The sequence below is a fragment of the Prionailurus viverrinus genome, chromosome E3 (genome assembly GCF_022837055.1).
Source record: "Prionailurus viverrinus isolate Anna chromosome E3, UM_Priviv_1.0, whole genome shotgun sequence".
NCBI lineage: Eukaryota > Metazoa > Chordata > Mammalia > Carnivora > Felidae > Prionailurus > Prionailurus viverrinus.
In genome coordinates this window covers 25582727-25654815 of record NC_062576.1, presented here as the reverse complement: position 1 = coordinate 25654815, position 72089 = coordinate 25582727, and the positions used below count along the sequence as shown (strand labels likewise).

General features: G+C 40.6%; 1 protein-coding gene across 3 annotated transcripts; it reads right to left on the bottom strand.

Moving 5' to 3' along the window:
- Positions 1–16907: 16907 nt before the first annotated feature.
- On the bottom strand, positions 16908–66999 carry LOC125154854 (transport and Golgi organization protein 1 homolog). Of its 3 annotated transcripts, none has more exons than XM_047839571.1 (17): positions 66885–66999; positions 33093–33205; positions 29450–29471; positions 28419–28507; positions 28105–28182; positions 27039–27111; positions 26736–26874; positions 24924–25025; positions 24194–24254; positions 24051–24086; positions 23901–23968; positions 23683–23777; positions 22602–22684; positions 21003–21153; positions 20320–20396; positions 18623–18761; positions 16908–17077 (listed from the first exon to the last, which is right to left on the bottom strand). In XM_047839571.1, exons 1-17 carry the CDS (start codon positions 66970–66972, stop codon positions 17061–17063), a joined length of 1431 nt encoding a protein of 476 aa, XP_047695527.1. In that variant the 5' UTR covers positions 66973–66999; the 3' UTR covers positions 16908–17060. The 3 variants fall into 3 exon arrangements, with proteins under 3 accessions (XP_047695527.1, XP_047695528.1, XP_047695529.1); XM_047839572.1 differs by lacking the exon at positions 66885–66999 and adding an exon at positions 36148–36559 and having other exon boundaries at positions 33093–33224; XM_047839573.1 differs by lacking the exons at positions 33093–33205; positions 66885–66999 and adding an exon at positions 36148–36559.
- Between the last annotated feature and the right edge of the window lie 5090 nt (positions 67000–72089).

Sequence of the window (72089 nt, the reverse complement as noted above, 5' to 3'; positions counted from 1 at the left end):
ATCTACCACCTTTCTTCGCATTTAGTCTCACAGAGGCACGCAAACATAGGCAGACAAGCATCCCATAAGAACCAAGTTAAACTACAAATCTCCAGGGCATTCTTTCACACATATCCAGAACCTTCAGAAAACCAGGGGAAACAACAGTCTCTATTTAGATAATGAACTAGGTGCACTTTGGCCACAATGACATTTGAGAGATGATAACTACATGAACTGTGCTTGAACCCATGCAGCAGCTCTGCAGACCTCACGCTGCCCTCATGTTCCCTGCCCAGCCTGTGGGCCTCGCCAGAAATGGCCTCCAATTCCGTCTCACTGAGTTCAACACCCTCCCCCCTGCATCATCTCAGCTCTTCCTTCTCGTCCACAGCCTCCAATTCATTCCCATGAAATTCACGTCTCCGGCTCTTGTACTTGAAGACCCATTACTGGAGCTTCCACTATTGTAGCTCAGAAGTTCCGTGTGATTTAATGCATGGGACTCTCTCCCTGTTATGACACCTGAAGCCCCTGATGGTAGGGGTGTGCCTCATCTCTCACAGAGCCAGGAACATGGACTCCGTACAAGGCACATCTGCAGAACTGGTATGTCTGCTTTTTTATAAAAAGACTCTTTCCTTCTCCTCAAGAGACACCTGCAGCCCAGCTCAGTCAGGGAAAATGACACAGCCCAACATATGTATGTCCCGAGAAACTTGAGGAATCTTAACAGTGTCCTCAGCCAGCCCTATCCTTGCATTGCAAAGCCTGTCAGGCCATCTCTACCCCTTCTCAAAGACTCAACAAGATGGAAGCTGAACATGCTCAACAAGTCAACTCCTACTGTTCAGATCATCTAACAAATAGTCGAGGTGGAGGTGGTGAGTCCTGTCCCAGAGAACACCAGGGTGCTAGAGGTGGCTCATAGAGCCCATGAATGGTGATAAAGGGGGGTCTGTGGGGAAGGGCCTGCAGGGTGGTCCTGGTAAATGAGGAGGTCCTCTTGCATCCATAGGGACCTACAGAACAGAAGGCACTGGTATATTGGTATGCCAGACAGAAGCAGAATGCCCACAGGAGCTGAAACCCAATGAAGCAGATGTCAGCACCTGGCTCCTTGTTCATTCACAGGTTTTAGGAGAACAGAACATCAGTACCAGAAAACTCTACCCTCATATGAGGTCCCACCTACAGCTTGAAGGTATCAGATGCCATGAGGAGAAACTACTGTCACCACCCATCACTGCCCATGTTTACAAATGCAGAAAGCCAAGGCATCCTGTTCTAGAAGACTGATGCTAGTCTAATAAAGGAGCATATTCCATAGAGGCAGGCATCTATGTCCAGGACCCCTATGGTGTCCTCTTCCACCACATCTGCAGACTTTTTATTTGCACATAGAGAACAGACAGAACATGAAGGAATGAAAAGCTCAGCACCACACAGAGATTCAGAGTCACCCCAGGGTCAAAGCTCAGCCTGCCAGGCCATGCCTGTCCTTGCTCTGTTTCCCCCCCTGCCAAAGGCATCTTCTCTGCAAGGCCACCGAGACCTCTGAGGAGATGGGGATTCATGGAGTCCTGCAGGGGGCCTGGAAATGTGTTTTCTAAGAGAAACACGTTACCTGTACACATTCATTGGACTCAGGTATGTTTATCTTAATTCACAGGTAATTCTGAGTTTAAGTACAATATGAGTTGCAGAGCTATTTTGTCCCATTGTAAAAGGGAGGTGGACATTCTACATGAAAGAATTAACAGAAACATGTCTCGATTTCAGGTGGAAAACTCCCATAAGGTATCATGAGACAAAGTACCAGTTACAACAGCTCCCGGGATATAAGAGAACCGCTCATATAAACACAACTGAAGGACTCTGTGAGGTACTGGCCCTGCAGGTAATCACTGATTCTCTCCCTTCACGACTGCAGTTCCGACATACATTTTCGAGTACATGTGCCGCTTCTGATAATTCAGTGTTTCCACCTACTGGACAACTGCAGAAATTCTCTATCGCACATTGACCAACACAGAAGGACCAGTAACGAATTCTGAAATTTACCTAAGAACAGTCAGCACTGCACAAAGCACACAATACAAAGTTGGAAAGAGTTTTCATCTTTTCCAGTCCCGAGGCTCATAGCAGACATTCTGAACAAGTTCATCACCTACACTGAAACAGGAAAAAATGAAAATAGTAACAATAATCCCATGTAAAGAAGGTGCGGAAGGAGTCAGCTACGCCAGAAGACTTGAGTGTGGAGTGAAGTGTCATCCTCCTCAAGTTATTTCCACAACCACAAATTGAGAGCCACTTGGTCCTCAGCCTCCACGCACCTGTGGCTTCCTGAGGCACCAGCTAACATGATGATCTTAAACTGGAGAAGCCCGGAGGCTTGTGAGGAAGAAGTAAATAAAATAGTAAAGATACCATAGGACATAGAAAACGAGACAAGGCCAGATAAAAGTTTCCAGAAATCATTACAACTGAAAAGGGCAACAGATTTTACTTTGTCTTTCTCTGCATCCTTGGTAGAGACACAACTGATGTTTCCCATGGGAGCTGCACCACATCCTGGGTCTCATAACGGCTGGAGGTGGATGGAGGTTGATTCTGACTTGCACAGACTTCGTGGAAGAAACAAACCGTCCACAACATGTTTCATTATATTCAACTCTTTCCAACTCTCGGGTCCCTTACCAGGGGCAGAGGGTTTTTCAGGTGACTCGGGTGACCCTTGAGGACAAGAGGGAGATCTGACCCCGTCCCTTGAGGTAGGTTCCACAGGGCCCTGGTTCAAGTGTTTTTATAACTAATCAAGCAGCTGTGAATAGTTCAGGTCTCAACTAGCTAGAAATAAAGTTAGGGGTGTGTCTCATCCCTCAGAGAGCCTAGCACATGGTCTCTGTACAAGCCACATTGTAGGGAGTGCTATGTCTGTCAGCCTGTATAAGGCCTCTTTCCTTCTCTGTAAGAGACACAGGCTGCCAAGCTCACTATGTAGAAATGACAGCCCATTTCATACATGTCTTGAGAAACTTGAAGAATGTTACAATGTCCTCAGTCAGGCTGACCTGAAAGCCCTGTGGTGACATCACTGCATCTTCTCCAAACACTCAACAAGAAAAAAGATGAAACGTGTTTTATAAGTCAACTCATATTGTTCAGATCATCTTACCAGATGGTGGAGGTGGAGGTGGAGGGTGAGATCCAAGAGGCCACCAGGGTGGAGAAGGTGGTTGTGGCCCAGAGCCCATGATGGTGATAAAGGACAACCCATGGGGTATGGAATGGAGGGCCCTTCTGGGAAAGGAGGAAATATTCTTGTAGCCACATTGACCTTGCTGGACAGAAATTAAATTTCTGAGATGTGTTTAGGGTAAAAGGTCAAAAATCCAACACCAACGCCAATACCAACACTAACATAGCTGAACCCCAATGAAGCAGGAACAGTACCTGTCTCCTTCCCCTCCATCTGGTTTCAACAGGGCAGTATCAGTGCCACAAAACCCCACCCTTCCCATTGGGCCTCACCGAGAGCTTCTAGGAGTTTGAGGAGACAAGGCAGTACATTGCTGGCAGCGTGCATAGTACTGGCTGTGTCTGCAAACGTAGGGAAGGAAGTGGCCGGTCCTAGAGGATCAGAGAGAGAATTCCAGACTACTAAAGAAAGTCTGTTCCACATACCCAGGCATCTATTTCCAGGACTACTCTCCACTCAGCCCTTCACCACCTCAACAGCTCCATCTTGGCATAATAAGAGCTGAAATAATGAGGAAGAATTATGGTTTCGTATCATTCATTTACATCTCTAATCCATTTCAAGTTAATTCTTGTGAGTGGTTTAACATAAGGTTCTAAGCTTTATTCTTATACATGTAAATATCCAATTTTTCCAGCACCAGTTATTCAAGAGACCTCTTTTCTCCACTGTGTAATCTTGACTCCCTTGTCAAATACTACTTGACCATTTATGCATGGGTTTAGTTTGGGCTCTCAATTTCTGTTCCATTGTCCTGTGTGTGTGCTTATGCCAGTGACATAACTGATTAGTGTTATAATGCAGCTTGAAATCAAGAAGTGTGATCTTCCTGTCTTGTTCTTTCTTGCTTTGGGTACTTGGGGTGTTTTTGTGGTTCCAAATACATTTTAGGATATGTTTTTCTAGCTGTGTAAAAATTGCACTGGAGTCTTGGTAGAGATTGCATTGAATCTCTAGATGGCTTTGGATAGTATGGACATTTTATCCATATTAACTCTTCCAAAAGATGAACATGGGATCTCTTTTCACTGACTTGTGTGTTCTTCCATTTCTTTCATCCAAATTGCATTTCTTCCATTTCTCCACACAGGTTTTATGGTTTTCTGTAGAGAGATCTTTCACTTCCTAGGCTAAATTTATTCCTATATATTTTATTGTTTTTGATGCTATTTAAAATGAGGTTGTTTACTTCTTTTTAGATAATTTGGTGTTAGTGTATAGGAATGCTACAGAATTTAGTATGGCAATGTTCTAGTTTGCAACTTTACTGAATGTCTTGCTTTTTATTTCATTCTTCTACCTTATTTTAAAAAACCATTTTATTTGGGAATAGCTGACACACTATGTTACATTAGTTTCGAATGTACAACATAGTGATTGGACAAGTGTATACATTCTGATATGCTAACACAGATGTAGCTATCATCTGTCACCATACATGGCTATTCCAGTACCATTCACTATGTTCCCTATGCTGTATCTTCTACCTGTGATTTATTCATTCCATAACCAGAAGCCTGCATCACCCAGTCCCCTTCACATATCTAGGGCATATGTGCCTGATCTTAGAGGAAAATCTTTCACCGTTTCACTGTTGAGTATGATGTTAGCTGTGGGCTTCTCATACATGGACTTTCTTATGTTGAGATATGTTTCTTCTACACTGAATTTTTAAAGAGTTTTTTTAGTACAAATGGATACCAAATTTTCTCAAATCTTTTTTTCTGTGTCTGTTGACATGGTCATGAGTTTTCTTTTTAATTTTTAAAATTTATTTATTTTTGGTTTAAATTTTTACACTATTTAGTATTTATTTTTTCAAGTTTTTATTTAAATTCTAGTTGGTTAACATACAGTGTAATATTAGTTTCGGTATAGAATTTAGTGATTCATCACTTACATACAACACCCAGTGTTCCTCACTAGTGCCCTCCTTAGCCCATCATCCATTTAACCCATTCCCCTGCCACCTCCCGTCTAGTAACCTTCAGTTTGCTATTTATAGTTAAGAGTCTGGTTTCTGGTTGATTTTTCTTTCATTCAATTATGTGAGGTGTCACATGTATTGATTTGCATATTCGGAAACATCCTTCCTTTACAGGGAAAAAACCCCTTCATCACAGTAAATGATCCTTTTAATGTGCTGCTGAATTTGATTTGTCTGTATATTATTGAGAATTTTTCATCTATATTCATCACAGGGATACTGGCCTAGAGTTTTCTGTTCAGGTAGCATCCTTTTCTGGCTTCCTAACACGGTAATTCCCAGTTTCATGAAATGGGTTTGGTGGTGTTCATTCTTCTTTAATTGGTAAGAGGACTGCTGTTAGATTCTTCTACAAACGTTCGGTCAAATTCACCAGTGAATCCACCTGGGCTTTTCTTCACTGGGAGATTTTTGATTGCTGATTCAATTTACTTGTATTGGTTATCTTCTTGTATTGGTACAGTCTTCCATTAACCGGTCTGTTCAGACCTTCTATTTCTTCCTGATTCAGTCTTCGTAGGTTGTGTGTTTCTAAGAACATATCCATTTCTTCTAGGTAGTCGGTTTGCTGGCATATAATTTCACCACAGTCGCCTCTTTGTCTCCTTTAATATTTCTGTGGTATCAGATGTAATGTCTTCTCTTTCATTTATAATTTTTTTGATTTGGGTCCTCTCTCTGTTTTAGCATAGTCTATATACAGTCTTGTCAATTTTGTTGAACTTTTCAGAAAACCCACTGTTGGTTTTCTTCATATTTTCTATTGATTTCATGGTCTCAGTTTCATTTGTTTCCACTTTCATATGTATTACTTTCTCCATTGTGAGAACATTGGACTTAGATTGTTGTGGGTTTTTTTCTAGCTCTTTGAAGTTAATGTTAGGTTGTTCATTTGAGCCCCAAATCTCTCCTCCACACATGAAAATCCAGTGACTCATCAGAAAACCTTCAGTAGGTCTTTCCTGTCCTATCTCTGATTGTCAGAACTCTGAGAAAAAGAACCAGAAAACTTATTTGAAGACATAATAGATGAAAACTTTCCTAATGCAGGGAAGGAAACAGATCCAGAAGCAGAAGGCACAAAGAACCCCCAATCCATTCAATGGAAGCAGATCCACACCAGGTCATATCGTAATTAAAAAGCAAAATGTAGTGATAAAGAACAATTTTAACAGCAGGAAAACAAAAGATGACAGTTACTTACAAGGGAAACACCATAAGGTTATCACTGGATTTTTTCAGAAGAAACTTTTAAATCAGAAGTGAGTAGCATGGTATGTTAAAGGTGCTGAATGGAAAACATCGGCAGCCAAGGAGATTCGTCTATCCAGCGCACTATCATTCAGATGGAAGGAGAGATCAAGAGTTTCCCAAATAAAAACTAGGGAATTCACAACCAACAAACCACCCCTGCAAGAAATGTTAAAGGGGACTCTTTGAGTGGAAAAGAAACACCTAAAGTGACAGTATTAAAGTGCAAAACACGAAAGCAATAAAAATGAGAATTTCTGTAAAAAAATCAGTCAAGATATTCATGATATAAAAGGCTGTGTAATATGATACACAGGGATATGATATCTACAACACAGGGAGGAGAGCAGTAAGAACTGCTTCAAACTTAACCATCAACTTAATATAGACTTGTATACACAGAAGTGGTTATATACAAACCTATATACCACAAATCAAATACCACTAATACATATGCAGAAAATAAAGAGAAAAAATTCCAAATGTACTAATAAAGAAACCCAGCAAACCATCAAAGAGAGAAAGAGAAAAAGGATCACCAAAATCAAGTACTAAAATGACAGCAAGTACATATCTATCAATTACTTTGAATGGAAACAGACTAAATGCTCAAATCAAAGGCACTGGGTGACAGATAGGGGCATCTGGATGGCTCAATTGCTTGAGACTTCGACTCTTGATTTTGGCTCAGGCTATGATCCCAGGATCATGGGATTGAGCCCCATGTTGGGCTCTGCACTGAGCATGGAACCTGCTTAAGATTCATTGTCATTGTCATTGTCATTGTCATTCCTCTCTCTCTCTCTCTCTCTCTCACTCTCTCTCTCCTCCCCACTCCTCTGCTTTCCCATGCCTGTGCTTTCTCTCTTAATAATAAAAGGCACTGGGTGGTAGAATGAATAAAAATATAGGACCCATCTATCTTTTACCTACAAGAGACAAATTATAGACCTAAAGATACCTACAAATAGAAAGCAGTGGGATGGGGAAACATTTACCATGCAAATGGGTATCAAAAGAAAACTGTAGCAGCAATACCTATATCAGACAAAACAGATTTAAAAATAAAACCGTACCAAGAGACAAAGAAGGACATTATAATAAAAAAATGTACAATCCAACAAAAAGAACAATTGTAAACATATATGCACTCAATGTGGGGGCATCCAAATACATAAAACAGTCAAAAACATAGTAGGGCACTTTAACACCCCAATTACATCAATGGAGAGATCATTCAATTAGAAAATCAACAAGTAAGTAGTGACTTTGAATGATACACTGGACCAGATGGACTTAACAGATATATTTAGGACATTCCATCCTAAAACAGCACAATACACATTCTTTTCAGGTGTACATGGAACATTCCCCACACTAGATAAAATATGTCATAAAACAAGCCAAAACAAATTCAAAAAGATCGAAGTCATACCATGTATCTTTTCATACCACAATGCCATGAAAGTATAAGTTTTCAACAAGAAAAAAAAAAATCTGGAAAAAGCACAAAAACATGGAAGTTAAATAACAGCTCCTAAACAATCAATGGGTCAACCAAGAAATCAAAGAAGAAATCCAAAAGGACATGGAAACAAATGAAAATGAAAACACAACAATCCAAACTTTTGTAAAGCACCAAAAGTGGTTCTAACAGGGAAATTTACAGCAATACAGGTCTGCCTCAGGAAAAAAAAAAAAAACAAAAAAACAACTCAAGTAAACTACCTAATCTTATAACAATAAAAGCTAGACAAAGGACAACAAACAAAACTCCCAAACAGCAGAATGAAGAAAATGATTAAAAGCAGAGGAAAAATAAATGATATAGAAATTAAAAACACAGTAGGATAAAATAAATGAAATTAGGAGCTTCTTCCATGAAAAGATCAATAAAATTGATAACCCTAGCCAGACTAATCAGAAAAGGAAAAAGAAAGGACTCATAAATAACCATGACAGAGAAGAACAACCAACACCATGAAATACAAACAATTTTAAGAGAATATTGTGAAAAACTATATGCCAACAAACTGGACAAACTGGAATATATGGATCAATTCCTAGAAACATGAAACCTACCAAAACTGAAGCAGGATGAAATCGAAAATTTGAACAGATTATTTACTAGCAAGGAGACCGACTCAGTAATCAAAAAACACTTAACAGACAACACACCAGGACTGGAGGACTTCACAGGCAAATTCTATCAAACATCTAAAGAAAAGTTGATGCTTGTACTTGTCAAACTATTCCAGAAAACAGAACAGGAAGGAAAATACCCAAATTCATTCTATGAGACCAGCATTACCCTGTTCCAAAACCATGTATAAAGACACCATGAAAAAACAAAACTACAGGTCCATATTGTTCATGCACACAGATGCAAAAGCCCTCAACCAAGATTTCGCAAACAGAATCCAACAACACATTTGAAAAATCGTCCATCAGCATCAAGTGGGATAACTTCCAGAATGCAAGGGTAGTTTTATATTAAAAAAATCAATCAAACTGCCATGGCACAGTAATAAGTGAAAGGATAAAATACATATCATTTCTACAGACACAGAAAAATTATTTGATAAAGTACAACACCCATTCATTATTAAAACTCTGTAAAAGCAGGTTTAGAGGGAACATACCTCAGCTTAATATAGTCTACCTATGTAAACCCACAGCAGACATTGTACTCAGCGGAGAAAACTGAGAACTTTCCTCCAAGGTCAGTAACAAGACAATGATGTCCACTTTCACTGCTTGTATTCAACAGAGTACTGGCAGTCCTATCTACAGCACCTAGCCAACAAAAAGAAATAAAAAGGAATCCACACTGGGAAGGAAGAAGTACAATCTCACCACATGCAGATGACGTGATACCTATATAGACAATTCACAAGAGTCCACAAAAAAAACTACCAGAAATGATACCTGAATTCAGTAACGTCACAAGACAGAAAACCAATGTGCAGAAATCAGTAGCACTTGTATAAAATAATAATAAAACACTAAAAGGGTATTAAGGAAACAATCCCAATTACATTTACACAATAAAATAATAAGATACTTAGGAATAAACCTAAGCAAATAAGTGCAACACCTTTACTCTGACCACTGTGAAACACTGATGAGGGAAACTGAAGACAACATAAATAAATGGAAAGGCATTCCATGCTCATGCACAGAAAGAAGCAGGGGCACCTGGGTGGCTCAGTCGGTTAAGCTTCCAACTTCAGCTCAGGTCATGATCTCACGTTTGTGGGTTTGAGGTCCACGTTGGGCTCTGTGCTGACAGCTCAGGGCCTGGAGCCTGCTTGGGATTCTGTGTCTTCCTCTCTCTCTCTTCCCCTCCCCCACTCACGGTCTGTCACTGTCTCTCAAAAATCAATAAAACGTTAAAAAAAATTTTAAAAGTTGGGGGCACCTGGCTGGCTCTGTTGGTTAAGTGTCCGACTTCAGCTCGGGTCATGATCTCACAGTTCCTGCATTCGAGCCCCACAACAGGTCATGTGATGACAGCTCAGAGCCTGGAGCCTGCTTGGGATTCTGTCTCCATCTCTTTCGGCCCCTCCCCAACTCATGCTCTGTCTCTCTCTCAAAAATAAACAAACATTGGGGCGCCTGGGTGGCGCAGTCGGTTAAGCGTCCGACTTCAGCCAGGTCACGATCTCGCAGTCTGTGAGTTCGAGCCCCGTGTCAGGCTCTGGGCTGATGGCTCAGAGCCTGGAACCTGTTTCTGATTCTGTGTCTCCTTCTCTCTCTGCCCCTCCCCCGTTCATGCTCTGTCTCTCTCTGTCCCAAAAATAAATAAACATTGAAAAAAAAAATTTAAAAAAAAAACAAACATTAAAAAATGTTTTAAGTAAATAAATAAATAAGCAAGAACCATTACTTTTGAAATATCTACACTACCCAAAGCAATCTACAGATTTCATGCAATCTCTATCACAGTACCAACAGCATTTTTCACACAACCAAAACAAAAATCCTAAATATATATGGAACCAGCAAAGATCCCAAATTACCAAAGAAGCTTTGAAAAACAAAAGCAAAGGTGGAGGGATCACAATTCAAGACTTCAAGTGCTAGTGCGAAGTAGTAGGCAGTAAAACAGTATGGTCCTGGCACAAAAATAAACACATATGTTGAGGGAACAGAATAAATTATCCAGAAATAAACCTATAATTTTATGTTCAATTCATCTTCAACAAAGCAGGAAGGAATATCCAATGGGAAAACTCAGGCTCTTCAACAAATGGTGCTGGAAAAACTGGTCAGCTATAAGCAAAAGAATAACATTGTACCACTTTCTTACACTATACAGAAAAATAAATTCAAAATGGATTAAGGACCTAATGTGAGACATGAATCCATAAAAATCCCAGAACAGAGAACAGGAAGTAATGTCTCTGGTAACTACCATCGCAACATTTTTCTAGATATGTCCCCTGAAGCAAGGGATATAAAAGCAAAAATAAACTATTGGAACTACACCAAAATAAAAAGCTTCTGCATAGCAAAAGAAACAATCAATAAAAACTAAACGGTAGCCTACTGAATGGGAGAAGATATTTGCAAACGACATATCCAAAAAAAGGGTTAGTATCCCAAATATATAAAGAATGCAAATAAACCCACACAAAAATATCCAATTAAAAAACGAGCAGAAGAAATGAACAGATCTCTCTCTAAAGAAGATACAGAGATGGCCAATAGACACATGACAGCAGAAGACATCAATGAAACAAGAAGCTCATAGTTTGAAAGAATAAACAAAATGGATGCACCTTTAGCCAGACTCATCCCCCTTCCCCTCAAAAGAGGACTAAACTAAAAGCAGAAATGAAAGAGGATAAATAATGACAGACATCACAGAAATATAAAGGATAACAGAATATCATGAAAAATTATATACCAACAAAATGGACAACCTAGAAGAAATGCATCAATTTCTAGAAACATCACATCTAAAAGTGAACCTGAAAGAAATAGAAAATTTGAACAGACTGATGAATAGCAATCAAATTCAACCAGTAATCAACAAACTCCCAAAAAACAAAAGGCCAGGATCAGATGGCTTCAGAGCTGAATCCTTTCAACCATTTAAAGAGTTAATACCTATTCTTAAAATATTCCAAAATATGAGAGTGGAAGGCAAGTTTCCAAATTCATTCTATGATGCCATCATTACCCTGATACCAAGCCAGATAAAGATATAACAAAACAATAACAATAACAAAAACAGGCCAATATCTATGATGAACATAGATACAGTAATTGTCAAGAAAATATTTGTAACCCAAATCCAACAATGCATTTAAAAAGTCATTCACCTCAGGTGCCTGAGAGGCTCAGTCAGTTAAGCATCTGACTCTTGGTTTGGGCTCAGGTCATGCTTTCACAGTTCTGGAGATCAAGCCCCTCATTGGGCTCTGTGCTGAAAGAAAAATACCATATGACTTCGCTTCTACATGGAATTTTGGAAACAAAACAAAGAAACAAAATGGAGAGAAGCAGACAGACAAAAAACAGACTCTTAAATATACAGAGGAAACTGGTGCTTACCAGAGGTGGGTGTGGGGATGGGTGAAAAATAGGGGAAGGAGATTAAGAATAAACTTATGGTGAGGAGCAGGGAGTCATATAAGAATTGTTAAATCATTATATTATACACCTTGAAGAAAATATAACCCAATGTTAATTACATCGGGTTAAAAATTAATATAGTTGAATGTTAAAAATTAATATAAAATGGAAAGACTCTTACAGCAGTAGAAGATAAAAGATTTAGTTTTATAATCTTGGAATAAAAAGTTATGTACTCAGCTTATGAAATCATTAATAAATTGGAAAAATGGGACATTGTCATAAAATTGCTCTTAAACAGATACATAATTGAGTAACTACTGCAGGCATATAAAAACTGTATGCCATTCTTTCCCCCGAAATGATTATTCCCTGGCATCTTTCTCAGAAAATAACCCTAATTTCACATGCAAAAATTCTACATTTATGAATTCAATACGCAAATCTTATAATTTTACATTTAGGATGTAAATTTTTCTTTCAAATTCAATTATATGTGGGATTTCTCATTTTTAAAACATCTAATATGCATACACATAAGGTATCAAATGAAGAAATCAACTATAATGAAATGAAATCATACTGGTGCACATAGATTACATTTTTTATGGAACTACTCAAGGTGGGATGGTATTTTCAACTGGGTGGAAAAAGTTAACAGACACCTACAAAAACAAATCTGGAAGTTACAGAAAGCTGCATGCTCATCAGAACGTCTGTCTTCTTTCTTACAGGGACAGAAAGGAGCCTTGAAACTATGTGTGGTGAATGTAAAACTCAGTCAGGTCTACGAATATCTGAATGAGAAATGAGCAAAAAAGAAAAAAATTTTAAAAAGTGGAAATGTATCCAACAGGGGATAGAAGCATCAATTTTAATAAAGACAAAATAACATCAGGCTTTTTCTTCTAAAACTGACTCACAGTGTTTGCTTAGTACAATCTTCCCTACACTGAGAAGTGGCCTTGCTACGTTCTTTGACCAGTAGTAGTCACAGGGGGATCCTGTGAAGGAGCTTTTAGTAAAAACTGCTATCAATTTAAAAGTATTTCAGATTTTCATGAGTTTATGAGAAATTAGAAAACATGCCAAATCTCAACTGAAAAGGAAATAAGGTAACGAGTATCTTTTTAAGGTATTATTGATGAGATTTCTTCCAATGAAGACAAGGAAGGATAATTGTAACAAATTCTGTTGCAGGAATAATATTGAATATTCAAACAACGGGAGGTTCATGACACAATCTAAGTGTCAGGTTTTCAGTTGTTTTCAACCACTACAACATTGTTGGAAAAAACTCCCACTGAAAATTAATCAAAGCATGTATGATGTGGAGGGCACATTGTGTTTTTACCTCTGTCTCTGGTTCCAGCAGGACTCGGAAAGTGGGTCTCAGCTCATTCTTCCAGAAGGTCCTGAGAGTCAACATTTCCTGTCTTCACTACCCAACTGAATGCTGCTCCCATTCCTCCAAATTTGTGTCAGGATTTCTCCCCTCAAAACAAGCCTGCATCTGGAACAAACCAACCCCAGCATCTCTGACGTGGCATTGCAGGACCCCCTGAATCCACGGATTCCACGGACTGAAAAACATCTTGTTCAAATATCGGCAGGGAAAACGAGGAACAAACCATGGAACAGCCCAGAAAATGCAAGTGGCTGAGCAGCTCACTGACCATCAGGTGCCTCACTGACCATCAGGGAAGCTACCCAGCGCCCCTCCTCGGTACTCAGCCCCACCACTGAGGAGACGCCAAGTTGCTGCGAAGCGTCCAGGGTCTCCCTGAGGCCGGCGGCGGGACCTGCTGGAAACCCAGCTCTGGCTCTTTGCTTACAGTCACAGGCACTGGGTCCTCAGAAGCAACGGGAACCTTTCCTGCTCTGAGCCGCCCAGGATCAGAAAAGCCTAATTGGGGGGCGGGGGGGGGGGGGGGGTGGGGGGGGCGCGCAGGAACCGGCCCCTCCCTATTCGCGGTGCGTGCGCGCCCTCTGCTGGCCTCCGTGGGAATTCCTGCAATGCTCAAGGCCATGGCCGCTCAGCTGAAAGTATTGAGGGTGCAGCTGGTCCAGTTAAGCCTGTTCTCCAGATTAGAATGGGTCTTAGTCACAGGGCCTGGGACCCAGAAAGAATCTTTTCCTTCTCCTGTTTAGTGAGTGAAGAACGAAACCGAATTTATTAATGTCATGATATAATTTGTAACGCTTTAAGCAACATTCAAAGAAATACAGACTACAAATTTACACATGCTGAACTACAGGTAATTGTGTTTACCACCAAAACACTTGGGTTAAATAAAAAATTGCCACCTTGGAGAAAGAGATACAGGCTTCCAGCTATGGAATGAATATGTCATTGAGATACAAGGTACAGCCTATGGAATATAGTCAATCTTATAATAAAGTGTTGCATGCTTTCACATGATAGCTACACTTGTGTAGGTATATAGAGAGCATAACGTAGAGACACAGAATCACTATGATGTATACCTGAAACTAATACAACATGATGTGTCCACTATATTTCAATAAAAAATTGACAATATTTTAAATTTTCCTTCATTAAAAAAATTATTTCTAATAAGAACGTATGAAATTCCATTTATACCACATTCTCTAATGTCACCATCTTGATGTTGAGAGCTTATTTTCAAGTTGTCAATAATATGTTTGATGACACAAATGTGACAAGGTCAGAATGCATACCTAGAGGGAGTTACACATCTGTTATGAGTTTCCTGCCTGTATATGGGTAATATTTTCAACGAAAGGTGCTTCAGGGATGAAGACAGATGAAATAATTTCCATGAGACTCATAGGTAGATAATTGTGCCTTCAAATAGTAAATGCCATCTCTTCACTATCAGAGGAATGCTGGGTGAAGAAATAGGTTTCTCCTTTCATGTGAGAGAAGGCTGTGCTGGTTTAAACTGCTCGCTTACAATCCAGAATCCTGAGACCAGCAGTAGATGTAAGAATAGCAACCCCCTATCATGTTGCACATAACTAGTGCTAGAAGGAGAATATGGACCTTATTCTCAAACACTTTTGGTTGAGATCAATAATCCATCTGTGCAAGTTCCAGGCTATAGGCTCTGGGGGCAGCACAATGCCTGACGCCTGGCTGTGGAACATAAGGAAGGTCATGCTGGAGCAGTGGGGAAGGGAGCAGGGACTGGGGGAAGTGGCGGAGACAGATCATGGTTACCTCCCCATGGGACACACTCTGGACTTTACCTGCTAATGAACTGCATGCTCTCCCTCAAGCCATTTCTCTCCATGACCGTCCCTGAGACTGGGCCCCAACACGCCAGGCAAAATGAGGGGGACCCATCTTCCCAGGGGCAATGGCCTCTACAGAGCTTGCCCCAGTGAGGTTGGAGCCTTGACCTGAGGGAACTGTAATGCCCAGGTTTCCTACCCTTTCTGCCTCCAACCCTAAGAGCATCTTCACAGAGCCCCTTTTGCGTGGCCTATAGCCCCCTCCGCACACTGTGACCAGCTCCGTCCTTTCCTATGTGCTTCATTTCTGTCTTTGCTTCTCCCTACCCCTGTCTCCCTCTGTTTCTTTCTCTCACTCTCTAGGACTTGCCCAATTCCCCCATCACTCACTGTCTCTTTTCCTGCCTGTCTCTTTCTCTGACTCTCCCCAGACCTCGTGCCTTCTGTTCCGTGCAGCCCTGTCCAGGGATCAGGGCACCACATATCTGTGTCCCCCTCTCTCCTGTCATGTTTTAAGCCCAGGCCCTGATCACAGTGGATGAAAGTCCTCTTTACAGAAGCTGCTCATGATGACGTTTACTGCAGCATTGCTGTTCCCAGACACTCCCGGGAAGCATGTGGACAGCCAGACCTTGACCCCTTGGTGGCCCAGCCATGATCCCAAAGATGCTGGAGGGCTGGTTACCTCCACAACCTGGGAGAAAGGAGGGCCCTGCAGGTGTCAGGGGCTCTGGAGAAGAATGCATGGGGTTTGAGGATCTGGAAAGAGCCAGATGCTTACAACCAACTCCTCCATGGTGGTGAAGAAGGAACGGGTATCATGTCATGGACCTCTGCCCTGCCCATCCCTCACTAAGGCAACAGTGGGAGGAGGGGAACCTGGGTGGCTCAGTCAGTTAAGCGTCTGACTTTGGCTCAGATTTGATCTCGTGAGTCGTGAGTTTGAGCCTCTGGTCGGGTTCTGGGCTGACAGCTCAGAGCCTGGAGCCTGCTTTGGATTCTATGTATCCCTCTCTCCCTCTCTGCCCCTCCCTTGCTTGTGCTCTGTATTTCTCTCTCGTCCAAAAAAATAAACAAACATTGCAAAAATTAGAAGAAAAAAAGAAAGCACTGGGAGAAATATGGGACATCGTAAGACTCACCCCGAAAACTACTACCACTAGTCTACCTCAGCTCCCACCTGGATTAGTGCTACTGTGAGGTTGCTTGTAGGTGGGAAAAATCCCCAACACCTGGATTAATGCAGGGTTTCCTCATTGTTCTACCAGAGACACTGCTGACCCCTCATCCATTTCTTGCAATCAGAAATCAGCCACTCCCTGGGGACTAATGGCTGTCTTGCTGATCACCACACACCACTGTGACTAGCAGGTGCCGTGTGCTTGTGAGTATCTACTGAGGAGTGAACACAACCATCACCAGATGTAGATGAAGGTTGTGTACACCACCCCAGAAGGATCCAGGGGGACATGTGCAGTCACTACAATTCAAATAGTGACTTGTCTTCTGTCCCTATTACTGTAGATTCTACCTGTTTGTGACAGTGTATACAGGAGTCACACTGTGTGCATTGAAATAGAATGACCGTAGGTCCTCCTGGAAGCAGACACTGACACAGAGGCAGAACTATGATGGGTTTATTACAGGAAACGAGAACAGACAAAATAGAGGGGACAGGAATGGTGAGGGAAAGGATTCATTCAAATACGCGTATCAGACAACTTTTCTCAATATATCACATCGCCACAGCCTATTGGTCACAGTTTAGGGTCCTCTTCAAACTTCAAGTTGTCCTGAAAGGCAAAGAGATTTTGGGTTATAGCAATGGGATCTTCTGTTCTCCTCTATGCGTTTTGTCCTTGAAAATATACCTTGGACGAACACTTAATTGTGTGGCTGCATGTGTGTGTCTACCAGTAATGGAAGATGATTGTCTTCAGGTCTGAGATATAGATCCCTGAATGTACACTTTCTCATAGTTATCTTTTCCTCCTGTGTGAGGTAGGACCTGGATTCTAATAGGGAAAACACAGGGGTCTTTGCTGTATCTTTTGAAACAGGGATTGCCAATCTCTCAGCCTCAGGCATTATACTCTTAGTTTAATGGAATTGAATGAACATCTCTTGATGAGCTTCTGTGTGGAGATACCTTCATTTACACACTGAGGAAGGTGAGTGCCCACTCATCCCATTTATTTTACAAATTCCTTATGTGGTTGTCACCTCTTCATCATACTGATCTCAGAACCCAACACTACCCCTGTTTCTCAGATAACAAAGCTGAGGTTCTGAGATGGCTCCACTGGGAGCTGGTATTAGGGATGAGACAGCAGGAACACAGGCAAAGCCTCAGGATATTGTGAGGGAAGTTTTGGAGATGCAAACTGGCAGGCAGGGTGATGACAGCAGATGCAGGTGTGTGGTGACAGGAGTCCAGCAGGGGCGGCTTCTGGTCAACCCTGAATCCCAACTAAGAGTCTGACTCAGGCTGAAGGCCAAGGAAGCCGCTCAGCTGATCTACAACCTGTCATCACCTTTAGTCTCACTGAGACACACAAACTTAGGCATTTCCTAAGACCAAGTTTAATTTCCCAAATCTCCAGCACATTCTTTCATACATGTCCAGACCTTTCAGAAACCCAAGGGAAACAACAAACTGTATTTACATTATGAACTATGTGCACTGCGGTAAAGTTGACATTTTGGAGATGATGACTGCATTGTACACTGTGCTTGCACCCATGAAGCAGTTCTTTGCAGATCTCATGCTGTCCTCAAGCTCCCTGCCCAGGCTGTGGGCCCTGCCAGGAATGGCTTCCAACTCCAACCTACTGTCCCCAACAGCCTCTCCTCCACACCTCCTCAAACTCTGCTTACCTTCCACAACTTTCCTTCTATTCCTGTGTGATTCAAGTTTCCCCCATTCCTTCACTGGTGCTTCCATTATGGTGATCACAAGATCTGTGTCATATAACGCATGTGACCCATTTCACACAGGACACCTGAGGCACCTAAATTTAGGGGTGCGCCTCATCCTTCACAGAACCCACAACATTGTGTCTGTAAAAAACACACCAGTACCTCTGATACCTCTGCCTTTGTGTAAACATCCTCTTTCTTTTCGACAAGAGAAACGTATAGCTCACCTCATTACAGGGAAATGACACAGCCCATTGTATGTAAGTCCTGAGAAACTTGAGATATGTTACAGTGTCCTTAGCCAGGTTTGCAGGTGGGTTGCCAAGACTCAGAACCACCATTACATCATTCCCACCAAGTCTTTCATGAAGAAGATGCATGTGCTTTAGCAGTCACTCATCCAGCTCAGGTCATCTTACCAAATGGAGTAGGTGGAGGAGCTGGTGGAGGAGGGGGAGGTGGCCCACAGCCCTTGGCTGGTGATGAAGGGTGGTCCATGTGGTAGTGCCTGCAAGGCCATCCTGGGAAAGGACCAGGCCCTCTTGCATACATAATGGCCTGAAGAACAGAAACGAATGCCGTGTTCATAGGACAGAACAGAGCATCAACACCAGCAAAAAGTGGAAACCCAAAGAAGCAGTGCTCATCTCCGGCCAGCTTTCCCCCCTCCAGGTACCAAGAGGGTAGCATCAGCGCCAGGGAGCCTCTACCCATACTTTGGGTTCCACTTACAGCTTTTGGGGTGGGTAATGGATGCTATGGGGATAAACTAGTGTCCTCACATGTCTGCAAATGTAGAACAGCAAGGGCTCTTGTCCTAGTGGATTTATGGAGTGAATACCAAATTAACAAAATAGCATATTCCCAATAGGAAGGCATCTAAGTCCAGGATCACCTGCCACCTCTCATCCCCCTCCACCACAGAGGCTGCTTATTCGTAAGTGAAGAACTTCTGAATGGGAAGGAATGACAATCCCAGGCTCCACATATGGAATCATAGCCCTCGTGGCTCAAAGCTCTGCCTCTAAACCCCTGCCTGTGCCCAATCTGCTTCTCTCCCGACAATGGGGTCTTCTCCTCTCTAGAAGTGCTATCCACGGGCACAGAGACACATAGAGGGGTGGGGATCCTGAGGTCCTGAAAAACATCTGGATGCATATTCTTAGAGAAACATGCTACCTATCTATACATGTTAGTTAAGCTTAGCTAATTTATTTTAATTCAGAAGTACTTCTCAGTTTAAGTACAGTACAATTTGCAAGGTAATTGTGTCCTTTAGAAAAATGAGCTGAAATTCTAAATAACAGAATTATCACAAATGCACATTTGTTTCTGCTGTAAATGTCCATATTCCACCTGTAAGAGTGACCCAGGACACAAGAGAACCTGCTCATGGGAACCCAAATAAAGGACACAGTGGGGAATTACAATGCAGGTAATTATGGATTTTCTCTTCTTCACCACTCATATTCCAGTGCATGTTTCAAGGACAAATATGTCACAAAAATAGTTCAGAGTATTTACACCCAGGAAACACCTGAAGGGATTCTGGACAGCACATTCACCAAAAAAAAAAAAAAAAAAAAAAAAAAAAAGGCTGAAGGGTGATGGGTATGAAATTTAGTTTGTCTAAGACCACTCTAAATGACACATACAAAAATCTAAGTTGGAGTGAAGGCAGTTTGCATTTTCGAACCATAAGGATAACCTTAGATTTTGTGAACACGTTAATCCCCTAGACAGAAACAGGAAAGGAAGAAACAGCAAGAGCAATGATTCCACGTTGAGGAGGTCCAGGAAATATGAGGCATGCCAGGAGACTTCCAGGTGGAGTGTGGGGTCATCCTACTTGGGTTATTTCTAGGAACACACTGGAAAAGTCCTAAGGTCCTCACCTCTAAATACGTTTGGCTTCTAAACTTACTATAAGGAGTTGACAGGCAGAAAATAGAGAAGCCCATAGACACTTGGGTTAAGGTTGTGCATTTGGAAAATAAGAAAAACAAGCAGACGTATCATACAACACACAAAACAGACACAGTGCCAGGAGGGAGCACTGAACAGAAAAATGAGGGTTTCCCAGAAGAGTTTTACTGAAAACGGCCATGGTGTTTACCTTATCCTTCTTGGCCCTTTTGGTAGAGTCTGTGTTGTTCTCACTCACAGGAGCAACTTCGGGATCTGCAAAAGGCCCTAGAAGGGATGGAGGTTTATTCTGATTTGAGGAGATTGTGCAGAGATTAAAAAAACAAAACAAACCCTCCCCTCATTCCTCAAGCATCTTAAACTCTTTGGCGCAGTCAGATCCCAAGTCACATGCAGAGGGTAGCCCCACATGCTTCAGGTGATCCCAAGGCAAAGGGGAGAACCACCCCTTAAACCTTGATGGAGACCCATAAATGCCCTGGTTCAGGTGTTTTCATAACTCATCAAACAACTACGGATGGCTGGTGGCTCACCTGGACAGATACACCTTAGGCTGAGCCTCATGCCTCCCACAGCCCAGCACATGGACTGTGTACAGCACACATCTGCTGAAGCCCTATGTCTGCTTTTGTGTATACAGCCCCATTCCATCTCCACAAGAGACACCTGTACCAACACAGGGTGTGGGAAATGACACAAAGATGATATGTCGATCAAGAGAAACTCAAGGAATGTGGTTATGGCGGCAAACGCTTTTCCTTCACATTGCAATGGTCTGTGGTACCACCTCTGCACCTTGTCCAAGACTCAACAACAACAAAACTTAGATGAAGGTGCTTTGCAAGTCAACTCATACTGCTCAGATCATCTTACCACGCGGTGTAGGTAGAGAGGTCCAGGGTGGTCCCCAGGGCCACCAAGGTTCAGGAGGTGGACATGCCCTATAGCCCATGGGGGGACCTCTAGGGTAGGGTGTGCAGAATCTTCCAGTTAACAGAGGAGGTCCCCATGGATCCACGCTGCCCTGCAGAACAGAAGTGACAGCTATGTGCATATAGCAGACAAGAGAACCAATACCAAAAGCAGCTGAAACCCAGAGAAGAATATGTCAGCACCTGCCAACTTCTCAGCCACCAGGATCCAAGGGAGTAGCATCAGTACCTGAAAACCCCATCTCTCCCACTGGGTACCGCCTACAAATTAGGCAAATAAATGCTGGAGGTTAAACTACGGTCACCACACGTCCCTGCCCATGTCTTAGAATGTAGAACAAAATGATGCCATCTTAGAGGAATCAAAGAAGTAATTCCAGTCTAATGAAGTAGCATATTCCAGACAGTCAGACATCTATGTCCAGGTTCACCCTGCATCCCTCCACTACAGTGAGTATAGAAGCTCTGGTTTTGGCATATTCCAAACACAAAAAAAGTTGAGTGCAAATAAACACCTGATTCTCTGCACACGAAATCACAGCTACTACTGGGGAAAAGTTCTTCCTGCCGGTCCTTATTTTGTCCCCTCTGCTTCCCTCCCTGCGAAAGGGGTCTTCCCTCTCTGGAATTGCTGTTAAAGGCCACAAGACCACTGGGGAGTTGGGGATGCCTGGAGTCTTGGAGGGGAACTGAGAAAGTGTTTGCTGTTAGGAACATGTTACTTGTCAATGACTAAGCCCACATGTGTTTACCTGAATTCATAAGGAATCCTGACTTTGAGCACAGTACAAGACACAGAGTAATATATACCCTATGGAAAAAAAGAGGTTGAAATTCCTGTAACAGAATTAATGCAAATGTGTTTTCATTTTGGTATAAATTTCCATGGATGTGTCATAAGCGATGGTATCAGCTCTAACAGTGATTGGAGACAAACAGAACCTGCTCATATGAACACAACTGAAGGACCTCGTGTTCACAATATTTTTACCTAAGATACATTTTAAAGGATTCCCAACAGTTCATTTACCAACAAAGACGTGAAGGTGGTGAAGGTGGTGAGTTATGACAATGTCTTTGTGCATTCTAAGTTGGACAAGGCACACAATGTAAAGATAGAGGGAAGTCTTTCCGCATTTCCAATTAACAAATAGCTTTAACATGTTAATCACATGACCAGAAAGAGGAAAACAACAACAACACTGATCCCACAGAGAGGCGGTATAGTAGTAGTCAACAAGCCTAGAGACTTTAGTATGGAGTGCAGTGTATCTTCCTGGGGTTATCTCCAGAACACATGAGAAAAGCCATAGGTCCCTCAACCTCTAAGTTCCTTTGGCTACTAACCGTTCCAGAAAACGATAACAGGCTGCAAAGAGAGGAGCCTGTAGACTCTTGGGTTAAGGCTATGCATTTGGAAAACAGAAACAGGCAGACATATCACACAACACACAAAACAGGGAAAAGGCCATAGAGCCTGCTGTACCGCAAAAGAGGGTTTCCCAACAGACTTACAACTGAAAATGGCCCCAGCATTTACCTTGTCCTTTTCTGCATTTTTGGTAGAGTGTTGGTTGTTGTGACTTACGGGAGCGACACCAGCTTCTGGATCGGCTAAAGGCTCTAGAAGGGATGGAGGTTTATTCCGGTTTTAATAGGCTGTGCAGAATTCAAACAAACACCACATTTTGTGACATCTTAAACTTTTCCCCACACTTCAGACCATGAGGAGAGGCAGAGAGTAACCCACAAGCCTTAGGTGACCCCAAAGATAAGTGGAGATCCATCCCATCTTGTTAATGAAGAAACCATAGGGCCCTGGTTCGTGTTCTTCATAATTAGTCAAATAACTTGCAACAGGTCAGTTCAAATAGAAATCTGGAAAGCATCACCAAAATAGCCATTTCTCAATGTACATTAGGGGTAATAACTCACCATCTCATTACAGATAAGAATAAAAATGAGAGCACTGATTGGGATAACATCAAAAACCCTCCACAGAAGAGCATGGGTGTGTTTCTTCTGGCTCCAGGCGAATTGTTCAATCTTCCAGCTTATCTATAAGCTGCTTTCCACATGTGAGCAGGTATTATGTAACTATTTCTGAATAGAAATATACTTGACTGATATTATACTAATGAGAAAAGTAAAACTGTGGGAATTTAGCACTGAAGCTTCAGACTTGCACTGATAGCATCAGGGGACTAAGCTATATGGAACCTGAGCTTAGGAATGTAGGAATATGGTTCAGAAAAAATAAGGCAAAAATGAAGGAACATAAAAAATAGTAAATAAATAACCTTCTCCCCCCTAAAACTAAAATAAAATTGAGTCAAGGTTGGAAGAAGGATAAGGCCTATGTGCCATGTGACATGATGGCATGTCACCTCTCCAGACTCATCTCTTTAGTTGGGGGATGCTGGAGGAGGTGGGAGGGTCTGCAGTTAGGGGAGGGGCATAAGCTCCACAAGTCACAGGGACAAGTGCCCCACTGCGTGGGGCACCCTCCTATCACCCCTTCAGACAACCTGATGTCCTTAGTGGTTGTGATTCTTTCCAGGCCCCAGGAACAGGCTACACAGAAGAAATTAGGTTGCTGCACATCACCATGTGCTCCTTACCTCTCCTTGGAGGGTTCTGGGTCTGTGGTCTTCCAGGCATTGGTTTCTGCCTCATGTATCCCTCAAGCAGCCTCTTTCCTTCCATCATGTCCAGTCTTGGATACAGAAAAAGAATGGACTTCCATAAGAGTTGCAACACCACGTCCTCTACAAGACACTAAACAGCACAGCTGTCATCCCTCGACACACCATTAAAAACACATGTCAAGATCACCCACCTGTGTTTCAAGTGGGCCGCCTCCCTCCTCTCCTCTGCCATTGCCCTCTCCCAGATCTGAGTCTTGATCTGGGGGAGAAAAACACATCCACCTTCAGTCATGCCAGACTGTGCACCAAAGAGACAGAGGAGGAAAAAAGAAAACACTTACCCAGTTGTGCTGAGCATTCTTCTCATAAACTGCGATCTGAAAAAGCCAACAACGAAAAGCCCGTGTTTAGGGATTCCAAGGGCCACTACACTCGCCAGCATGAGGTGCTAAGGGTTTAATATGTCAGGCAGAACTCAAGTTACCTGGTGTCTGAAGGTGAGCTCTGCCCGTTGCAGCTGTTCTCGTCTTTGTTCAATTTGTTGCCTGTGAGTTACAATTGCGTTCGTCAAATAAGGCCTAATATTGCGCAGGATTTTAAGTCATCTGCCCATGTTCCCATCAACTTCATATCTGTCTCTGAATACAATTTATCCTTACACATGAAACACTTTTCACATAATTATAAATGTACAGTAGGACCAAAGTGATTGTTCCATCCTTTCCTTACTCATTATTCCCTGCCTACAGAGTTCAGAGTTTGTTGAATTCCTTCCCATTTTCAATCTTTCATCATAGGACAAGTGCCTTGCATCATAAAGCTCTATTCTCCTTTAACTTTGTACTCACCATGTTTCCCAGGGTTGCAACGACCAAGGCCATCAAATGGCACTACCATGTTGATGGGTATGATTTCATCCTATAACAAACTGCTTTCCTATAGATTATGGCATTTGACACCACCCCTCAGGAATATTGGCATGGATGAAATTTCCACATGGTCAGGCCAGCACTGGAGATGTGGAAATGTTTAGTAACTTAATTGCTTTATTCTTTCTAATAGTTATCTTTTTCTATCTGTTAATTCCCTATAGATATGTCCTCTGAATTTGCGTTTGTATACTACGTTAATGGAGTCCACCCATTGTACCAAGGTTCAAACTAAGAAATGAACAGGGGTTTCATGAGCCTCTGCTAATTAGTATCTGAACCCACTTGTACTTGTGTATTTCCTCTGTAGCTATTTTCAGATTTTCTTCTGCAGTTGCCATCTGATTCTTCACTGCAGCTAGTTCACAGTTCATCGTATCCAGCTTTCTAGGATGAGAAAGATATATACATAGTCCAGAGCCAAGGTCCAGAAATTCTGCCTTTTAACTTCCCAGCTCTCTTGAAGGCCTAGATTCAAATATCCCTACACTGTCCTCCCATAGATGCACAGACTGACAACACAATCAGAGAAATGAAGACCCCATTTAAGGTTAAAGAAAAATCAACCTCTGTCTGCTGCCAAGTCACCTGCAATCAGAGCGGTCTTTCGAGTTCTCTGCTTCTACTGCATCGTAAAGTCATCAAATAACATTGTACTCTGTGCCTTCTAGAGTTGGTCTTTTGTTCAAGATGGTGAAGGCTCATTTCAGTTCAACGTGAAAAACTATGCCTGACCAGCTATACCCATTAGGATGAAGCAGGGGATCATCATTGCCTTATACCTCCATGGGGCAACGCACTGAGTCTCAGTCCAAAAGTTGTACCCGGACACAGACACTCAGTATGAAAGATAGCCTTCCAGGACATGGTTTCACCAGCATTGCAAATCACTCCCACATAGGAGTTACAGGAGTGTAACCCCTGCCTCTTCCTTCAAGGATCCTAGTGGAGGAAAAGGCCAATCTTAGAGTGGCAATATCTACTGAAATATAACATGATGTGAACTGTCCCACAGTCAGGCTGTTATCTCCAGGAAATAGATTTCAGATGGAAAACTATCAACTTCATGGAGTCAATCCAGTCTTTAACAAGACTGAGTTTATTGATAGTGAAGGCAGCAAAAGGCAATGCTTCAAAAGTCTGGTTTGCTGTGCTGCCCTCAGACTACTTAGTTCATGGTGTTGCTTTAAAGGGTTCAACTTGGCACTGGATATACTCAAGAATCACATGCAAAACTGAAAGACTCCTAGAAACTGAGCAAAAGCACTAGACAGAGAAAGGCACATGCATTTCCTTCTGGCCTCTCAGGCAGTCCTTCAGCAAATGCTTTCTGGTCTGTGGCTGTAATGTAGTGGCTCTGTTGCAAGGGGGTAAAGATAGAGAGGTGGTCAGAGCTTACAAAGTAACAAAAACAAGATGTAAGTGAGACAGAGAAGCCCCCACCCCAGGTGTGAGAAGGACTAACACAAAGCTGAGTCTCAGGGAAGAGAAGGAAGAGTTTACATTTCAATGTGAATGAGGGACTTTAAGGTCCCTGATCTCCTCCTGAGAACAAAAGAAAATACTGGACAAAAGAGGAAACATGTGAGTGGTGCACCAAATTTGTAATGAACCCATGAGACACACTTCCTGCAAATCTCACTTGCAGACTGGATGAAGGGATCCAGTACTGATGGCATCCCAAACCACTGTCCATTGTTTCTACAGCAAGATAATTCCATTTTTCCCATAGATATTTTTGACCCAAGTCTGATGCTGAACAAAGATGACCTAATTCCCGGCTGATAGGACAATGTGATGGGATTGAAACCTATAGGACAATGTAAATGGATCCAGAGGGAATCCAGGTATCAATGTGATTAATGCCTTCCCTCTTCCACCCTAGGTACATGACACAACAACGTGTGGCAAGCACTAAGGACAGAAAGGAAAATGCAGGTTACAGAAAGCAAGGTAGGAAGGGCAGGCACAATTCTACTGAATGCATTTGGCAAAAATACTCTGGATCCAATTCTAAAAGAGATACATTTACCTATACTGGCCACCACATGCCTTCATACAACAGTACTTGGGACTCTTATCACATGAACATCTTACTTTTCTATAGCCACTTTTCTTTCTTCATAGAATTCTTCAAGGATGCCTGCTTTCTCCTTCAACTGTCTGACTTTGGCTTCCTTGGCTGCTTTCGCAGACCTCAATGCATTACACTTGTCCTCCAGGGCCTTTTTACTTTCTGTCAAGAAATGAATTTTATTTTTGGGTGTGCACATGACATGAGACTTGGTTTTGGGGTGACAGGAAAAGGGCAAGTACCACGAAGGCAGGAAGCTATTCCTTCCCTTCCCAAAGCAAACTCATTGCCACCATATGGGCATTTCTCCCCAACAGACAACATACCTTCCAGTTCACAGTTATTGGACATCACGGCTCTCAGTTCTGGATCCTCAAATTGACTGTTTGCATCTTGTGACTTTAAGACAGATATGAAAAAAAGACATTCAAGAAATACTGACCGCATAACAATGTGAGTGTACCTAACACAGCAGGACTATGCATGGCAACAAAGAAAGATCCCAAAGCATAAATATAACAATGAGAAGGCAAAGAACATGGAATATAGTTCAAGTCAAAGAGCTCACAAATGGCTTTCTTAGGGGAATATTCACACTGAACATTGTTCAGCATTAAGGGAGGAGGGCAGTATACAAATTGGCTAGTGCCCTTCATCTCTCAACTGTCTTGGGGGTTTTCTCCATATGTTGGGAGGGCAGGGCTGAATGAGGTGGTAATTACCCAGCTATGAAAATAAAAGACACTTGCTAGTCCTTGAAAGAGCAAAACTCCTCGGGGTGGTCCTAAGTGAAATTGCAGGTCCTTGTGAGGATGGAGGTTTGGTTCCCAGAGGCCCACTCTCTACTGTGGTAAACAGCAAAAGAATATGCTGTGCTCACCTCACCCAATGAACAAAAAGCCTCCAAAGCCAAGTTACAGTAAAACTCAGCAGCCAACTCATCACTTCCGGATTCTTGACATTCCTCTCTCTCTCTGATTGCAAGGTAGCAGGTGCACTTTGAAGGGTGTCATTTAAATTTTAAGTAAAGTGCTCAACTTTTTTTGATGTGCTCCTTCAACAAAACATGTTGAATGAGTAATAATAATTCATTATTTTACTTGTGTTTTTAGAATGCAATCCAGGCAAAGAAGGGATTCTTACTTTCTTTTTTTTTTTATTTTTATTTTTTAACGTGTATTCATGTTTGAGAGACAGAAAGAGACAGAACATGAGCGGGGAAGGGGCAGAGAGAGGGAGACACAGAGAGAGAGAGAGAAGCAGGCTCAAGGCTCCAGCTGCCAGCACAGAGTCCCACACAGGGCTCAAACTCACGAACTGTGAGATCATGACCTGAGCCAAAGTCGGATTCTCAACTGACTGAGCCACCTGGGCACCCCATGGGATTCTTACTTTCAATTTAAGAGCTTCAGCGGAGTGAATGTTACTTCTTCTCTCAGCTTCTTGAAGACGTATCTTTGATTCATTGATCTATATATAAAACATATGAAAAAGGAATCAGAATTCAAAAATAGCATCATGTAGATAAACCTATCTCTAATGTGTGATTCCTTTCACAAATATAGAGGTAGTTCTTTACATTTGTGAAGCTTGTCTTGAATTGGGAATGTTTCTACAACACATGAACTAGGTCAGTAGGATGAACTACCAGAGGTGAAATAACTGAAATAAAATCACAAAAAAAATATTTGAAAGGGCAATACTACCTTCAGTTCCCAAATGGATATTGCTTCAGCCAGCTCTCTGTTTTCTTTCTTCACTGTGTTGATCTTTTCAGTTATTTGCTGTAAATTAACTAAAAAGAGATAAAACAATTTCTAAGGTTGTTACCAAACTGGTGACATCGAATAATCCCACTGTATTAGCAGCAGAGACACATTATCTGACACGTGGGTGTAACTAACTTATTTGCTTTCTTATTGTGCCTGAAGAAAGCAAGTTTTAGTAGCATTTTAAACCCAAGGAACCTTATTTCACTGAGATCACTATACGTGTAAGCTCTAGAACACTGACTCCTCTAACAAGCTCAAAGTGCAAACTTCTCTTCTAGTGGCCCAGTGTGAGAGCTCTCATGCCCTGAGTTCCCTCTTCTCACCGCGACCACTGCTGCATTCACAGTGATGAGCACCAGCCTTTGAGGGCTTACTAAGTGTCAGGCAGCCACCCTGGCTCTCAACACACAGTGCCACAGAATCACCACAGTCTATAGGGCCCATGCAGAATACATTACCCCCATTTGCATCACGTTCACTTCTCATTCTCCCCTGGCATGAATGGCTCCCTCCACCTCAGACTCAAAACCATGGTTCAAACCTCTCTTGTGACACACACCCTACCTGGCAATATCTGGCTTCTTCTCTAAGCTTAGGCCACTTGATAGACTCAAAGAGGGTTTTCTCATCTTCACATTTCACCAAGAGCCATGTCATGGCAAAGTACTCACTGCAAACCTCAGACTCATATCATCACTTGTTTCCTAACCATTCCTATGCAAAATTACCCTCATCCTGTTCTCCTTCCTCCTATGATGTTTTCCTCCCCTGGTCTCTTAAGAGATGCCAAATCCCTCCACATTGTCACTTAGCCTCCAAACAGGGAAGAGAAAGATTTTCAAGAGTTAACAAGTCAATTAGACATCAGAAGTCACCATATTTATCCCTAGTTAAAAAATTAAAACCCACATCAAACACCAGTACTGAAAAAAACTTACAAAGAATACTAAAACCTTAAATCTTACCTTGATATACTTGAGGCTCTATCTGAGAGAGGAAGAAACAAAATAAGTTTGAGGTCAAACATATTATTAGTAAAAACGTATTCTTTCTGATAAAATATTAAATGTAAACCAATGAAATTACAATGATCATTTTGTTCAGCATAATGAATTCATAATATTAAATATAAGCAAAAATTAGAATTTCATATTTAGTTCATGATTCTTTATAAACCATTTCTGATAAAAGCATAAAGATTCATGGTGTATTTTCACTAAAAGATAGATTTACATTCTATTCCATAAACATCAACGTCAGTGCATAATGCAGTGCATAATGCATTTTGTCAGTGCATAATGCAGACAGTTTTAAAAATATATAAATAAAATATTTGTCTGATTTTTTTCTCTTGTAGTCAAACCCAATATCCACACTGAAATCCAGAACCTAGGATCATTTGAAAGTCCAAAAGAAAGAAAGAGAGACAGAGAGAAAGGGAGAGAGAAATAAAGAAAGAGACCCGGGGGGGGGGAAGGGGGGGGGAGGAAATGGAGGGGAGGGAAGGGAAGGGAAGTGAAGGAGGAAGGAAGGGAAGAGGAAAGAAAAGGAAAACCTTTGTAGTAAGATATGCCTCTTTCATTCTCTAGAAAGCTTTCTGAAATGGTAGAGTTGGCTGCTCTCTGAATCAATAAACAATTACAACATGTCAGGTGCTATGATTTTCCTAGATCACTAAAAGCAGAGGGTCTTCCAAAAAAAAAGTCATCAAATGAGAAAGAGAGTGGAACATGACTAGAGAAAAAGCACAGGCAACAAAAGAAAAGGTGGCTAACATTTCAAAAAAAAAAAAAAAAAAAAAGGAAAAAGTGTTCCCCGTAAGAAGGTATAAGAAAAACAAAAGGAACTTCACTCATGTAGAGGCAGTGGTCTGAGGCAAGGGTTAAAAGCTTCCATACCTCCTGGAAACGTGAACAAAAGAGAGATCACAGGTATTAGGGAGTAATGGTTGTCTGGGCAAAATTAGAAGTAATAATGTAAAGCCTGACTGCACAAGTATTTCTGTTTTCTAGGAGCCCTAAAAGAATGTCAACCATGGAAAACCATCCTGTGATGGTCTTGTGTCTACTGAAAAGTAACAGCCGCAAGATAATGACTGTGGGACTAAAGGATGCTTCCCCACTCCCAGCCCCTCACTCTTTGGAAAAGTGCCTCTATCAGCCTGGCACAGTACCCCTTTAGGGAGCGATATGCCTCTTTCTTGTTGGCTCCATTGTATACGAGCTATCTCTAATAAACTCTACCTGCTTTGTTTCCCTTGAGTTCAGTGTTCATTCCTAGGACACTAAGACTCAAGAACCTGGTCTTGGGGATCCAATACCACCCAGACCCGAGTCATCCCCTGGTGAATTATAGCTCAGTAAAATCTAGGCCAGACTCTACTTTAACAAAAGGTAAAGACACATTTTCCTGACTCCTAGAATGCATATCCCTACTCAAAAGTTTTAAATGGGGCTGAAGCTAGCCCCTACATCTTGCCAGGATATTGGAATATCAATGTGTTATCAAAAAGAAAGTCATAATAATGTTGTTCTAGGAAAGTGTATCTATGGAGGGCAAATAGAAAACCATGGATAGTCCTTTAACATCACATGTTTCCTTTCCTAAGCAGGGGAAATGTAAAGAGAGATGGACTTACAAATACATAATATTTATATTTTCCTTATGAGGGGAAAGATTTCTAAATTGGCAGGAAAAGAGGAAAAACAGCCATTTAGACATAAACTCGTGGTATTCTGTTCTTCCTTAGAAGGCCTGCCCTCAAGAGAACCTATTTCTCCAAAACCTAATGGGGGTTATCCTAAACACAAGCAATGCAGATGAAGGGAAATACTCAACTACAGTGCTCTTCCTCCTTCCTGTCTCACAGGGGAGTAAACTCAGCCTAAAACCTAGCCAGGTAAAGACAAAACTTCACACTCAAGGCCTATTCACCTCAGTTTCTTTAAACAAGGATGTGACTCCCAGCTCTCAGAAACACTTACAAGGTACCCTAAAAGGAAAAGCCACATATTTTGAACACAGATTGCAAGCATTAGACTCATATTTCCTATGGCAGAGATGTTGGGATAATCAGGCTGGGAATTTAAAACTGCTCTGATTAATAGGAGAATAACTCTAGTGGGAAAAGTGGTCAGTATGCAAGAAGAGGTGGTGAGTGTGAGCACAGAGATGATAACTCTAGGATCCAAGAGATTTTGGTTCTAGAAATCAAAAACACCATAACAGAAACAAGAAATGCCTTTGTGGATATATTAACACACACAATATAGCTGAGGAAAGACTCAACAAGCAGAAGGAAATATCGAGTAGAAACATCTGAAACAGAAACACAAAGAAAATAATTAAAAATACAACACAGAACATCCAAGACCAGTGGGACAATTACAAAAGGTGTAACATACACAGAATGAGAATACCTGGCGAAGAAGTGAAAAGAAGACACATTTGAAGTGAACATGACCATGAGAATTTTCCAAAATTAATGATAGTCGCAAACCACAGATCCAGGAAACTAAAAGAATTCCAAGCAGGATAAATACCCCCCCCCCAAAAAAAAACACCACCACAACAACTACAACAAAAAAACTACCGCTAGACATATACTATTCAATCAACAGAAAACTGAAAACAAACAATTTGGAAGAAGGTAAGGGGAAGTGTTGAGAGCTGGAGTTACAGGGAGAAGGGAGAAATAACACCGTACCCAAGAAAAACCAGGAAAAAAAAATACTCAGAATTCAGAAACCATGCAATCAAGAAGAATGAAATGTTTATAGTGTTAAAAGAAAAGAACCCATCACCGAGAATTCTGTGGCCACTGAAATTATCTTTCAAAACGTTCTACAAAGTAAGGAAAATTATCGGACATACTGAGGTCAATAATAAAGGCTTAATTCTCCAGGGAAACATAATCCTTAATGTGCATGCATTAACAACAGAGTGTCAAAATACATGAGGCAAAAACTGACACAACTGCTAGGAGAAACAGACATACACATTATTTTGGCTGAAAGAATTCAATACCCTCTATCATTCATGACAGGTTGAGCACACAGACATTCAAATTTAAGAACACAGTTGGACTGAACTGCATCATCAATCACCTGGATGGCATTACCATCTGTAGAACACTTCAACAATAGACAACTACACATTCTTCTCAAACTCACATAGAACATTCACTGACATGGACCATATTCAGGGTCAGAAAATACATCTTAACTTAAAGTCAACAAAATCATAGACAATATGTTCTCAGAACACAAATGCAAGCTAGACATCAATAACAGAAAGACAGGTGGAAAACTACAAAAAAATATTAGAGATATTCTAATAGAAGATGGAGAATAGAGACAGAATAGAGATATTGTAAAAGAAGTGGGTTAAAGAAGACAATTCACAGAATTTTAAAAATATTTCCAACTACATGATAATGAACATTGGAATTATTACAATTTGTGGCTGCAATGAACGCAGTGCTTAAAGGGAAATTTGAAGTACTGAATGCTTACAATAGGTCTAGTTAAAAATTTGTGCTTACCAAAAAAAAAAATTCTGCTTACTTATGATTACAAGCCTATCTATAAGGTACTTTAGTATACTCACAGCAAGGACAACTCTCCAGAGGTAAACCAGACATGCACAAATTGCAAGGGTGGCAGTAATAATGGTAAGCTTCCACAGAATCCCAAATACACGAGCGCCAAAAGGGAAATGGCCTGCCAAAATATGGACAAGCTGAAATAATATTTGAGACAATGAGGAATATCAAAGACATTTATAATATCTGTTACAAGGAATCATCTTTATAAACCTTCAACCAGCCTCCAGGAGGTTATAAGCACATCTCTCCAATGCCTCCTCATGAAGGACAGGGCGGAAACAAGGCTTACAAAGGAGCAGGGGCAAACTTGTGGGAGTGATGACTGTGGTTACTTACTATGGCGATGGCTTCATTGCTTCTTACCTATATCACATATCAACAAACTGTAATCTTTACAAAGGTCTTGTTATTATACATAAGTTATACCACAATGCAGCTGTTGGGAAATCTAATAGGCCATCTTAAAAATTCTATAGTGCTGACAAACACACTGGAACAATTTTTAAATAGTTAGCAGAACTTAAGAATTTATCAGCCAACTTAAAATTGAAAAAAAAAACCAAAATAAAAAAATAAATGCAAACTTTTAGTAGACAAGAAGTAAATGACTTCTGTTGTACATTCATGAAGTACCTGGATAAAATACTTTGGAACATTTCCAAAATTACACCAAAGTTCATAGAAGGATGGGAGGAAGTAACAATGAAAATGTACTAGAGGTTCAAATGAGATTGTTATAGAGCCAGATGTTTACAGATATGGATATGACTGAGAGAGATGGGAAGCTGTTATTATAATAATATGGGATTATTCCAGCAAAAATAAATTCTACATTACTGCTTAGTTTCTAAAAACACGGAGGTTTTCTTTTTTCTAATGTTTATTTTTGAAAGAGAAAAAGAGTGGGGGAAGAACAGAGAGAGAGGGAGGCAGAGAATCCAAAGCAGTCTCCACGGTGTTAGCACACAGCCTGATGCTGGGCTCAAACTCACAAACTATGAGATCATGACCTGAGCCAGAATCAAGAGTTAGATGCTTAACTGAGCTATCCAGGTGCCTCATGAGATTTTGCTTTCAATGTTTACTTTGAATCTGAATCACAGCTCAGGTTGTCAGATTTCTGAAGTAAATAAAGATTTGCATAATCAGGTGATCTTGTCTATTTTGATGAAATCTATGAGATTTTAAGTTATTTGAACACACATCTCCAAATAGCCAATACAATAAAGTCAAGTTCCTATTTCATAGTGTTGAACCTAAATCAATCAATAGCTACTATGAAAATTACTTTCTAAAAGAATACAAAAGTCCTGAATATGGTCACCAAAACAACAGAACACATATCATTTTACTAAAACTAGGCTTACCAGTATTTTAGGAGAAATATACTCAATACAATGCAATTCATACTAATTCACATACCAAACTTTAATTTTGTGCCAATAAATCTCTCTAGAAAGCAGCCTCCAAAATGTGTACCATTTGTATCTTCAGCTCTCAGAACTAAGGTCACTAAAATGTGTGCTGGTGGGAAATGTACACTGTCTTTGAGTGGCCACTGTCTAAAAGAAAGCAGGAGATGTCCGCTCAATGATTGATCATGGGGATCAAACGCACCAAAGACAGAGGCCATCTTGACACCAATGGTAAACATTCTAAGTCCTGGGCACTCTTGATACCTCTGGCGGGTATATGGAAGCTGATATCAGATTAGATCCAATGGGGTCAATAACGCCAGGTTCTCACAGACGATGGCCATGACTAGGTGGAGGTGGGAAATGCAAGACAAGTTAGTTTATGGACGAAGTCAGAGATGAGGGAGGGAGAGAGAGCTGAACTGACCTGTGAGATGCATTCTAGGTAGAGGGGGGAATCTCCAATAAACAGAACCGAGAAATTTCCTCCTTCATAGACTCAAAAGAAATAGAATAGATTCTGTTTTGACTGGAGGTATTCATGTAGGAGGATTCTGTCTCAATTTAGGTTGCTCCTGACTTGGGACTTTGAAGATCCCTCTCTAAGAATCTGGTGCATGCTAATCTAAAGAAATCTACTTCTCTCTATGGGTGTTCCCTGTCTCTCTGTCTCAGGCTCCTGGGAGTACAGGTTTTTCTTCTTAATGATAGAATGAAACATTCACCCTGGGAACCAGGTATTTCTTTATAGTTGGACAATTGTAAGGACATTCGAGACCTTTCTGGGTTTGAGTAAATCGACCCTCTGCACATATTTGGCTAAAGAAAGGACAAGAATTCATTCACTTCCTGATCACATCACTCATAGTGATTTTCCTATTATAAATGTCCAAGCAGGGTGAGGCCACTTCATTGATGTTGAGCTTCTAATCAACCTGTTTGGACACACAATTCTTGGCAGCAGCCCCAAGACCAGAGGGAGAGGGCTGATTCACAAGATCGTAAAAGCGAACAAACCAGAAAGCACAGAGCACAAAGGACATTTCACTTTTTAACTCTCTACTACCAACACCAATGCTTCAGATACCACTGTTCCAGGGGCTACCAAACTTCACAAATATGAACAATGCGCTGATAGGAAAACAAACTACATATAAGATGGACTGTAAACTTACAAAGCTTGGAGCAGGATCTTGACAGCACTTCCAGGAGCCAGTCTAATACTATGAAATACTATTAATACTATTAAATAGTGCCTATTAAATGTTTCTGACATTTTTAGAAACAGTTTTAATGAGGTATAATTCAAACATCATACAGGCCCCTTATTTAAGACAAAGATCTCAGTGGCTTTCAGTATCTTCACAGGTCCTTCTTTCTTGACACTATGAAGCTCAGGTTTCCATCCTGTCAATGCTACTCTTTTTGTACCAAGCGGCCCAGACAGGATCCACAGCTTCATGTGGACAGTTGTGGCCAGAACAAGCTGGTCGAGAAACCTTGGCCCTGAGGTCCTCGGTTTTCAGAAAGAACCGAGTTCTCATCAAGGATTCTAGGGAAAAGCTGTTTTTTAACCACAGTCTGGATAAATAAATAAATAAATAAATAAGGAAGAAACCACTGATGTAGGATGTGTACTCACATTCGTGTTTGGGTAACCGGGATACCCAAGTAAGAGGATACAGAAAAACAGCTTCTGAACCATTATGTCCTAGTCCTTTCAGGGGGAGCTGGGGCGCCAGAGAGGAGGTGCAGATGGAGGTGGAGAGAAGGTGGGGGTGGGAGGGGAAGGGAGGGGGTGGGAAAGGGGGCGGAGTGGTAACTGAGGTTGGGGTGGGATTTAAATAGGGGTGGGATTGGGGAGGGGGGTGTGTCAGGAGTAGAAGGGAGTCAGGGACAGTACCAGGAATGATCAAGGACAAGAGGGGAGGGAAGAGCGTTAGAAAGGTTAGTAGGTCAACAGATCAGTAAATCACTAGGTGAGAAGGACACAAGGAGCCGGTTAAGTAAACTGTCAGGAAAAGATGGAGCAGAGAAAGATCCCTCTCCGTCCAGGTCTTCACCTGTTAGAGCGTTGTCATAGCAATCTGGATGCTGTATAGCCTCTCTCCACCAATCAGAGGCCTGAGCCCCTGATAGATCACAATGGACACCCCGCGTGACCGCATTTTTCAAAAGCCCCTGCCCATTATGTACGTTTTCGGGGACATGTGTGTCCATATGGGAGTGTCTATGTATATCTGGGTTTTGTATGTGTGTATACTAGTTACGCATGTGAATTTGCTGCCCCTTTGGGTCTTCCTGATTGCATCTGTGTGTGTGCGTGTGTGCGTGTGCGTGTGCGTGTGTGTGTGTGTGTGTGTGTGTGTGTTTTCCTCAGGGTGTCGTTGGCCATGTCTGCAGTGTGGGTCTGTGTGTGGGTCTGTCCCTAAGCCTCATACCTGAGTTCCCAGGTGAGTCTGGTGTGATTCTGTGCTTGTGGTGTCTGTTTATTTCCCTGTGAGTGTGGGTGTCTATGAACCTCAGAAATGAGCTGCCACAGAGGGGACTCCCCAGAGGTGACCCCCAGAGATGGGTGGATATGAGACAGTCTATCTCTTCAATAGATACTGTTGGGAAACCTATACATCCATGTGCAAAAGAATGAAAGTGAACCCTTCCCTTACACGATACACAAAAATCTACTTAAAATGGCTTAAAGACTTAAATGTAATACTGAAACCATCGCACTTCTAGAAAAAATGAAAGAGGAAATTTGGCACCGAAAGCATAAGCAACAAAAGCAAAAATGAACAATTGGGACCACATGAAACTAAAAAGCACAGGAAAGGAAAGGGAAGGAAACCATCAACAAAATAAAAAAGCAACCTACAGAATGCAAGAATATATTTGCAGACCATATCCAAGAAAGGGTTTATATCCAAACTATATAAGAAGCTCATATGAATAGTTTAATCTAAAAAATAAAACTGCCAGTTATGTTACCAGTTAAAAAAAATTGGCGTATTCAGCAATCGCAGAGAACTGCCACTCGGGACAAATAAGCTATAGCAAGTCTGGAGAACAAAGGAGAGGAACACTTTTATAGACAAAGGGAGAAGTCAGGAGGGCTATGGTATATTAAAAGCCATTGGAGTAAAGTAGGAGATCCAAGTAGAGTGGCTTTTCATTGCTTAAGTTGTGACAGTCTCTCATTGGCTGGGCTGTCATCAGGGAGAAGAAAGACCTTTCTTCCTCTTGCTGGGGTAGTAAAGCAGTAGCTGAAGTAGTATCAGTTTACAAGGTATGTCTCCTTCTGGTGGGTCTGCAATAAACGATACATAGTAGAGCCTCTGAGCTTCCCCCTTCTGGCCCCCTGACTCCATTTTATTTTATTTTTTCTCTAAGTTTTTATTTTCTTTCCATTCGTTTCAAGTATACAATATAGTAATTCAACACTTCCATTTTAAATAAAGTTTCCTTTTATAATTTTCACAAACTCAATAGCAAAGAAACCATATAACATGGTTAAAAAGTGGGCAAGGACACGAATAGACATTTTTCCAAAGAAGAGTACAAAAGGCTAACAGGTATATGAAAAGATGCTCACCATCACTAATTATCAGGGAAATGCAAACCAAAACCACAATGAGCTATTACTTCACACCTGTTTATTAGGATGGTTATTCTCCAAAAGTCAAGAGATAACAAATGTGGGCAAGGATGTGGAGGAAAATCGAACCCTTGAACACTATTGTCGGGAATATAAATTGGTACAGCCATTATGGAAAACAGTTTGGAGGTTTTAAAAAAATTAAAAATAGAAATATCATATGATTCACCAATCCCACTTCTGGATATATATCACTATCTCAATGAGACATCTGTACTCCCATGTTCATTGCAATATCATTCAGTCGCCAAGATATGGAAACAACTTAAGAAAAATGGCTTATACGTTTAGTGGAATATTATCCAGCCATAAAAAAGGAAGAAATTCTACCATTTGTGACAACATAAGTGAACCTGGAGGATGTTATGCTGAGTGAAATAAGTCAGACACAAAAAGACAGATGTTGTATGATCTCTCTCATATGTGAAACTTCATTTGAAAAAAAAGTTAAACTTGTAGAGACAGAGTTGAAGGGTCTCAGAGGCTGGGGTATAGGCAAAAGAGGAAGATATTGATCAAAATGTACAAATTTTACATTATAAGATGCACAAGTTCTAGAGACCTAGTGTATAGCACCGAGATGGAGTTAATAGTACCATATTGTATACTTGAAATTTACTAAGAGAACAGATCTCAAGTGTTCTAACAATACCAGAGAAAAGAAAAGTAGGTATGGTGGTGATGGATATGTTAACTACTTTGATTGTGGTTATCATTGCACAATGTATGCATATATCAGCACATCACATTGTACATCTTCTTAAATACAGAAAATTTTTATTCATCAAAAATAAATAAAAACCAAAATAAAGAGATAAATAAATAAAATTCCAATGTGTGGAAATAATTTCGTACAATGCCTGAAGCATAGTGACAGCCAGCAGAGATACAAGAGGACCTAGGACATAGGTATGTAAATGTTGTTTCAATATGCCTGGAACAAAAAGGTGAGGAGAGAATGCAGGCTTATTTTAAGAGATGAAGCTGGAGAAATAACAAAGCCTGTTTCTGCAGGACCTTGCAAACCAGTTAAGAACTTTGTGCTTTTTCCTGAAAGTACTGAGAAGCCATTAAAGAATTTTAAGTAGTCACTGACTGATTGCTGAGCTTTCATTTTTAAAAGATCACTCTGAGCGGAGGTGGAGAATGAATTGACGTGAAATGGAAGTGGGAGGTAGTAAAAGTAAACAGGCCAATTTTAAGGCTGTGCATGAGATGATGGTGGCCTATGTTAGTTGCATGAGAATGGAAATAGTGGGAAGATTCAGCAATTGTTTCCAGACATAGACCTGAGAGGTCTTGATGATTCGATATTGGGCTTAGGGGAGAGGGAGAGGTCTAATGGATCAGATGCTACAATGGGATTGAGAAGGTCAAGAACAGCTTTCATTGAGCTATGATAAGGTGACCTTGGTGGGAATGATACAAATGAGAGGTGAAGGCCAGAACTCAGATGACCATATGTTGAGGAGAGGGTGGGAAGTGAAGAGTGGAGTCAAGATTATTGACTTGATATCAACTATACTGTTTGTTGCCACCTGACATCCATTCCCACTTTCTTTCTCATAGTGAGATAATTCCTGAGTTTTAGTTGGCTACACGATTTTGTACAACAAGACTATAAATTACCATGAAATTTTAACTTATGGTCAACAGAATGCAAATGGAAGTGATGTGTGCTATGGGCAATGGCATTAGGAGAAAGTGTATGCTCTCCCCTCCCCATTTTCCTTCCCTGCTGGTTGCCAACAAAGCGGATGTCCTTGGTCATTTTTGACCTTGTAGGTAAGGAATGACAGAGCAACAATACTGAATCCTGGGTACTTGACACCACAGGGTAATCATTCCAGTGTCGAGCTTATACCTAGACTGTTACATGAAAGAGAAATACACATTTTGTTGAAGCCACAGTTATTTACAGCCCCTGTTAGAGCAGCCCAAACTGTATCCAAACTTTTACAGAATTTGGTACTAGAAGTGAGTGGCTGATAGTTTAGAACCCAAAATAAGTAGATAGTTTGGTGGGCAGGCATTAGGTGGAGATGAACAGATATTAAAGCCTGAAAGTTTGGTGACTCTTTTTATGTTGTGACAAAACACTAAGCTATTGTCTACAGTCATTCTCATGGCAGATCGCATGCCATCAAAACCTGAAACTCAAGGAGAAATTAATAGAAACATTTGGAATATTGGTGTGTGTTGGATACATTTTGCCACTTTCACCAGCAACTTGCCACAAATAGATCTCAGGATAGGGTCAGCCAGCCTGCCAGCATCTATGCAAGGGAATACAGCTCTTCTAAGGGAGCTCTTTCTGCCTGTAGACAACAATCCAGTTTGGTGGAGAGTAGAGTGACTGGTGCCTCCAAGGACTGAAAGAGGCAAAAACTTCTGCACTCCAAACTGAAGCAATTATAAGTGGCTTTCAAAAGATAGCCTGAGCAGGACAGGACACCCAAGCCTTTCTCAGTCATGTCCCCAATACGACTGACTTAGAGCAAATTGGGTAAGTCATCTTTTCAGAAGAGCCTATCCACTTCAAATGTTGAGCACTCTTGGGAGATTCTTTCTGAGAATCAGGACTGGCATTACTTGAAACTCATTGGTACTGTCATGCCAGTCATTGAAACATTAAAATATTTCCTTATCAGTTGAGGCATACTCACGGACCCCAATATCCCAGACATCCTGGCCTTTCTTCAAGATCTACCCACTCAAGGGTGGTGTCTAACAAATAGGAGCCTCCTGTATCCAATGTTCATGCTGATTAATATCAAATATTTTGGATATCATCATGCCTAGAATGGACTCAGGGGACCTTACCCCATACTCAGGGAGGTCAATGCCAATGGAGAAGAAGACAAATGGAGCTTTGAAAGGATGACTCATCTCTTCCAGAAGGTGGCCAGCATCCTCTCTGACACATGGGCCCTCAGCCATGGGGACCAACTGATGGTATTCCTGCCCCCAGCACCAGAGACTTACTGTAGCTGGCTGACCTGTATGCAATTGGGTAAGACATGGGAGAGAGACTCCTGGGTCAGAGGCTCCTATGGGATTCCACTATCAATCATTCACAGAATGGAGAGATGGTAAAAGGATGTCCATCCTATGTCCAAATTCTTCCTATAGTTTGGGGGTCTATAAACAGGCCTAAGTTTGACTTAATGAAAAGCAAATAATCCATAGAAAGTGCTTAGCTACCTTGTAGGCCATTTATCACCTCCAGGAAGTCTAAGCCTCTGAGCAGGAAAACCTTGCCCAATCTAGGTAGGTCTCAGCTTCCCTATCCATAAAGGACCATCTCTAAGGACCCTCTACACCCAGTATTGGAGAGTCCTTGAGGGTCACACTAAATGAGCTCGGGATCAGATTTTGGATACTGTTAGGATAGAGCTACTCCTTGTGGGCATCCCATCCATGCCTTTGAGGCTCACTTCCACAACATAAATACCCCCAGCAGGAAATGCTTCAGTCATGAGCCACTTCCCAGTAGTGAGAACAAAAGGATATTGGAAAGGAGCCAACCCCTAATATCAGTCCCTTTTGTCTGCTATGGTACATGACAGCTGTCTTCCCACGAATACAGGCATACTTTTCTTTTCTTTTCTTTTCTTTTCTTTTCTTTTCTTTTCTTTCCTTTTCTTTTGAGGGGGGAATTGGGAAGCTCCTATGAAAGTCAAAGAAAGGACTCCTTCTCTGGTGTTTTCCCATAATTTTTTTTTTTTTGCCATTGTAAGTTGTCACAAATGGCTTAGTCTATTGCATTTGCCTACTAACAGGGACTCTAATTAAGGAAAACCCTAAAAAGTATTCAAAGAGCAGATGTCCCTAAGAATGCCAGGTGTGGGAGGCACAAAGAATAAAAGACAGGAAGTAAACCATACTGTCATGCCTACTCAGACTTTCAAAGTTTTCCCAGGTTCCAATGGACTGAGTTACGCTAAGGGAAAAGTGATCCATGTCTTAGAAAGGAGATGGACCACTATGTTCATCCATTCTTCTCCCAAGTTCAGTGAACATCTTTATGACCATTATTTTCAACTCTTTATCAGGTAGTTTACTTATCTCCATTTCATTAAACTCTGAGGTGTTCTCTTGTTCTTTTCTTTGGAACATATTCCTCTGTCCCCTCATTTGCTTGACTCTCTGTGCTTATTTCTACGCATTAGGTAAAACAGCTACCTCTCCCAGTCTTGAAGGAGTGGCTATGTAGGAGATGAAAGTTGTCATGCATCTTTGCCCTGGCTTTTGCTTATTTCTTGGACCTCTATAATTGCCCACGTAGCCTGATTTGCTCTTGACCGATCCTAGTTGTTGAGGGTGTGCCAAAACCTGTTACTGTTCCAAATGGAAAGATCTCAGAGATCATATAGTTTTAGGCTAATGGTAAGCCAGATTCTCAGGCAGCAGCTTTTAAAGCATGTGAATATATACAGTCTTACGGGTGCACAATTGTAAACCCTGCTGACTTCCATAACAGGAGATCTGGGGGTGTCCCCTAAACAACAGTAGCAAATATTGCGACTTTATACCTTATATAAGCTCCTTTCTGGGAGATACCACCGAACTGTGGCAAGGCAAAGGGAGGATGCTAATATGGCATCTTTCCGCTTATGTTCTCTGGGAACTCCTCTGTAGCCTCTGGACTAGTGGCAAACCTGAAGCCTGCCCCTCATGCTGAAGCTCCAGGGCAAGAAAATAGGCCTTTTCCACAAAGACTGGGAGTGTGTTTGTGCAGTGCCTTGGGGTGATAGCCTGTCAAGCACTATCTCTCCAATTGTTTTAGACCCATGGGGCCCAAGAATTCAATCCTCCCTGGCCACCAAAGCGGGGTGCCCAAGGGGCTGGCTGTGGAAGAACAGGCCATGGCTGTGGCCATGGGGACAGGGTGCTCATACGTGGCTGGTATGGCCAGCTGCAGCTGGGGTGTGTTACGTAGGGCACTCCCACGGAGCTAGTAGGCTGGGTGTGTGAGGGTTGCAAACATGGCGTCTAGAAGCACTGGCACCCACAAGGCGGAAGGAGAATGCAAAAAGAGTGCCTGCCAGTGTCTCCATCCCTACAGTAAGTCTCTACAAGTTTCTGCCTCTCTGGCAGAAGCTTTAAGATTAACAAATGAGTCTCCTTTGCTGGCTGGGCACCTTTCAAATTGCTGCTTTGGGCTTGAGTCCTGGGTGAGTGTGGGCCTATATGTGAACCTGGTAAGAGCAGGTTTTCTTTTCCTTATAGCTATATGGTTCTTCAGGAAGTAAGTCCTATTTTTTTCAAAGCCAGCTGTTTGGAGGCTCATCTTGGTGGTGTAGTTCCCATGAATTGGGGTGTCTGATGTAGGTCACAAACCCCTGACTCCTCATGGACAACCTCTATATTATGAGATCCTTCTGACTGTGGGTCACCACACCTGTGGTGAGGTTTCTAGTGAGATTGTGTCTATGCCTCTCCTACCTGTTTCCATATGGCCCCTTTATCCTCTGTTGTAGAGACACTGTTCAGCTATCTTTCAGGGTCTTTTCAGAGGGTATTGCACCATATGTAGCCCTTGAATTGTTGTGTGCATGGGAGGAGGTGAGTTCAGGATCCTCCCATGCTGCCATCTTGATCCCAGCTACACAGTCCATGCTCTAAACCACATGTGAAATAATACGTTTTTAAAACCACTATTTGGGCAAATAACACCAATATATTTCTTCTTAACATTTACTCTGCAATGTTACCAAAAGTCTAGAGAAGGAAAATCACTGAGCTAGAAGCTGGTGTTATAAAGATGAATGAGACAAAGTTCTTACCCTCAGATGGGGCTGAAACATCCCTATGGGAGGTGAGATCAATGAAGGAACAATTTAATGGAATCAGGAAGGTCCTAGATAAATTGCCAAGGAGTTCAGCTAACTCCCTTCAGCTGAAAAGAAACTCCCTTCAGCTAAGGAATCAGGAAAGAATTCTGCAAGAAGCTAGCACAACATTCACATTCCTACTGCAAAGAAGCCATTCTGGGGGAGTATACCTTTGTTGTCATTGTATTGCTTCTCCTCAAAAATATTTTAGGATAATACTTGGGGAAAGGGTCACCAAGAAAAGCATACTCATTACCCTAAACTTTCTTACCCTAAATTAAACTAAACTCTCATTACCCTAAATGTACTTTTTTATTCAAAGGTATATTTCCCAGTATGAGATTTCAATATCCCACTTTCAATCATGGATAGTACAACTAAACAGAAGATCAATAAGGAAATAGGAGAGTTGAACAACATTATAAAATGACTATGTTGATTCAAAGTGAACAAAACTTTCAAAAAATTTTAGGGAGACTGAGAATAAATTGAGGGTTGATGGGGGGTGGGAGGGTGGGGAGAGTGGGTGATGGGCATTGAGGAGGGCACCTGTTGGGATGAGCACTGGGTGTTGTATGGAAACCAATTTGACAATAAATTTCATATCAAAAAAAAAATTTAGGGAGAATGGAGAAGACTTTTATTTGATCCCAAGATAACTTCCCAGGATACACAATCTTCACAAAGAAGAAACTTCTCTGAGAAAGGAACAGTCAGTGCAGGGTTACATATATTTTTTCACATAAAGTGTTATAAATCATCATGACATTCCAGAAAGTTACAGACTTTATCTTATGTTTTAGTATCTGCAAGACTGTATGACTTTAATCATATGGAAACCAGGGAAGTGTTTTTCTTTATGTTTGGAACGTTCCTTTCTTGGCTATTTACCTTTATTTTTATTTTTGAAGCTTTCAATTTTTTATTTTTTAAGATGAAATTCACAGCACTTAAAATCCATCATTCTGACCATTTTAAAGTGGACAACTCGGTGTCTTTTAATATAGTCCTGATGTTGCACAACTATCACCACTAATTCTAAAATATTATTATTATCCTGAGAAGAAAGCCCATATCTCAATTCCTCCCTCCTCCATTCCTTGGCAACCAAAAATCTATTTATGTCTCTTGGATTTTCCTGTTCTGAAGATTTCATATAAATGGAATCATACAATATGTGGACTTTGGCTTCTTTCACTTAGCACAATGTTCTTGAAGTTCATCCACACATGTAACAGTACTACATGCCTTTGTATGGCTAGACAATATCCCACTGTGTGGTTATACCACTTTGATGCATCTGGTCATTGGTTGATAAACATTTGGATTGTTTCCACATTGTAGGAGTTATGAATAATGCTACTATGAACATTTCTATACAAGTTTTCATGGGAATATATGTTTTCAATTCTCTTGGGTATGTGTCTAGGAGTGAAATTGCTGTGCCATAGGGCAACTCCATTTTTAACTTATTGAGAAATTTCCAGGATGTTTTCCAAAGTAGCTGTACCATTTTACATCCCCAACAGCAGTGTTTGAAGGTTCTGATTTCTCCACATCTTTGTCAATGCTTCTTTTTTCCTCCAAGATTTTATTTAAATTCAACTTAACTAACATATAGTGTAGTATTGGTTTTAGGAGTAAAAGTTAGTGATTCATCACCTACTTATAATATTCAGTTGTCATCACAAGTGATGTCCATCACCCATTAAGCCCATCCCCCCAACCACCTCCCCTCCAACAACCCTCATTTTGTTCTTTATAGTTAAGGTCCTCTCAGGGTTTGCCTCCCTTGCTGTTTTTACCTTATTTTATTTCTCCCGCCTTTTCCCTATGTTCACCTGTTTTGTTTCCTAAATTCACATATGGTGAAATCATATGATATTTGTCTTTATTTGACTGACTTATTTCACTTAGCATAATAAACTCTAGTTCCATCCACATCATTGCAAATGGCAAGATTGCACTCTTTTTGATGTCTGAGTAATATTCCATAATATAAATATATAGATACCACATCTTCTTTATCCATTCATCATTCAATGGACATTTGGGATCCTTCCATAATTTGGCTGCTGTAGGCAATGCTGCTATAAACATCGGGGTGCATGTATCCCTCTGAATTGGTATTTTTGTATTCTTTGGATAAATACCTAGCACTGCAATTGCTGAATGATAGAGTAGTTCTATTTTTAACGTTTTAAAACTATTAATTTTGAGAGAGAGAGCATGCATGTTAGTGGGGGAGGGGCAGAGAGAGAGGGAGGGAGAGAGGATCTCAAGCAGGATCTGTGCTGTCAGCATGGAACCCAATGCAGGGCTTGATCTCATAAACATGAGATCAAGACCTGAGCTGAAATCAAGAGTTGAATGTTTAACTGAATGAGACACCCAGGTGGTCTTATTTCAACTTTTTGAGAAACCTCCATACTGTTTTCGAGAATGGCTGTAGCAGTTTGCACTCCCACCAACAGGGCAAGAGGTTCTCCACATCGTCACCAACACTCGCTGCTTCTTGTGTTATGGGAACCATCAATTTTGAACATTGATTTTTTTTTTAATTGTGCTTATGATATTTCAATGTGAGGGGCGCCTGTGTGGCTCAGGCTGTTGATTGTCCAACTTCGGCTCAGGTCATGATCTCACAGCTCGTGGGTTTGAGCCCTGCGTTGGGCTCTGTGCTGACAGCTCAGAGCCTGGCGCCTGCTTTGGATTCTGTGTCTCTGTCTCTCTCTGCCTCTAACCCACTCACATTCCGTCCCTGTCTCTCTCAAAAATAAATAAACGTTAAAAAATAGAAATAAGATATTTCAATGTGAGAAGCAAAAGACAAAGGTGGAAGATGTGACCAAGGCCAATACCAGCACACCAGATCTTTTTTCCAAAGCCAATAGGTCTGTAATAGGGTATGTAAGCATTAGTACAAGAGAGACATTGTCACCATCAGTTACTGCCAGAAGTATTCTAGTTCTTCAAGCCTGAGAAGTCAAGGGAAGCTTCTGCTTGACCCAATCATAGAACAACTTGGGGCAGACAGATGTATCCCGCATGTACAAGTCACATAATAGGCCCCAAATATGTGTTAAATTGGATGGAAGAAACATTACACAACAGCCAGAAAAAAGTGGAGGGAATTTGTGTCCAATGCAAATCCAGGAATCCATAGCAGCAGCTATTTTCATGCAAGAGGGAACAATACAGAGGAAGTTTCCACAACCCCCTTGCATCACACAGTTTCAAAATCAGGCTATATTTCAAATGGCAAGTAACCCGACACCTACCCATATAAATTATTGACTGTTTGAGGGGAAAAGATAATGGCAACAATGCTCAGTGGGCTCAGTGTCTTGCCCCTACCATTTCTACCAAAGCTGCCATTCGGTTGCTGGCCCAATGGAGAGGTTACAGCCTAGAAGGCTAGTATTCAAAGAGACCTCATGTGCCTGCCAGGATGCTTGAGGAAATGTCATCTTTAAACGAATGACTGAAGCCTTTTTATTTGGCATTTTCAGGAATCACCTTTGTGCCTGACCCTTCAACTGACTGTCAAGGATATTTTCTATTTCACACATCTAAGGCCCAGTGAATTGTAGTCAATAAAGCTATGGACCTGCATGTAGACCCTGTTGTGTCCAACCTATGCCCCCTTGAAGACCAAGCTCTTGATATCAGATAAGAGCTATGATGGGTGTTTAAATTTCAAGGAGTTGATTCAGTGAGTGGGCACTAAAAACAAGATGCTTAGACAAGAAAACGTCTATTTTGGAAGATGGGATGATGTGTGAGAAGTGTTCATGTAACTTGGGTGGTGTAAGAGGAGAGAGAAGGAAGCTGGACAGCAATCTCTAGTTCTTATTAGTTCTCAGTCTGAGTGGAAGGTCACATCTCCTAATTCATACCTAAGTGTTAATTCTGGGAGGCAGCCAGAAAATAGTTGATAAAAATATGAAGGACCAGTAAGCATATTAGAAACAAAACCAATACTCATCCTCACCAGTAAATGGGGGAAATACTTAATAGAGCAATGGGATGATGCCACCACGTTCACCCGTAGGTTAACCAAATATTGAGTTTGATCATTATAAATGTGGTCTCTAGTTGGAGACTCTGAGCTTATCTCATCCCTGAAATTCAGCCAGATCAGCACCAAATCATTTTGAACATCTAGGAAACTGATCTAAGAGTTAACACAACCATCTGCATAACTTGAGCCACAGAACTCAGCAGGTACATGGTACGGAGAGGTGAGCTGGGGGAAAGAAAAGCTATGGAGGGTGGGGAGCTATTTTTGCAGAGAGGATAGAGAAAGGGAAAGGGGGGAGAATGCAGCTTAATGGGATCGTGCAAGAAAAGCACTCCTCCGAAAGTAGCTGGAGAGAAAGATAAAGAGTGAAAACACTCTCAGGGGACTGAACAACAAATCTGTTCCCCCAAAACCATTGAGGGGAAGACAGGAGAGGGTTTCAATACCACCAGGATTCTATAAACAGTGGAGCACAGGGCATGAACATTCAGAGCTCAGTGTCTAGTGGTCCTCTGGTGAGGAAGCAGGGCAAATCCCCATGAGCAAGCAGACCAGTCTGAGGGATCCATGTACCACCCAGGGCGAAGAGGTTCTCCTGCTTGGAGTGCATTTCATAGAGGCCATACAGCATCCCCAGAGGCAAAGGTCCCAGCAGACCCAGGAGAGCAGCCACATTTGCTGGAATTGGGAGGAAAATGCCAGAGTGCAGTGAAATCTGGAGCCAGCTGTGTGTTGTGATTTGCCATAATCTCTGAACCTCTGCCACTGTGCGATCGCAAGAACATTTTCTGGGGCAAGCTGGCACCCAGCCATTGCTCAGCAAGACCCTCCGCCAGACAGTCAGCATGGGTCCAAGCCACAGGGGTCTCTAAAGTGTGGGGTTTGAAACACAACCCTATCTCAGATAAAACTCTGGATGGAGGTGCTGCCTGGCAGGTGGAAAGCTTGGACATAGACAGGGTAGAGGTGGGGAGAGAACAGAAAGCTGAGACAATGGAGGGGTGCTTGATCATGGGTTGCTGAGAGCACAGTGTTCCTGTGCTAGACAGTAGGAAGCTGGATGAAGCCATTTCCACCTCTCCTGCACACATGCATACACACTCATGCATGTGCACCACAGTGATCCACCCCAGTAAGTTAAGCAGCACCACCCAGCAGAGAATGGAACCATTACAGCAAGCCCCACTCAGCCATGCCCTCCAAACATATCCGCTAGAAAACCAGCACAAGTTACTCCACCTGCATAGTTTATGGACTATAGAAGGCTTCATAGTTTCAGTAGTAGGGGAAACTGGATGTAGCTTCATTCAGTTTTCATTCTGTTCACTGGCTCATTTATTTGTTTGTTTTCTTTGTTTCTGTGTTTGCTTAAATTTTTTTTCTTCCCTCCCCCCCCCCCTTTCTTTTACTCCTCATCCTGGATACAGAAAGAGAAAATTTTACTTTTATTTTCATGTTTTTACTTTATTTTTTATTTTTTTAATTTTTTATTCTTTTCCATTTTCTTTATTTCATTTTATTTTATAATTTTTTATTTTTTTCTTACATTTTTTCCTTCTTTCCCTTTTTTCTGTACTCTATGAAGCTTCTTTCAACAATGAGACCAAAACACACCTAGACTGTAGCTTCCTTTATTTGATTTTTTGCTTTGTTTTTGATTTTTTAATTTTAATTTTTTACTTTATTAGTTTTTTCTCCCTCCAAAATGAGAAAATGAAGGAATTCACCCCAAAAGAAAGAAAAGGAAGAAAGGACAGCCAGGAGATTAATAAACATAGAAATAAGCAAAATATCTGAACTAGAAATATGAACCATGGTAAGAATACTAGCTTGAGTTGAAAAAAGCATAGAATCCTTTTCTTTGGAGATAAAAAAATAAAATCTAGTCAGGATGAAATTAAAAGTGCTATAACCAAGATGCAATCTCAAATGGATCCCAAGACACCAAGTATGAATGAAGCAGAGCAGTGAATCCACTATTTAGAAAACAAAATTATGGAAAATAATGAAGCAGGAAAAAAGAGGGAAACAAAGGCAAATGATCACGATACATGACTTAGAAAACTAGGTGATTTGTTAAAAAGGAATAATTGCTGAGTCATAGGCATCCAAGAAGATGAAGAGAGAGAAAAAAGGGCAGAAGTTTTGTGTGCACAAATTATAACAGAAAACTTTCCTAATCTGGGGAATGACACAGACATCAAAATCCAAGAAGCACAGGGACCTCCCAATAGATTCAACAAAAGCTGACCATCACCAAGGCATGTCATAGTCAAATTCACAAAATACACAGACAAGGAAAGAGTTACAAAAGCAGCAGGGGGAAAAGGAAAAAGTCCTTAACCTATAAGGGAAGAAAGATCAGGTTCACTGGAGACCTATCCGCAGAAACTTGGCAGGCCAGAAGGAGTGGCAGAATATATTCAACAGGCTGAATCAGAAAAATATGCAACCAAGAATTCTTTATCCAGCAAGGCTGACATTCAAAATAGGAGAGATAAAGAGTTTCCAAGACAAACAAAAACTAAAGGTGTTTGTGACCACTAAACCAGCCCTGCAAGAAATTTTAAGGGGGACTATTTGAGTGGAGAAAGACAAAACAAAACAAAAAAGACCAAAATCAACAAAGACTAGGAAGGACCAGAGAACATCACCAGAAATACCAATTCAAAAGGCGACACAATGGTGCTAAAATCTTATCTTTTAGTACTCACTCTAGATGTCAATGGACTAAATGCTCCCATCAAAAGACATAGGGTATCAGAATGGATAAGAAAATAAGACCCATCTCTATGCTGCTTACAAGAGACTCATTTTAGACCTAAAGACACATGCAGATTGAAAGTAAGGGGATGTAGAACCATCTATCATGCTAATGGTTGTCAAAAGAAAGCTGGTATAGCCATACTTATATCAGGCAAACTAGATTTTAAAATAAAGACTGTAACAAGAGATTAAGAAGGGCATCATATAAAAATTAAGGGGTCTATCCAACAAGAAGATTTAACAATTATAAATATTTATGCCCCAAAGTGGAGAAGCCAAATATACAAATCAGTTAATCACAAGCATAAACAAGCTCATTGATAATAATACCATAAGAGTAGGGGACTTCAATACCCCACTTACAACAATGGACAGATCATTTAAGCAGAAAATCAACAAGGAAACAATGGCTTTGAATGACACACTGGACCAGATGGACTTAACAGATACATTCAGAAATTTTCATCCTAAAGCAGAAGAATACACATTCTTCTCGAGTGCACATGGAACATCCTCCAGAATAGATCACATACTGGGTCACAAATCAGCTCTCAACAAGTACAAAAAGACTCAGATCATACCTGGCATATTTTCAGACCACAACACTACGACACTCGAAATCAACCACAGGAAAAAATTTGTAAAGACCATGAATCCTTGGAGATGAAAGAACATCCTACTAAAGAATGAATGGGCTAACCAAGAAATTAAAGAGGAAATTAAAAGTACACGGAAGCCAAGAAAATGAAAACATGACAGCCCCAAACCTCTGGGATGCAGCAAAGGCGGTCTTAAGAGGGAAGTATATAGCAACCCAGCCCATCCTAAAGAAGGACTAAAGGTCTCAAATACACAACCTAACCTTCCACCTAACAGAACTGGAAAAAGAACAGCAAATAAGGCCTAAAACTATCAGAAGGGAAATAATAAAGATTAGAGCAGAAATAAATGATATTGAAATTAAAAACAAACAAACAAAAAAGCAGTAGAACACATCAATTAGACCAGAAGTTGGTTCTTTGAAAGAATAACAAAACTGATAAATACCTAGCCAGATTGATTAAAAAGAAAAAGGAAAGGACCAAATAGATAAAATCATGAATGAAAGAGAAGAGATCACAACCAGTGCTGCATAAATACAAACAATAATAAGAGAACATTATGAGCAATCATATGCTAACAAATTGGGCAATCTGGAAAAAATGGACAAATTTCTAAACATATATAAATTACCAAAATGAAACAGGAATTTGAACAGACCCATCACCAATACAGAAATTGAATCAGTAATCAAAAATCCCTCAACAAACAAGAGTTCAGGGGTGGATGGCTTTCCAGGGGAATGCTACCAAACATTTAAAGCGGAGTTAACATCTATTCTTTTGAAGCTGTTCCAAAAACATAAATGGAAGGAACACACCCAAACTCATTCTACAAGTCCAGAATTTTCTTGACTCTAAAACCAAAGACCTCACTAAAAGGAACTACAGACCAAATTCCCTAATGAACATGGATACAAAAATTCTCAACAAGATAGTAGCAAACCGGATCCAACAATACATTAAAAGAATTATTCACCACAATCAAGTGGGATTTATTCCTGGGATACAGGGCTGCTTCAATATGTACAAATCAATCAATGTGATACATCACATTAATAAAAAAAAAAAAAAGAAGGACAAGAACCATTTGATCCTCTCAATAGATGTTGAAAATGTATTGACAAAATACAGTATTCTTTCTTGATAAAAAACCCTCAAAAAAGTATGGAGAGAAGGATCAACCCTCAAGATCATAAAATCCATATATGAGAGAACCACTACTAATGTCATCCTCAGTAGGGAAAGACTGAGAGCTTTCCTCATAAGTCAAAAACACGACAAGGCTGTCCACTCTCACCACTGTTATTCAATATAGTGTTGGAAGTCCTGGCCTCAGCCATAAGATAACACAATGAAATATTCGTCATCCAAATCAGCAAGGAGGAAGTCAAACTTTCACTCTTTGCAGAAAACACGATAGTGTAGGTGGAAAACCCAAAAGACTCCACCAAAAAATTGCTAGAGCTAATCCATGGATTCAGGAAAGTTGCAGGATATAAAATCAATGTATGGAAATCAGTTGCATTTATATACACCAATAATGAAGCAGAAAGAGAAATCCAGGAATCGATCCCATTTACAATTGCACCAAAACCCATAAAATACCTAGGAATACCCTAAGCAAAGAGGTGATAAATCTATGCACTGAAAACTACAGAAAGCTTATGAAAGAAATTGAAAACATAAAAAAATGGAAGAATATTCCATGCTCATGGATTAGAAGAATAAATATTGTTAAAATGTTGATACTACCCAAAGCAATCTACATATTCAATGCAATCCCTATCAAAATAACACCAGAATTCTTCACAGAGCTAGAACAAACAATTCTAAAATTTATATGGAACCAGAAAAGACCCCAAATAGCCAAAGAAACCCTGAAAAGAAAACCAAAGCTGGAGGTATCACAATGCTGGACTTCAAGCTGTATTACAGAGCTGTAATCATCAAGACCATATGGTACTGGCACAAGAACAGACACATCGATCAGTGGAACAGAATAGAGAACCCAGACATGGACCACAAACATATGGCCAACTAATCTTTGACAAAGCAGGAAAGAATATCCAATGGAAAAAAGACAGTCTCTTTAGCAAATGGGGTGGGAAAACTGGACAGCAACATACAGAACCTAGACCACTTTCTTACACCATGCATAAAAATAAACTCAAAATGGATGAAAGACCTAGATGTAAAACGGGAAGCCATCAAAATCCTGGAGGAGAAAACAGGCAACCACCTTTGTGATCTCAGCCACAGCATCTTCCTACTTGACATGTTTCTAGAGGCAAGAGAAACAAAAACAAAAATAAACTCCTGGGACCTCATCAAGATAAAAAGGTTCTGCACAGCAAAGGAAAGAATCAGGACAACTAAAAGGCAACCAACGGAATGGGAGAAGATATTTGCAAATGACATTATCAAATAAAGGGTTAATATCCAAAATCTGTAGGGAACTTATCAAACTCAACATTCAAAAAAACAAACAATCCAGTGAAGAAATGGGAAAAAGACATGAACAGACACTTTTCCGAAGAAGACATTCAATGGCTAACAGACACATGAAAAAATGCTCAACACCACTCATCATCAGGGAAATAAAAACCAAAACCACAATCACATACCACCTCACACTGGTCAGGGTGGCTAAAATTAACAACTCAGGCAACAACAGATGTTATTGACGGTGTGGAGAAAGGGTAACCCTATTGCACTGTTGGTGGGAATGCAAATTGGTGCAGTCACTCTGGAAAACAGTACGGAGATTCTCAAAAAATTAAGCAACCCAACAATTGCACTACTAGGAATTTATCCAATGGATACAAATATCCTGATTCAAAGGGGCACATGCACCCCAGTGTTTATAGCAGTGCTATAAACAACAGTCAAATTATGGAAAGAGTCCAAATGTCCATCAACTGATTAATGGATAAAGAAGATGTGATACACACACACACACACACACACACACACACACACACACACACACACACAGTGGAATACTACTCAGCAATGAAAAAGAATGAAATCTTGCCATTTGCCACAACATGGATGGAACTGGAGGTTATTGTGATAAGTGAAATAAGACAGTCAGAGAAAAACAGATATCATATCATTTCACTCATACATGGAATTTGAGAAACTTAACAGATGAACATAGGGGAAGGGAAGGAAAAATAAGATAAAAAAAGTGAGGGAGACAAACCACAAGAAACTCTTATATACAGAGAACAAACTGAGGGTTGATGGGGGCTGGGCTGGATGTGGGTTAAATGGGTGACAGGCATTAAGGAAGGCAGTTTTCAGGATGAGCACTGTCATATGTCAGAGGTGAATCACTGGGTTCCACTCCTAAAGCCAAAACTACACTGTATGTTAACTAATTTGAGAATAATAATAATAAAAAAGATTCAATTCTGAAAAGTAATGAAGGTGAAAAGAAGATGGAGGGAAAACTATGAGATCACATATATAAACTTAGAGAACTCAGCGATTCCATAAAGCACAATAATATCTGTTTCATAGGGATCCCAGGAGAGGTAAAGTAGGAAACATGGGCAGAAGGTTTTTTTGAACAAATTATAGCTCAGAACTTCCTTAACCTGGGGATGGAAACAGGTATTCAAGTCCAAGAGGCACAGAGAACTCCCCTCAAAATCAACAAAAACAGGTCAACACCAAGACACATCATTGTGAAAATTACAAAACACAAAGATAAAAATAGAATCCTGAAAGCAGCGAGGGACAAAAGGTCCTTAACCTATGAGGGGACACATGTAAGGTTAGCAACAGACCTGTCCACAGAAACTTGTCAGGCCAGACAGGAGTGGCATAGTATATTCAATGCCCTAAATAAGAAAAATATGTAGCCAAGAATACTATACCCAGCAAGACCATCATTCAGAATAGAAAGAAAGATACAGAGTTTCCAAGACAAGCAAAAACTAAAGGATTTTGTGAACACTAAACCAGCTCTGCAAGTAATATTAAAGGAAACCCTTTGAGCAGGAAAGAGAGACCAAAAGCAACAAAGACTAGAAAGGAACAGAGATAATCCAAGGGAACAGCAACTTTATAGATAATACAATGACACTAAATTCATATTTATCAATAATTACTGAATGTAAATAGACCAAATGTTCTAATCAAAAGGCATAGGGTACCAGAATGTATTAAACACAAAACCCATCAGGGCGCCTGGGTGGCTCAGTTGGTTGAGCGTTCGACTTTGGCTTAGGTCATGATCTCACAGCTCATCAGTTTGAGCCCCGCGTTGGGCTCTGTGCTGACAGCTCAGAGCCTGGAGCCTGCTTTGGATTCTGTGTCTCGCTCTCTCTCTGCCTCTAACCCATTAGTCTCTGTCTCTCTCAAAAATAAACATTAAGAAAAAATTTAAAAAAACACCCAAAACCCATCAATATGCTGCTTGCAAGAGACTAATTTTAGACCCAAAGACACCTTCAGATTGAAAGTGAGGGGGTGGAGAATCACTGATCATGCAAATAGATATCAAAAGAAAGCTGGAGTATCTGTATTTCTATCAGACAAACTAGATTTTAAGCCAAAGAGTGTAATAAGAGATGAAGAAACACACTATATCATAATAAAGGGGTCTGTCCAACAAGATCAAACAATTATAAGTATTTAGGCCCCCAACTTGAAAGAAGCCAAATATGTAAATCAATTAATCACAAACATAAAGAAACTAATTTATAATAACACAATAATAGTAGGGCTCTTTAACACCCCACTTATAGCAATGGACATATCTAAGCAGAAGATCAACAAGGAAACAATGGCTTTGAATGACACACTGGACAAGATGGACTTAACAAATATATTCACAACATTCAATCACAAAGTAGCAGAATACACGTTTTTCACTTGTGATGAATACCTGGTATTGTATGAAAGTGCTGAATCACTAAACACTAAATTGTACACCTGAAACTGATATTAAACTAAATGTTAACTAATTTAAAGAAAAGCTTTTTTTAAAAAGTTCCATTTGCTCCACACCCTCACCAACACTTGTTGTTGTGAACCTTTTAAATTTTAGTCATTCTGGTATGTATGCCATAGTATTTCATTATAGTTTAATATAAATTTTTAAATGCTTAGTTGAGAAAGAGAGAGAAAGTGAGTTTGAGCAGGGGAGGGTCAGAGAGAGAGAGGGAGACACAGAATCCAAAGTAGGCTCCAGGCTCTGAGCTGTCAGCACAGAACTCAATGTGGGGCCCAAACTCACAGAATGTGAGATCATGACCTGAGCCAAAGTTGGACATTCAATTGACTGAGCCACCCAGCCACCCCTATAGTTTAGGATGATTTTAAGAGCCATATAGTAGTTCATTCTGTCAAAATGGTAAAGTTTTTTACTTTACTAATCTCTTATTGTTGGCCATTCAGAGGGCTTTTTTTTTTGTTTTCGTTTTTTAAAGTTTATTTATTTTGAGAGAGAGAGCATGTGAGCAGGGGAAGGGCAGAGAGAGAGAGGGAGAGAGAGAGAATCCCAAGCAGGCCCCATGGTGTCAGTGCAGAGCCCAATTCCAGGCTCAAACTCATGAACCATGAAATCAATCATGACTTGAGCTGAAACCAAGAGTCAGACACTTAACCAACTGAGCCACCCAGCAGCCTTGTTTTGTTTTTCAATTTTTTTACTTTACAAACACTCAGATGATCATCCTTTACCATAAAATTTTTGTTTGCCAAAATCAGAAAAAAAGGGGTTATCACTACAGATATCACTTACACATATTAAAAAGATAATAAGAGGGGTGCCTGAGTGGCTCTGTCAGTTAAGCGTCTGACTTCGGCTCAGGTCATGATCCCACGGTTTGTGAGTTCGAGCCCCACGTCGGGCTCTGGGCTGATAGCTCAGAGCCTGGAGCCCACTTTGGATTCTGTGTCTCCCTCTATCTGCCCCTCCTCTGCTTGCACTCTGTCTCTTGCATCGTCTTAAAAATAAATAAACATTAAAAAAATTTTTTTTAAGATAATAAGAAAATACTATGAACAGTTTTGTGTCAACAAATTCAACAATATAGATGAAATGAAAAGATTCCTTAAAAAATTTATAACTTACCATACAAAATAAAACAAAAAGCCTGAAAAATCCAATATGTATTATAATAAATGAAATATTTATTAACAAACTTACCAGAAGAAAAGCCCTAGTCCCAAGTGGTTTTACTGGTAAATCCTATCAAAAATTTATGGGAGAGCTAAATAACCCAGAAAACCGCCAGAGGATCAGCAGAACGGAGTCGCCAGACCCAAGCGCAGACGAGAGGACCACAGAAGAGGTTAGGAAAGGCGGCGAGGTGGTGTGCGCTCCACGGACTGGCGGGAGGGAGCCGGGGCGGAGGGGCGGCTCTCCAGCCAAGCAGAGTCCCTGAGTCTGGCTTGCAAAAGCGGAGGGGCCTGACGGACTGTGTTCTGACAGCAAGCATGACTTAGCGTCTGGGAGGTCATAAGTTAACAGCTCTACTCGGAAAGCGGGAAGGCTGGAAGACAAAGGGAGGGAGAGCTGCTGAGCCCCCGGTCGACAGAGCTCAGTTTGGTGGGGAACAAAGGCACTCGCCAGCACCATCTCCTCCACCCATCCCCCAGCCAAAATCCCAAAGGGAACCGGTTCCTGCCAGGGAAACTGCTAGGCTCCGCGCAAACACCCAACTCTGTGCTTCTGCGGAGCCAAACCTCCGGCAGTGGATCTGACTCCCTCCCACTGCCACAGAGCCCCTCCTGAAGTGGATCACCTAAGGAGAAGCGAGCTAAGCCTGCCCCTCCTGCCCCTGTGCAACTTGCCTACCCACCCCAGCTAACTCGCCAGATCCCCAGCATCACAAGCCGGGCAGGGTGCAAGTAGCCCAGATGGGCCACGCCACCCCACAGTGAATCCCGCCCCTAGGAGAGGGGAAGAGAAGGCACACACCAGTCTGACTGTGGCCCCAGCGGTGGGCTGGGGGCAGACATCAGGTCGGACTGCGGCCCCGCCCACCAACTCCAGTTATACACCACAGCACAGGGGAAGTGCCCTGCAGGTCCTCACCACGCCAGGGACTATCCAAAATGACCAAGTGGAAGAATTCCCCTCAGAAGAATCTCCAGGAAATAACAACAGCTAATGAGCTGATCAAAAGGGATTTAAATAATATAACAGAAAGTGAATTTAGAATAATAGTCATAAAATTAATCGCTGGGCTTGAAAACAGTATACAGGACAGCAGAGAATCTCTTGCTACAGAGATCAAGGGACTAAGGAACAGTCACGAGGAGCTGAAAAACGCTTTAAATGAAATGCAAAACAAAATGGAAACCACCACGGCTCGGATTGAAGAGGCAGAGGAGAGAATAGGTGAACTAGAAGATAAAGTTATGGAAAAAGAGGAAGCTGAGAAAAAGAGAGATAAAAAAATCCAGGAGTATGAGGGGAAAATTAGAGAACTAAGTGATACACTAAAAAGAAATAATATACGCATAATTGGTATCCCAGAGGAGGAAGAGAGAGGGAAAGGTGCTGAAGGGGTACTTGAAGAAATAATAGCTGAGAACTTCCCTGAACTGGGGAAGGAAAAAAGCATTGAAATCCAAGAGGCACAGAGAACTCCCTTCAGACGTAACTTGAATCGATCTTCTGCATGACATATCATAGTGAAACTGGCAAAATATAAGGATAAAGAGAAAATTCTGAAAGCAGCAAGGGGTAAACGTGCCCTCACATATAAAGGGAGACCTATAAGACTCGTGACTGATCTCTCTTTTGAAACTTGGCAGGCCAGAAAGAATTACACGAGATTTTCAGTGTGCTAGACAGAAAAAATATGCAGCTGAGAATCCTTTATCCAGCAAGTCTGTCATTTAGAATAGAAGGAGAGATAACGGTCTTCCCAAACAAACAAAAACTGAAGGAATTTGTCACCACTAAACCAGCCCTACAAGAGATCCTAAGGGGGACCCTGTGAGACAAAGTACCAGAGACATCTCTACAAGCATAAAACATACAGACATCACAATGACTCTAAACCCGTATCTTTCTATAATAACACTGAATGTAAATGGATTAAATGCGCCAACCAAAAGACATAGGGTATCAGAATGGATAAAAAAACAAGACCCATCTATTAGCTGTCTACAAGAGACTCATTTTAGACCTGAGGACACCGTTAGATTGAGAGTGAGGGGATGGAGAACTATTTATCATGCTACTGGAAGCCAAAAGAAAGCTGGAGTAGGCATACTTATATCAGACAAACTAGACTTTAAATTAAAGGCTGTAACAAGAGATGAAGAAGGACATTATATAATAGTTACAGGGTCTATCCATCAGGAAGAGCTAACAATTATAAATGTCTATGCGCCGAACACCGGAGCCCCCAAATATATAAAACAATTACTCATAAACATAAGCAACCTTATTGATAAGAATGTGGTAATTGCAGGGGACTTTAACACCCCACTTACAGAAATGGATAGATCATCTAGACACACGGTCAATAAAGAAACAAGGGCCCTGAATGACACATTGGATCAGATGGACTTGACAGATATATTTAGAACTCTGCATCCCAAAGCAACAGAATGTACTTTCTTCTCGAGTGCACATGGAACGTTCTCCAAGATAGATCATATACTGGGTCACAAAACAGCCCTTCATAAGTTTACAAGAATTGAAATTACACCATGCATACTTTCAGACCACAATGCTATGAAGCTTGAAATCAACCACAGGAAAAAGTCTGGAAAACCTCCAAAAGCATGGAGGTGAAAGAACACCCTACTAACGAATGAGTGGGTCAACCAGGCAATTAGAGAAGAAATTAAAAAATATATGGAAACAAATGAAAATGAAAATACAACAATCCAAACGCTTTGGGATGCAGCAAAGGCAGTCCTGAGAGGAAAATACATTGCATCCAGGCCTATCTCAAGAAACAAGAAAAATCCCAAATACAAAATCTAACAGCACACCTAAAGGAAATAGAAGCAGAACAGCAAAGGCAGCCTAAACCCAGCAGAAGAAGAGAAATAATAAAGATCAGAGCAGAAATAAACAATATAGAATCTAAAAAAACTGTAGAGCAGATCAACGAAACCAAGAGTTGGTTTTTTGAAAAAATAAACAAAATTGACAAACCTCTAGCCAGGCTTCTCAAAAAGAAAAGGGAGATGACCCAAATAGATAAAATCATGAATGAAAATGGAATTATTACAACCAATCCCTCAGAGATACAAACAATTATCAGGGAATACTAGGAAAAATTATATGCCAACAAATTGGACAACCTGGAAGAAATGGACAAATTCCTGAACACCCACACTCTTCCAAAACTCAATCAGGAGGAAATAGAAAGCTTGAACAGACCCATAACAAGCGAAGAAATTGAATCGGTTATCAAAAATCTCCCAACAAATAAGAGTCCAGGACCAGATGGCTTCCCAGGGGAGTTCTACCAGACGTCTAAAGCAGAGATAATACCTATCGTTCTCAAGCTATTCCAAGAAATAGAAAGGGAAGGAAAACTTCCAGACTCATTCTATGAAGCCAGTATTACTTTGATTCCTAAACCAGACAGAGACCCAGTAAAAAAAGAGAACTACAGGCCAATATCCCTGATGAATATGGATGCAAAAATTCTCAATAAGATACTAGCAAATCGAATTCAACAGCATATAAAAAGAATTATTCACCACGATCAAATGGGATTCATTCCTGGGATGCAGAGCTGGTTCAACATTCGCAAATCAATCAACGTGATACATCACATTAACAAAAAAAAAAAGAGAAGAACCATATGATCCTGTCAACCGATGCAGAAAAGGCCTTTGACAAAATTCAGCACCCTTTCTTAATAAAAACCCTTGAGAAAGTCGGGATAGAAGGAACATACTTAAAGATCATAAAAGCCATTTATGAAAATCCCACAGCTAACATCATCCTCAATGGGGAAAAACTGAGAGCTTTTTCCCCGAGATCAGGAAGACGACAGGGATGCCCACTCTCACCGCTGTTGTTTAACATAGTGCTGGAAGTTCTAGCATCAGCAATCAGACAACAAAAGGAAATCAAAGACATCAAAATTGGCAAAGATGAAGTCAAGCTTTTGCTTTTTGCAGATGACATGATATTATACATGGAAAATCTGATAGACTCCACCAAAAGTCTGCTAGAACTGATACATGAATTCAGCAAAGTTGCAGGATACAAAATCAATGTACAGAAATCAGTTGCATTCTTATACACTAACAATGAAGCCACAGAAAGACAAATAAAGAAACTGATCCCATTCATAATTGCACCAAGAAGCATAAAATACCTAGGAATTGGGGCGCCTGGGTGGCGCAGTCGGTTAAGCATCCGACTTCAGCCAGGTCACGATCTCACGGTCCGTGAGTTTGAGCCCCGCGTCAGGCTCTGGGCTGATGGCTCAGAGCCTGGAGCCTGTTTCCGATTCTGTGTCTCCCTCTCTCTCTGCCCCTCCCCCGTTCATGCTCTGTCTCTCTCTGTCCCAAAAATAAATAAACGTTGAAAAAAAAATTAAAAAAAAAATAAAATAAAATACCTAGGAATAAATCTAACCAAAGATGTAAAGGATCTGTATGCTGAAAACTATAGAAACCTTATGAAGGTAATTGAAGAAGATTTAAAGAAATGGAAAGACATTCCCTGCTCATGGATTGGAAAAATAAATACTGTCAAAATGTCAATACTACCCAAAGCTATCTACACATTCAATGCAATCCCAATCAAAATTGCACCAGCATTCTTCTCGAAACTAGAACAAGCTATCCTAAAATTCATATGGAACCACAAAAGGCCCCGAATAGCCAAAGTAATATTGAAGAAGAAGACCAAAGCAGGAGGCATCACAATCACAGACTTTAGCCTCTACTACAAAGCTGTAATCATCAAGACAGCATGGTATTGGCACAAAAACAGACACACAGACCTATGGAATAGAATAGAAACCCCAGAACTAGACCCACAAACGTATGGCCAACTCATCTTTGACAAAGCAGGAAAGAACATCCAATGGAAAAAAGACAGCCTCTTTAACAAATGGTGCTGGGAGAACTGGACAGCAACATGCAGAAGGTTGAAACTAGACCGCTTTCTCACACCATTCACAAAAATAAACTCAAAATGGATAAAGTACCTAAATGTGAGACAGGAAACCATCAAAACCTTAGAGGAGAAAACAGGAAAAGACCTCTCTGACCTCAGCCATAGCAATCTCTTACTCGATACATCCCCAAAGGCAAGGGAATTAAAAGCAAAAGTGAATTACTGGGACCTTATGAAGATAAAAAGCTTCTGCACAGCAAAGGAAACAACCAACAAAACTAAAAGGCAACCAACGGAATGGGAAAAGATATTTGCAAATGACATATCGGACAAAGGGCTAGTATCCAAAATCTATAAAGAGCTCACCAAACTCCACACCCGAAAAACAAATAACCCAGTGAAGAAATGGGCAGAAAACATGAATAGACACTTCTCTAAAGAAGACATCCAGATGGCCAACAGGCACATGAAAAGATGTTCAGCGTCGCTCCTTATCAGGGAAATACAAATCAAAACCACACTCAGGTATCACCTCACGCCAGTCAGAGTGGCCAAAATGAACAAATCCGGAGACTATAGATGCTGGAGAGGATGTGGAGAAACGGGAACCCTCTTGCACTGTTGGTGGGAATGCAAATTGGTGCAGCCGCTCTGGAAAGCAGTGTGGAGGTTCCTCAGAAAATTAAAAATAGACCTACCCTATGACCCAGCAATAGCACTGCTAGGAATTTATCCAAGGGATACAGGAGTACTGATGCATAGGGGCACTTGTACCCCAATGTTCATAGCAGCACTCTCAACAATAGCCAAATTATGGAAAGAGCCTAAATGTCCATCAACTGATGAATGGATAAAGAAATTGTGGTTTATATACACAATGGAATACTACATGGCAATGAGAAAAAATGAAATATGGCCTTTTGTAGCAACGTGGATGGAACTGGAGAGTGTGATGCTAAGTGAAATAAGCCATACAGAGAAAGACAGATACCATATGGTTTCACTCTTATGTGGATCCTGAGAAACTTAACAGGAACCCATGGGGGAGGGGAAGGAAAAAAAAAAAAGAGGTTAGAGTGGGAGAGAGCCAAAGCATAAGAGACTGTTAAAAACTGAGAACAAACTGAGGGTTGATGGGGGGTGGGAGGGAGGGGAGGGTGGGTGATGGGTATTGAGGAGGGCACCTTTTGGGATGAGCACTGGGTGTTGTATGGAAACCAATTTGTCAATAAATTTCATATATATAAAAAAAATTTATGGGAGAAATAACACCAAATTTACAAAAACTCTTTCACACAGTAGAAGAGCAAGTTACACAGGATATTATCAGATTTTAAGTTTTTGCCAATGTGAGAAGTGAAAAATATTGCATGCTAGTCTTATTTGTTCTTTGATTATTAGTAAGATTGAAATTTTTCTTATGTTTATTGGTCTCTCTCTCATTTTAATATATGAATGTTTGTCTTTTTCTGATTGATTTTTAAGAGCTTGCTACAAAGTAAAGATAGTATCCCATTAGCTATCAAATGTGCTACAAACAGAAGCTACTTTTTAAAACTCCACATAGTGTAATTCATATGAAAGCTATGTGTGCAAGAGGTAATAACATAGGGTGATGTGCTGATTATGAAATTAAAAGTCCTCAATATACAGTCCTTCCACTTACATGCTATGACCTAAAATACCTGCTCGCCATTAGGGAACTTTGAGTACAGGTATTATTATCTCAAAGATCAAAACTGGGGGAGAAATGGATCATTAATCCAGTCATTTCTTTACATGATGAAATCACTTAGCAGATTTTCAGTAGTGCCCTGAGGCACAAGGAGACAGGATAGGTTGGTTTTGATGGAAAAGGAGACAGGACATGAGAATCCAGAATATAAAAACCATAACACTCCCACGGGACAGAAGGAGGGCTTATGCAGCCATTTAAGGGAGAGACAATGAAGTGAGACAACCCCCAAATGGGGAAATATTTCATTACAGACTAGGGCCTACAGCATATTTGTCTGGGGCTTAATCTATAAAGGGAACCAGAAATGTAATAAGACAAAGAAATATGTAGTATTATAATTCCTCTCAGAGAGACTGAGAGTGTGTGGCTGGAAGTAATTTGGGATACTTTGTAAGAATCCTAATGTTTTCACTCTTATGTGAAACTTATCCTGAGAAACTTAACAGAAACCCATGGGGGAGGGGAAGGAAAAAAAAAAGGTTAGAGTGGGAGAGAGCCAAAGTGCAAGAGACTCTTAAAAACTGAGAACAAACTGAGGGTTGATGGGAGGTGGGAGGGAGGGGAGGGTGGGTGATGGGTATTGAGGAGGGCACCTTTTGGGATGAGCACTGGGTGTGTTTTGAAACCAATTTGACAATAAATTTCATATATTGAAAAAAATAAACAAAAATAAAACAAAAATAAATAAATAAATAAATAAATAAATAAATAAATAAATAAACAAACATTAAAAAACAGGAAAATAAAAGAATCCTATAAAAGACACATGAGAAAAAGCAAGTAGTTGCAACACACCCAACTATGGAAAGTAGTTCAGACCAACTGCAGAGCTTCCATTCTGCCTAAGAGGGGCATGCAAGTCTGGCGGCACAGCTGATTTGCTTGGAACTCTGGGGATGAGGCTGCATGCTGTCACCTATGCCCTTCTTTTTCACCTCCCCATACAGCAAACAGCCTTTCCCCCAAACAGATGTTGAACAAGTGTACAACGAATATTGGTTAAATGTTGGTTATAAAGAATACTGGGCTGTCAGAGGGGCTACACATCTCAGTCTCACCCCGGCTGCAGGCGGGGGGAGGGAAGAGAAGTGGAGAGACACCACAGTTTTCATGGGATTCACTTGAATCCTCATGCTCTGAAGTTTGCTCCCTCCTCCCTGCCTTACAAAACAAAGAGAAAAAGAAGAAAAGGATAAAAGTCAGAGGATGTGTTTTGTTAACAAACAAACACCAAAACTCCTATCCCCTCCCTATAAAGACAGGGTGATAGAGGTCCAACATCTCTTATCTACCATTCCGAAATCTGAGAAGCTCTGGAAAACAAAAGTGTTTTTCATATCTCCTTTGGCAACAAAACCCAACCTATCAGGAAGTGAAACCATGTATAGTCTTTATTCGTTCTAATTAATAGGAATATTCACCAATGCAGAACTCTTTATGAGTATGATCTCAAGATGCAGCTTCCGATCCTGCAAGGGGAGTAGCATGGCTCTAGATATCATTATCACCTTAATAAAAACTGAAAAATACTGAATTTTAAAACATGTTAGCCATGTAGATTTCAGGTAAGAAATAATATTCAAAGACATTTTATGAGCTGCAAATGAGAAAATGTTCAACCAGAACAGTGCCTGACAGCTGAAAAACATGAGTTCCATTTTCTTCTGCCCATATTTTGCCTGTGTGAATAGGAGCCCTTCTTCAGAAGTTAGCTCCAGGCTGGTTAATGGGGGTCAGATATTACAAATGAAGTACTGAGTAAAAATATTGGCAAGTTATATAAAAAATATAGAGTTTGTATCCGTGATATATCCAGAATTCTTAAAGAAGAAAAATATCAAACTTGATAGGAAATTAGGCAAAATACATGAATAGACAGTTTACAGGAAAAGATAAACAAATGTTCCTTAAACATTAAAAAAAAAAAACCTGTAATGTTAATTTTGATTTGGAAATTGTTTTTCTCAGTTCTGTATGCTTAAAATGTCCTCAAAACAATGGTGTCTAATAGTAATGAATCAACATAGAGCCTAGATCATGACTTCTAAATACCATTCCCTTTTCAAGGAGATCCTGTGAGAAATTGATGTTTCCAAGTGTAGAGCAGAGAAAATACCAGGTAAGCCTGGGACCTCTTGTTATATCAGAAAGACAGAAGTAATCAAATAATGATGGGGGCATGTCAAAGGGCTGTCATTGACCTAACTTGATAAAATTTAGGCATCAAAAAGAATAATCATTGCAATTGGTTAAAAAACATTGTAGTTTTGGCTGCCTGGGTGGCACAGTCAGTTAACTGTCCAACGTTCGGCTCAGGTCATGATCTCACAGTTTGTGGGTTTGAGACCACAGCTTGTGGGTTCAGGCTTTGTGCTGACAGCTCAGAGCCTGGAGCCTGCTTTGGATTCTGTGTCTCCCTCTCTCTCTGCCCCTCCCCTGCTTGCACTCTGTCTCTCTATATCTCTCAAAAATAAATAAATAAATAAATAAATAAATAAATAAATAAATAAATAAATAAATACTATTAGGTGATCCCTAATAACCTCCCAAAGTCCCCACCTCCTAATTACATCACCTTGGGGGATAGGATTTCAAAACAAATGTGGGATGGGGAATGCAAATATTCAGACCACAGCAATGAGGAAACAATCACACACATGCAGTATGTGAGGTATTCAACAAGATTACTCACCTGGATTCAAAGGCAATGGCATGGGAACCAAAGCAGAAGGATTCGTCCAGGTTAGAAAAGACCAACAAAACATAACAACAAAATGCATCACATGGATCTTGTTTGGATCCTAGATCTTTAAAAAAAAAAAAAAAGACATTTTGAGACAATTGAGGAGATTTTAGTTTGGAATGGGTATAAATTGTATTAAGGAATTATGGTTAATTATTTTAGGTGTGAAACAGTACTATTGTTATACAGGAGAATGTCCTTATGTTTCAAGGATGAATGCTGAAGAATTTAAATGTGAAGAGAGTAATGTCTGCAACTAACTTTCAAAAGATTTAGAAAAAAATGTGTGTATACATATATATGTGTATATTCATATGTGTGTATGTATGTCTGTATATGTAAATAATGAGAGAAATAACGCAAATAGGGTAACAAGTTAAAGTACCCCAAAATGACTCTGATTCTAAAGATCCCCAAAACATACTTTGAAAACTATTAAGCTAGGCAATGTTCAAACTGGATTCCCCAAGTTAGTATTTCTGATGGTGGCTGGTGGAAGCTCCCAGAAGCCAAAGGATAATCCATATCCCCATGCATGTCTCTCTTAGTGCCTCAATTCGATCATGGTAATATCTGGGATTTCTTAATACACTTTCATGAATGGACTTGTTCCCACCGGCTTTCTTCTCTGGCTTTTATAATCTTATATTCTGCTTTTTTTTTTAAATCTTATAATACAAGACTTTCCTCATCATGTATATCAATACAGACAACGTCTGATCTGCCTCAGAAATGTCTGTTTCAAGAGTCAGTAACTCTCAACTGAAATTGCAGTGTGGGAGCAGGTGACTTTTTCCTTTGATTTCACAACCTCTCAAGGCAAGTAGATATTATTTCCTTTTCTTTTGTTGGCTAAAGTGTCTGGAGCTCTATGGTGCCTTCTACTTCTAAACTTCTAAAGCTCCATCCTTCAATACTGACTGGTCCAAGAGAAAATTGTACAATGTGAGAGCATGAACAACTTCCTAAAACATGAAAATAAAATGCACACATTTTTATATAATTATTTAGAAGAGTAGGCTGGTACACTGGAAGAGGTCAGAATTTAGCACCAGAAGACTGATGAAGACGTTACCAGTATGATCCTAATTTTTACCAGTAGTGTGGCCTTGGACAACTTATACCTCAACTTCTAAGATTAGATAGATAACTTCTAAATGACCAGACTACGAGTTGACACCCTTACTTCTCACTTGAAACACAATTTCCTCCCTTAGAAGCAGAAGGCAACATCTAAGGCAGCTGGGTGTTCTCTTCCATAAACAGGTAATTATAACCACCTAGGTAATGTGGCATGTACAAAGGGATAGAAGGAGGTAACTTTCAAGCTCTGAGACTGCAAGAATGTTTTCACAAAAGGCATCCCACATGTTTTCTCACTCATTCTGCAAACACCTGTATGCACTGTGATTAGTCCCGTTTTAGAAATGAGAAAATGGAGTCTAAGTGAGACGAAGCAGAAGGCACAGAGTATTTATACTTGACTAAGGGGGGATTCTCATAGAAATACCTGTATAAAAGCAGTGACATGATTTCATCAAAATCCCAACTATTCATTTATTCAGGTGATCTGTCACCAAAAGCCTCAGTCATTTCTAAGTCACTGCAGCGATCATACACCGTGAACCATGAGGAAGCAAGAAGGACACTTTAAGGGAATTTGAGAAACAGAGGAGTCTGGGGATGACAAGTAAAAGAGCCACCAGGTTCCCAAGGAGGGCAGAAATACAATGAACATGATTGCCTCAATAAGAGGCTTGGCTAGAGTATATTTATGGTCCAGAAGAGAGAAGGATGGAGGTAGGGAGACTGAGAAGGAGATCCCTTCCCCGATTCTTACCGATTCTTATACAAGAGCAGGAGGGACAGAAAGAAATGGCAAAATTCTAAGTGGTATTTTGAATGGTACATCTTTTTAATGTATTTACTGAATCTTCACAACATACAAGGTAATTTTACCTATAGTTTCTCATTTTATTTTATACAATTTTTTTTTTTTTTTTTTTTTTTTTGTGATAGGAGCTATTAGTGTCCTGACTTCATTAACAGGCTCAGAGAGGTTACATGGTTTCCCCTGGTAAGTTTCTGGGTAAAATTCGAACTCAAACTTTGACTTCAAGTTCCATGCATTTTCTTCTTCTTAATGATCACTAGAGAGAGGAGTTTAGGGAAAAGCAACTTCAATGCTTTCCAACCCAAGAAATCTTTGGAATGATGGTAACCAGCAAGAGAAAAAAAGTAGGTACAATGGAAAACTAAATAGGGCAAAGGTCATAGTATAAGATAGTAATAACAATGGATATGTATCCAGATTGTTTCTTTTTTCTCCCTATAACAAATAGTTAATATAAAATGTGTAAAGGAGCATGGGACATATAGAAGCTGCAAGACTTGCTTATAAGGAAATAATTGTTTTGTAAATACATCATAAGAATTTATTGTTAAAATGATGTTATATAATGATATCAGTGAACAGCAGACAAAAATAATTTATTGAACAAATGTTTATTTAAGTATCTCTTATGTGTCACATACTGTTCTATGCCTTGGGCATACTATAGTGAATAAAGCAGATAAAGTCTCTACCTTTGTAGATCTCATATAATAATGGGAGATAGTCAAGGGCGCCTGGGTGGCTCAGTCAGTTAAGCATAAGACTCTTGACATCAGCTCAGATCATGATCTCACGGTTGGTGGATCAAGCCCTGTGTCGGGTTCTCTGCCCCTCCCCTACTCACACTCTCTCTCTCAAAATAAATAAATAAATATTTTTTAAAAACTCATTAGGATAGTGGTACCTGGGTGGCTCAGTCGGTTTTGCATCTGACTTTGGCTCAGGTCATGATCTCGCAGTTGGTGGGTTTGAGGCCCACGTTGGGCTCTGTGCTGACTGCTCGAAGCTTGGAGCCTGCTTCAGATTCTCATTCTCTCTCTCTCTCTCTCTCTGTCTCAAAAATAAAAAATGTTAAAAAATTAAAAAAGAATAATTAGTATATAGGCAGTAAACAAGCAAATTAATCAGCAATAGCTCAAATACCATGAAGTGTTAGAAAGGAAATAATGGGGCGCCTGGGTGGCTCAGTCAGTTAAGCATCCGACTTCCGCTCAGGTCATGATCTCACGGTCCGTGAGTTCGAGCCCTGCGTCGGGCTCTGTGCTGTCAGTTCAGAACCTGGAGGCTCTTTCAGATTCTGTGTCTCCATCTCTCTCTGCCCCTCCCCCACTCATGTTCTGTCTCTCTCTATCAAAAAATGAATAAATGTCAAAAAATTTTGTAAAAAAGGAAATAATACAGGATGAGGGGTGATAATGTGACATTCTGAAAATGTGACATTTGAGTTGATACCTGGTGAACAAGAATCAGTTATATGAAAATTTGAGTTGAAAATCTGAGTTGATGTATTCCAGGCTAAGGGAACAGTGAGTGCAAAGGCCCTGAAGTAGGAACAACTTTGGCATGTTCAATGAACAAAAAAGATGGCTGGAGCATGGTGGGCAAGGGAGCGAAAAGTGGGAATAGATAAGGCTAGAGAGGTAGGCAAGAGCAAGGATATGTAGAGCAGTGGTTCTCAGTCCTCTCTGCTCATTAGAGTCACTAAGAAGTACTTTCTAAATGGGGCTCCTGGGTGGCTCAGTCGGTTGAGCATCTGACTTCGGCTCAGGGTATGATCTCACTGTCCATGAGTTTGAGCCCAAGGTCGGGCTCTGTGCTGACAGGTCAGAGCCTGGAGCTTGCTTTGGATTCTGTCTCTGCCCCTCCCCCACTCATGCTCTGTCTCTATCAAAAAATGAATAAACGTTAAAAAATTTAAAAAAAGAAAGAAGCACTTTCTAAAAATACAGATGACTGTGTCCCCTCTCTCAGAGAGCCTGATTTAATTGGTCTGAAGTGGGACTCAGACATAGGTGCTTTGAAAATCTTCCTGGAGATTCTGATAGATATTTAAGGTTCAGACTCTCTAATACTAAGACTTCTAGACAGTCTGAAGTAAGGAGAATATGTGTGGAAAGATTGTGGGTGGATGCAGAAAATTAATGAATTCTAAATGGAGTGAGCTGAAGAATCATTTCAAAAGAACTGCTCTTTCAAGAACATTCTCCCACAGAGAAATGTGAGCAATCTTAATTGCCAGCCCTCCAGAGAACATAAAAGCATTGCCTGCCAAGAACACTTAGCCCAAGAGGCACCAATTCATAAACTATCAAGACTTTTCCATCTTTCAAGCTAGCTACCAGGTATTGAATTGGTCCAAAGGTGTTGGACACCTTTGTACATAATTTCATTTTTTATTCACAACAATTTCATCCTGTTAAGCATTTTAGAAATTAGAATACTAATCTTAGAGACACTAAGGGGTTTTAGAGACACTAAAACCCCTAGTGTCTAGTTTAGAGACACTAAAACACTAAGACACTAAGTGTCTTAGAGACACTGTGGGGTTTTACATAATACCCCACAGCCACTATGCAGCAGAGCTGAAATTTGAACTTCATTCTCTCCGATTCCAAAAAGTCTATGGTTGTCACCACTCTACTGTATGTAAGATCTAGTTTGCTAGGTTTACAAAATGGTAAGTCTTTACTTTTTTAAGTATTGCTCCTCTGGAAAAGTTCTATTGGGTTATGTTATGAAAGACTTCCAAAAATAGAATGAATCTAACATATTCTTGTAAAAGGACAACTATGGTAGTCATTACCCAGCTATTCATCCCCCAAGTAATGTGAGAATATGCACTCTGGCCAAGGGGTGAGTTCTGACCAATGAGTAGGAATGATGTCCATCTTTTCTAGGCTAGAACATATAATTGTTTACTCTTCCACATCTACTGGCAACCCTTGAAATAATTGTTGTTCCATCAGCCAGGTCACTGAAGACCCATCATGGACAAGTAGCAAGAGCAAAAAAATAAAAATAAAAACAAAAACCAAACAAACAAAAACAAAGCAAACCTTTGTTATGCCATACACCACCAAGATCTGAGTGATTATTTGATACACAGCATAGCATAGTTTATCCTGATACAAATTGGACCCTCTCTGAGTTTTACTAGGGATGACAAATTAATAGTTTTACTAGGAATGACAAATCACTAGTTCTATTTATGTAAGACACATGCCCACAGAAAACATTTGTATGTGTGTATATGTATGTGT

Excerpts from the sequence above, each read along its gene's own strand:
- LOC125154854 (XM_047839571.1), bottom strand. The coding sequence starts at position 66,972 with ATGCATTTTGTTGTTATGTTTTGTTGGTCTTTTCTAACCTGGACGAAT. Across the intron at positions 26,875-27,038 it reads CAATAACTGTGAACTGGAAG|AAAGTAAAAAGGCCCTGGAG; the intron begins GTATGTTGTCTG and ends ATTTCTTGACAG. Across the intron at positions 24,087-24,193 it reads AGCTCACCTTCAGACACCAG|ATCGCAGTTTATGAGAAGAA; the intron begins GTAACTTGAGTT and ends TGGCTTTTTCAG.